Here is a 72,089-nt window from a genome sequence, read left to right as displayed (position 1 = left end):
ACAATTATTCCTGAACATTTTAATAGTGCTTAGGTCTGCTGAATGTGGCATGAGTTATGTATAATTTATCCTAGTAGCCCATTGGCATTACAAGCCAAAGCCATGTTTGATCCTTTACTGTGCTGATAGTGTCCTATTAATAATGACCACACAGTAAACCATGCTGAATATACAGCTTAATGGGTGATAACATCTCATAATCCATTTTTTGGTTCTTTGTCTTCATGGACACTCAAAATTAAAAGGCTCTGAGTTTAAGGCTGGTTAGATGACTTAGTAAGGGTGCTTGCCACCAAGCCTGACAACTTGAGTTTGATCCCTGGAATCCACATGGTATAAGGAGAGAACTGACCCGACTCCTGTAAGCTGCCTTCTGACCTTCTGACTCCACTAGCCCACCATGGCACATGTACACCCATACACACACACATACACACACACACACACACACACACACACACACACACACAAGCTAAATAAATAAAATGCCCAGTTTTTAGCACCACCTCCTTTCATTGCTGTTATCATTTTCTTAGTTTTTATTTGGTTTCCATTAGCCTCAAGTTCATAAAATGATGAGGGATATATTAATCAACTTCCTGTTACTGTAATAAATGCCTGAGGTAGTCAAAATGTAAAGAGGAAAGGCTTATTTGGGTTCAGTGTTGGAGGGTTCAGCCCATGATTTATTGATCCCATTGTAGTGGGGCCTGTATTGCATTACAGCAGATGGGAAGCTGCTCTCCTCACAGTAGGGAAGCAAAGAGAGGAAGAGGCAGCAGCTGAGGTCCTGTGTATCCTTCAGTGGCATGCCTCTGATGGCCTGAAGATTTCCCACAGGCCTCCATTTTTTAAAGGTTCCACCACCTTCCAAACCTGCCACAGGCCAGGGACCAAGTCTTTAAGTGAACACTTATTCAAACCAGAGTAAGGGAACAATCCTTGCTAGCTCCAATGACTGCTACAGAGATAAAAATGAGAAAATACTGCACAAACTACAGAGCTCTGTGTTATTGTTCTTACAACATTCAGGCACTGGAATGTTCTCTGCATCATTGTGATGACAGTTATCTTTCTTTTCAGCACTTGAGTCATCGCAAATGTTTCTTATGGAGACAGCCCAGAGCCAGGAATTCACATCTCATTAGTGTTTATATTTATTCTAGACATACTTTACCTTAGTTGGTTTCTGTACTTTCAGGCCTTCAAACCATATGGAATAGCAAAACATGTATCTATTGATTTCAAACCTAAAGTTAACAAATGTCATTGTCCTGGACTTGTTAATACTGTGTGAACTTAGGTATTTGCGTGGGCATGAAACCTAAGACCAAAAGTATGGAGAAAACATGAGGTATCTTGTTAAACCTTTCCTGTTCATAGTTATATCTGATATTTCCATAATATAACATGTGCTTATTCCTTTTAGGACATTTCTTTCATGGAAAAAGGATCTGAAAGCAGTCTTGGTATTTGCTGCCAGCTCCATTTCATTTTTCTGAAGGAGGAAATTAAAGCTCAGGGAGATTAAATAACCTACTCAAATCCATTGTCTAATACGTCACAGAGTTTGAAGTCTAAAAGCCAAATTCACTGACTCTAAATAAAGCTACTTTTCCAACATGTCAGATAAAAAAATTTCAAATGATCATTTCTTTGTATGTGCATATGTGTTTATACATGTATATGGGCACACAAACACATCTGTGTGTGTATGGATATGAGAGTAATGTTGGGTGTCTTTCTTAACTGCTCTCCACCTTATTTTTTAAGGCAGGGTCTCTTCACTGAACCTGCAGCTCACCAGCTCAGCTAGACTGCCTGACTAACAAGCCCCTAGGCTCAGGATTCACCTGTCTCTGCCACTGTCCACACCAGAGCTGGGGTTATATATGCACCCCTCTCACACCCAGCTTTTACATGGGGACTGGGTATTTGAGCTTAAGTGCTCATGCTTGTGTGACAAACATTTTATCCATTGAGCCATCCCCACAACCTGCAGCTTAAAAATTACGTTCTTTGTTTTTTATATATGCACTTTCTTCATGTATTGCTGTGTTTTGTCAGAGGCTTACTACTTATGAATAAAACATTTTGATAATTAGTCTTTCCCTGACAAAATACACTATGTCTTCCTAATTATCTTTACACTATACAAGACTTTACTAAAACACTGACCCAAGAATGACAATTCATTGCTGTCAAGAAACAGATCTTACAGCTTAAAGTGGTACAACTTTTATAAATAGATGTGCTAATTATAAGCTTACTTCTGTAGAAAATTGAAACAAAGTAATACTGTTTGACAAAATTGTAGTCCCAGATTTTCCTGAATGGCTAAGCAAACACTCATGATACATTACTCACTGAGAAGTATCTTTTGTTTTGCATTATTTTGTTTACTTAAAGTCATTCTTGACTAGTTATAAAGTCACAATCTTCCAAATAATAAAGTAGATCTGTCTTCTTATAAATCCATTTTAGACTAACAATTTGATTTTTTGAGATGATATTAAAGTGGGATGAAGTAAAATTTGCATTTAGTGATATTAAAATTGAAATACAACTTTTTCATAGTTTTAGGTTTTTAAAAATATTTTATTAATTAAATAATGTGTATGATTGTATTGCTTGCATGTATGTATGAGCACCCCTGTCATGCAGTGCCCACAGAGATATGAAGAGAGTGTTAGATCCCTTGGAATCTAGACAATTGTAGACTAACAATTCCTATTTGGAGAGCACCCATCTGTGTTGATCTGTGTTGCCTGGACTGTGAAGGCATCTTATCATTTGATTCTGACAAAAATCCTGCAAGATAAGCAGAACCATCTCCAGGTGTGACAGTCTGTTTTCTGAGGTCAGAACACTACAGACTAGGTGCCTTATAAAGAAAAGAAGTATATTTAGCTCACAGTTCTATAGGACACACATGTCCTGAGTGAGAGGGTCTTCATGTACTAGAACAAGATGGAACGTGAAATTGTGTACAAAAGATAAAATCCACAGAATCAAATTGCTTTTGTAACAACCTCTTCTCCCAATAACTAATCCACATCATTCATGACAGCTCCACCCTATGATCCAACTGCCTCTTATTAGCCCACCTCCCAACATCACTGTACTGGTGATCACATTTCCAACATATGAATTAAGTGGATATGCTTCAAACCTTAGCACCATGTTACAGATGAGGAAGCAAAGACTCACTAACTTGCCCAAAAAACACAAGGAATGAGGTAGCACTATGGCTATCATAGGGGCTCCATTCCAAATGCCTTTTCATAACAGCATTGCTGTTGGGCTGAGAACCCCAGTTGTTAACCTGGGGGAGCTAAGGAGTATTAAAAGAACATCTAATTCCCAAGGTAAGGCCCAGGCACAGCAAGTGACTACTGAGATGTAGAGGCTCCAATCTTATTTACACAAGAAGAACTAATCAGATGTCACTGGAACACTTCTGAGGATTAGCCAGCTCAGTGGACAAGCTACTAGCTATGGGGACTCAGCTTCATTGCTTTGCCTAGTCAAATTTTGTCAAGTAAGTTTGGTCACCAAATTGGGCAGACAATTTAACAATGGTATACTGGGAAAAAATGTGTAAGATGATAGTTGAAATAGTTAACTGGATAATTTAGCACAATTCAAAGCTTCCAGGAAGAAACAAAACATTTAAATTCTCCCAGTTCATAGTGTGGATGGATTAATCAGACAATTGATTAAATTGCCACTTCATTTGGTCTTTGTGCACAAAGCCTTAGAGCTATGATTAAATAATTGTGAAATATTGATTGACTACTTTAAAATTATTTCTCCTGATAGTCTGTTTCATCTTAAGTATTTATTATATTGGTCAACTTTCCAGTCCTGTAACAAAATACCTAAGAAATTAATTTAAGAGAAATGTTGTGCTTTGATTGAAATTTTAGAGTCGCAGTCCATGATCAAGTAGCTCCATTGTTTGGAGTTTCTGATGGGAGTTTAAGGTGACAAGATGGGACGATGCAACAGAGTAAAACCACTTACATCACAAATCATGGAGGAAAAAAAAGAAGAGAAAGGCCTTGATTCCAGAATCCCTTCCAAGAACACACCTACAACAACCTAAGATTGTCCTTTTAGGCTTTAATTTCTAGAAGTTCTGTCACTTCCAATAGCACCAACCTGGGTACAAAACTTCAAATACACAGGCATTTATGCAATATTTTACATCAAGCTTTAACACTATCTAGAATGTGTATTTACCATGGTGCCCAGGATAAAGTATGTCCAACTCAAGAACAAGAAAGGACCTATCTGAACACAGTGTAAGCTATACTGCCTTTCTTACTCCTCTGTAGATTATGGAAACCAGTGTCTACTGGAGTGGGATGAGAATACATTGACATGCTCTGGAAAGACGAGCTTCAATCATGTGCATGGGTTTTCACTTTCTCTTCTTTGTGAAGAGCCCATTGTTATTGAGAACAACAATACAGAATTAGAAAGTATCATGAAACAATTTGAGCATCTCTGACATCTACCATCTGTGCACCCATACTCAAGAGGGACTTGCTGACTCTTAAGAACCTCAATATTCCCGACACGTGGAGTAATCGTGTCTACAGCAAATCACTTAAACACTGCAAACCAATGTGAGGCATCTCAGCACTTGCCCAAGTCATCACTGGAAGTGCCATATATTTCACGATATATATAAAGATGGGATGTAACAGTCACATGCCCCAATAATGAAATTCAAAAAAACTCAAAGTTAATTTTTAATTGTTTGTTTATTTTTTCATATTTTTGAGACAAGGCCTCTTGTAGCTCAGGCGGGCCTTGTTCTTGCTATTATAGGTTAAGGATGGTCTTGAATTCCTGATCTTCCAGTCTCCACCTCTGAATCACTGGAAGTACAGGCATGCGCCATTGTGTCTGACTTACAGAGTTAATTTTTATGTTTAGTGTTTCAAGTTTTCATTGACCTTAGGTTTTCTAAACCAATGATTTCCTCCTCCACCCTCATTATGAGTTCTAATTCTATACCCTTGTCTAATGATGTTATTTTTGTGGCCTTTGTTTTTACTTTAAGCTGCTCTAATGACATTTTTTAATACAGGCAGAGTATAAATAATAGATGAAAAATTAGTTAATCTATCATGAACCAAGACTGCCTCACAACATGTCAGACTGATGGATAGATTCCAAGTTATAAAAAGTACTAAATTGATATACAACGTTGGAAGAAGCATATTAAATATCTGTCATTTCCCTCTTTCAATATTTCTTCTCAAATTATGGTCAAGCCACTCTTGTTATTTCCAAAAGCATTCATTTTAGCAACTGATGGGTACTAGGCCATGGAGACAGAAAATAAATTGAAAAAGAAAACAAGCTTAAATATTATTTCAGCTTCATTTGGCTGAAAAGCAGACAAGTTAACAGTGTAGGGTAACTGCAGGGGCAGGCCAATCAGCTTGGGCTAGAGGGTGAGCTAGGGGAAGCATGGGAGGAAATTTCTTAGATGGAGATAAGATTCTGAAAGAAAATAAGGTTGTACATTTAGATAATCCTGGGAAAGATAGTCTGGGTTTGCTAAACTTGAACTCAAAATTTCAACTTGACAAATATTTATTGAGTTTCTAGTGTATAGTTAGAATTTGGCAAGTGCCTTGAAGAGCCAAAATTCTGAGAAGCCATAAAGTTCAACTTAAAGGAACTTACAATTTTATAAATAGACAGACCCTAATAAAGCCATGAATAACATCAGATTATGATCAGATGTTAGGTTAATGGCACAGAAAATAAATGCTAACTCAATAGTTCCCAAATGAAACAGCATTTTAGGCTTTTGAAAATACTCAGTCTCAGAATCTGGGGTATGCAAGCTGGTTTGGGAAAGTGGATCCAAATAGTTGCAAAAAGTCAATTCATTGTAAGCATAAAGTTGGTCTTTAGAGTTGTTTGAACTACACAAGAGAAAAAGACCTTTAGAAAAGAATACTGATTTACTAGATATAACTAAAGTATCTCTGTGAAATAAGATGAAGATTCAGGTCATCTTCAGAAAAGGCTGAGCCTAATATTCTCCTAGACTTGGGGTTACAATGTATATTTCCCAGCTTTAGAATAACAAAGTAAACTCTGAAGCCCTCAGTCTCTGCATTATAAATGGGTACATGAGGAATATGTCATCACAGTAGTAAAACGTGCATGCCATTTATCTCTTTTTAATACTGTTACCCAGTCCACAATTTATCTGATTGCTATGGGTGCATAAGTCAAGATTCTAGCGTAATAAACCCTTGGTGTTCTTAGGATTATTCTAAATTATCTTGTAACTTGAATTTTGTTGACATGATAAAATGAAATTCTTGCAAACTATTTGCTAATCTTCATCACTCCTTACTGTAATTTGTATCTGTAATGTCAACCAAATGCCCATGTGCTAAAGGCTTGCTCCCCAGTTTGGTGCTATTGGGAGGTGGTGGGACCTTTAAGAGGTCAGGTCAAATGGGAGATTTTAAGTCACTGCGCATCTGCCCTTGAAGGGAATTATGGAACCCCAGCTTCTTCCCACAAATACACACTTCTATCTACATCTTTCACTTGTTTCCTAACAGGAGGTAAAGTTTTGCTCTGCCCCAAGCTGTTGCCATGAAATTCTGCCACAGGACCAACTGACCATCAAATGAACAGCCTAAAGTATGTGCTCTGTGACTTTTCGTGGGGAGACATAAACAAATATCTATTTACTTCAGAAAGAAAATCAATGACAGACCAAAGAAATGATTTCACTCAAGTCTAACTTAGTAAGCTAGTAAGTTTATTGGGTTACTTTCAGGAGTACGGGTGACTCAAAGCCAACTGCATCCCTGAAAAGCCACCCCTGCATCCCTGCAGCATGCTGAACAACTTACAGGTAGTTCAGCTATTCAGAGCAATCTCTTTCTAGCAATTCTTCCTGTGAACATAATTTGGGGGATGGGCCTTTTAAATCTTGTAAGCTTCAGGAACTTCCTGAGGCTTGTAAGTTTTGTTTACTTCCTGAAAGTAAACAAAAAAAAAATTCTGAAATTGGAATTTTCAAATTGGAGGAAATACCTATACAACAGCCAAAATAATCATTTTTATTTTTAATAAGGTGATTGTGTTAGGTTTTCGCTATAGCAATGGAAGCTAACAGAGCCCTAAATATGTCCTAAATTTTTTAAAGTATTAATGTCTATACCATGAGGGAGAATCAGTCAAAACCTTATTCTCTAAGGAAGTACCAGGACTTACACTTATCAGAAGCCACTGAGGTCACCTCTACCTGGTTGGCAGGAGAGACTGTAAGTCCCAGGAAAGGACCTACAGTGAAAACAGAGAAAGGGAATACAATGAAATAGGAACAGGTTAAATCCAGAAACCATAACTGAAGAGCCTGTCAGTCTATAGGAGTGGTAAGAGACTCACATCTCTCCAAACCATGACCTTGGGTGGAAAAGCAAGGGAGGACAGGAAACAAGTCCACAAAATCAGTTCCCAGTCTGGTCAGGTTTCAACAGATTTACAGGAATCTGCCAAGTAACTGCAGATGAAAAGCTAGTTTTTCTGATCAGTGGGTCTAGTAGACTGTTAGGAAACAATTTATAAAAGATATAATTTAAACAAACCAATTGAAGTTGCAAAGAATTATTACCTTTGTTTATAATTTTATTGTGGGAAATAAAATGGTAGGGGAATGCATAAATTATTTATCTGGCCTCCTCTCATGTTTATTTGTGTTTGAGAACAGACAAAAACCTTTGCCTGAGATATCACTTTTCTAACAGTTCTGCCTGTGAACATAACTTTGGGGATGAGCCTTTTGAATCTTGTAAACTTTAGGAACTTTTTTTTTCCTGTCCCAGGAGATCCTGGCATGGGCAGAAACCATAGACTCAACTCATAGTGGAAATAGGTATGATGGCCCTTGCCAGGCACTGTGCTAAAAGTTTCACTCACATTGTAATTTCCTCTCACAGCAATCTACTATCCTCTCCATTTCATATTTAAGGACTATGACACCAAGAGATTAGAGTCACATTACAAGTGACACAGATTGAAATTGAACCCAGGACTGATTTCAAACCCAGCTTCTGAAATCATATGCAGTTGTAATGAGATCGTTCAATAAGGAGCACAGCTGTGCCCCATACCCAGGTTAAGCAGAGCACTCTGTGGGCTTGTTCTTTCCCGCTCATGAAGGATGCACCTGTCTTATTCTCCAGTCTGTTCTGTTCATTCTTTAATTTTTAAAGATCTAGTCTAAGCAGAACATGCAATTGAAAGGTGCTCCCATGGGGGATCAAAATTCAGGTTTAGAAACTTGCATTGGGAGAGGGAAGCAATGCTATGTCTTCTGACCCTTGCTATCTGCTGCCTGTGGCTCTTGCACACCAGGAACACAATGAGGAATATTACAGCTTGAGTTCTCCAGAAGAGACTCTGGGATGGAAATAAAGCTAAAAGGCATGTTTTAGGGTTCCCACCTGGAAGGGATAAAAGAAAGGGAGAATCTGAGCAATCTTAACACAGTTTAGTTCAAATGACCTCATGGAGAGGTCCCCAAATGAAAGGGTTCTTCTGAGTTATCCTGAGTTGGAGCAAGGGACCAAGGATTCATGTGTGCTCCGCTTTGAACAGTTGGTAGGTGGGATGCTCCCTAGAAAGAGCCGTGACACTGGGGCAAGGCAAGGTTGTTTTTTTTTTTTTTTTTTTTTTTTCTTTTTCATTTTTGTTTTGCAGAGGAGACAATCCCCAAAGAAGACCACGTGTCATCTTCACGCAATATTCCTGAAACACAGGCCTAGCCTTTTCTTCTTGGAGGACTGGTCTTGGCTTCAAACCACAGCATCTATCACAGGAAGAAGCAGGAAGAAAAAAAATCTCCTTTGACCAGCTGGTTATCAGGGCCTGATGCTCGTTACATGTGGCTCACACCAAAGGCTGTTGATTTTCTTCTCATGGGATTCTTCGGAGCTTTTATCATCACTAAAGGATCTTTTGGTGCTGTCACTGAGACTAGCTGTTTTCCTTCTTCTCAGCTCACTTCCATGCTGTCTCCTTGGTCCATCTTTCTGCTGGATTGCTTCACCAGCCAAGCATGCTCCTTGGGTGGATAACTCAGAACTCCCTACCAGGAACATTTTTGGTCTACAGGACAGAATATCTTTGCTCCTCTCTACATATGTTCAGACCTTCAAAAGGAAGAGAGGCTTTTCCACCTCTAGGTTTCCCTATCAGTAAGTCCAGTGTCCTCTAAACTTCAGAGATCATTAGTTGAGTTCCCAAGTTTGTGTCTGAAAGTCCCTTCACTTGGCGTGAGAAGGGTGGAAAAAGTACCCTGTCCTCTGGCAAATCCACCCCAGCTGTCCCCTTTTACTTCTCAGGAATTAACTGCTCTTTTTTTGAACTAGTCTAGAAGTAAGTGACAGACTATAAATGAAAGAACTGATTTTGGAATGGGTGTTGCAAGGGTGGTCTGGTACTTCAGGAATCCTTGGCGTCTCATCCCGTTATCCTCCCACAAAGTTTTGGTTGGTGTTACAAAACCTTATAAAACCTTCATGTAGCATTTGACATTCAGTCTCATTAGAACACCTCTGTCAGTTATCTGTTCAAATTGGTTTAAGAGGAGTGTTCAAAGTTTACATAGCAAAGCAGGTTTCTCCTCACCTCAGATGCTCACCAAGGTGAGAGAAATAAAGAAGAGGAGGAGGAGGAGGAAGAGGAGGAGGAGGAGGAGGGAGGGAGGGAGGGAAGAAAACAGGAAGGAAAGTGGGAGGGAGGTATATAAGATAACTGGGAAAATTTTATTCACAACAGAGTTTTCTGCCAAGAACTGTCCCTGCTAAGACAGATGTACGCCTTAACCAACAAAATCTTCTGAAAATAGTGACTGAGGGATTAGGGTGATGGCTCAGTGGGTTAAGTGCTTGCCATGCAAACAGGAGACCCTGAGTTCAGATTCCCAGCACCTAAATAGGAGCCTGGAGTAGCTGTACAAGTCTATAACCCCAGTTCTGGGAAGGTGGAAACGGGGGGGATCCTGGGGTCGCGAGTCTTAACCAATTGGTTCAGTGAGAGGCTGTCTAAAAAAAATGAAAGTAACCGAGGAAGACACCTGACATCCACCTCTGGCCTCCACATGTGCACGCATGGGTAAGTTCACCTGCACACAATATATACACACTTACATAACACATACACACACACATGCACACACACACACACACACACACACACACCAGTGACTGATAGGATGTGACCCCAATGCCCCATGCTGAATAGTCCAGTCTGTACCATGCCATCACTAAATTGATTTAGAATGGACCCCAGCTGTCAAAGACTGTCTCAAATTGCCTGCGAACTTCCAGGACAGGTCTGACAGAAGTTCCTACAGACATCGCCTTTTAGATTACTACTGGCCTTGACCACTGGCTTTGAGAATCCTTATCCAACCTTAATTTTATTATATTTATCCCAACTGTCACATTTTTATGACTCATCAATAAGTGTCAGTATCTATTTTTTTTTGAAGCAACCGCAACCAACTTTCTAATTGCCCCAGTAGGGAATTCGGGATTCTGTGTGGCACAGAGGAGGAGCCTTCATGAGGTTCCTTAACCAGGTCTAGCCCTGTTTTCCTTCAATGTTTCCTCCTGGAATGTGTCTGCTTATAGTCTCATTTTTCATTCGAATACACTGAAGGATACTTCCACCTTTTGGCAGGAATTGTTTAATTCTAGGAATCTTGAGAGAAGACAGTAGAGAAGGCAACATCCACACTAGCATTTCCTGTGGGACGTCAAAGGCAGAGAGCTCATTTATTATGTTAGAAAGCAATCAGGATTTACACAGGATAGGTGCACACATTCCATTTGTTGAATACACCTGTCTTTTTATCACCTCAGAATTGTAGAAATGTTAATAATAATATTTATTAATAACTGTACATACACTTTTTTAAAACTTGCACACCTTGATTGAGATCCGGCACTAGCTGGTCTAGTTTCCTCTTTGTTGCTGTGATAAAACACTTCAGCTAAAAGCAACTTAGGGGAAAAAAGGGTTTACTTCACTTTATGTATCATTGAGGGAAGTCAGGGCAGGAGCTCAAACAGAAACTTGAAGCCAGGCCTGCTTGCTATTCTACATAGCATTAGCTCCGACCAAGGAACTCACAGCCAAGAAGAAGAACTGCTTGCTGGCACGCTCACTGGCTCCGAGGCTCATGTTTAGCTTCCTTTCTTATAAAACCCAGGACCACCTGCCTAGGGAATGGTGCTGCCCACACTGGGCTGGGCCCTCCTATGTCAATTATCAATCAAGACAATTTTCCACAGACATATCCACAGGCCAATCTGATCTGGGAAATCCCTCAATTGAGACTAGTGACCCTAGGCTACGTCAAATTGATGGTTAAAGCTAACTAGGGCACTCATGTTAAGGGTGGTATGACTGTAGATTGCTTGATACACTTTGAAGATGAAAGTCCAAGAGATCTGCCTGAATGAGGATATTTTTGTTCTCTTTTTAACTGATGATTTCCTCTCAGTCATTCAGGCCTTCACTTTCTTGTGCATTCTGGGAAGAGGTGAGATCAGTTCTGTACTTTCCCAGGCTGTGACAGCCAGTTTTCACAAGGTTATACAGTCTGTACAAGAGCATTATAATCATAAATCCTAAAACATACTAGTGGGGATGTCAGTCTAAGTGGTAAGGGCAAAAGCGGCTTGAATACCAAGTACCTATTTCTAGTCCCAAGGGGAACCTGTGTTCTGTGGTCTCTGCTGACTTATAATCATGCTTCTGGTACTTCGCAGAGAATCAGTTCAGTTCTCACTCTGTGACGCAGGCTGGGAAGAGCACCTATAGCATTGTGGTCTTCCTCTGCCACAGCAGGTGTAAGGTCAAGAAGGAAAACAGGTAACATTTTCTAGATACTAGAGAAAAGCTCTTGAATGGGGGAGCATGGCAGACTGTATTGTAGTCATCACTAGAAGTCATGTTGATAATAGCCTAGTGTTGATAATGACACATATTAGCACATCACTTTACATTTTTAATAGCTTTTGCCAGTGTTTCCACAATGCACAACTGAATGGCTCTATAAGATAGGCTAGGAACTCCCATTCCCCAACAATAATAAATAAATCATTGGTCAAAGTATATAAGCGTAACTGGCTCTAGTATATGCCACGGCCGCTGGATAAAATCTTCAGCTGGCCCTACCAGCTCAGAATTCCAAATAGTTCAAACTTGGGCCAGGAAACCCAGTCTAAGTCTTATGATGATTGTTCTCTCATCCAGTGGGGGAGGTACTCATTTAATCAAATTACTTGGTCTTGATTACAAAGGCACAGACATTTTTATTGATCCATTCATTTCCTTGGCCATTATGAAATAACAAATGACAAGGCAAAGGAGCAAATATGCATAGCCAGGCAGCAAGGGCTTACACTGGTAGGGTTGGGAAGCCATCAGGGTGTGGGGGTTTACACCAGTAATCCCAGCACTTGAGAGGCTGAGGCAGGATTTCTGTGGGTTCCAGGCTAGCCTGGATTATAGAGTGAGACTATGCTGCAAAAGAGAGGAAGGGAGGAAGGGAGGGAGGGAGAGAGGGGAGGAAGGAAGGAAGGAAGGAAGGAAGGAAGGAAGGAAGGAAGGAAGGAAGGAAGGAAGGAAGGAAGGAAGGGAGAGGGGAGGGAAGGAGGGAGGAAGTAGGAGAAAGAGGATGGATGATGTGATTCACAACTACCAAATATTTTAGTTCTTGAAAAATAAAACCAAAGAACAAATGTAATCTCAAGTACTAATGAGACTCAGGTGACCAGCATCACCTAGAGATCAGGGAAAGACGGACCCTCCCTTCTGTGTGCTTCTCCCGCATAAAAGAGAAAAATCTCCCCATGTGATGGTCCAAGGACTGGTTCCAGGTGCTGACACTGGAACCCTTTGTCACTTGGACATCCATTTATTCATTGACTCATGAAGTACATTTTTATCAAACAGCTACTCTGTGTCAGGACTTAAAGATATCATGGGATGTTATGGCACTATAAAGCGTTGCCAAAAAAAGCTTGAAAATACTCCCTGGATTAATCTTTTTTAAAAAATTATTTATTATTTTTACTATTTTATGCATATGAGTGTATTGCCTGCATGTATATAAGTGCACCCACTTTGTACAATGCCTGCCCATGGAGGTCAATAGAGGGCATTGGATTTCCCTAGAACTGGAATTATGGATGGTTGTTAGCTGCCATGTTGGTGCTGGGAACCAAACCTGGGTCTTCTGCAAGAGCAGTCAGAGCTCTTAATGCTGAACTATCTCTCCAGCCCCTCTCTGGGTTAACCTCATTGTTGTATGTCTAGGGGGTGGGCACATATATGTAGGGAAGCCAGAGGAAGATCCTCCTGTCTCTGCCCCCCACACTGTTGTAATTACAAATGTGCTCCTGGCCATGAACAGTTTTTGTTTTTCTGTTTTTGAATGTTAGTTCTGGGCTTCTGAACTAAAGTCCTTATGCTTGTGCAGAAAATGTTGCTACCTACAGAGCCATCTTCCAGCCCAAAGTATCCCACTTGTTATAGTTCTTCAAATTATGTACTGACCAGGGGAAGGAAGAACCGTGAGCATCACCTTGTGCTTTCTTCCGGAGGATGGAGCATCACGGTTTCCCTGGGTCTCAATAAAACAAGAGTACAGACTGTAGCCACAGGGAAAATGGCAATTGCATTTCAGTGTTCATACAAGTGAAAATGGGAAATGCTGGATTATGAATTTAGCGGCCCCAAATGTAATCAAGAAACAAAGAACATAAGGACATCACCATCTCACAAAGACACTGAGCTCCTTACAAAGGGCCATCACCCCCTTGCTGTCCTGGCCACACATCCTCTGCTTCTGCTCGTGCTACCTCTTTTCTCTCAGATGGAATGTGCGCTGGCAGAGTGCAGCACTCTTTGTCTCACACTGTCCCTCGTGGGCTGTAAGCCAAGAAACCAGAGGAAACTGTTGTCTCAGGAGCTAACAAGCTGAAAGAGCGAGGGAAGCAACACTCTCGGCTGGTGGGCATGATGGAGAGAGCAATACATTTGTTTTAAATAGCTGCAGACATTGTGTCTCCATGTACAGATGAATTACTGTTATACATTCGATTCCCAGGAAGCTAAGACTTGCAGGAGGAGGAAGAAGAGACAAGAGGGGGAAGAGAGTGCATGGAATTTCATGATGGATATCCTATGATATCTTACATTGCATGGACAGAACACAATGATGGATTATGCTTCCACTTCCTAGGAAGAGCTCAGGGGATAATGACCGCTGGTTACAGGTCAAGGGAGAAGACAAGATCATGTACCTGACAGTCACCTAAAGAGTTTCAGTCACTCTGTATATCCTCCTCAGAGATCAGTTTTCTGTCTTCACTTAGAAATCATTTCTTTTTAGAATTTAACTGATTTAGTGTGTATGTGTGTGTGTGTGTGTGTGTGTGTGTGTGTGTGTGTGGGTGTGTGTGTGTGTGTGGGTGTGTGTGTGTGTGTGTGTGTGTGTGTGTGTGTGTGTGATGCATCTGTGGGTATTCATGCCACACCTAGTGTATGGAGGACAACTTTGCAGACTTTGTTCTTTCCTTCAATCTCTATGTGGATTCTGGGGATCAAACTCAGGTCATCAGGCTTGCATCCTTGGGTGGCAGGCACCCTTACATGCTGAACCATTTCACTGACCCCTAGAAATAATTTCTTTCTATTTTCCCCTGTTTTGCCCTTTCAGCCCTATTTGTAGACCTTTCAGTGTAGCAATTTGAACTCCACAGGCAGGCTACCCAGAGGAAAGGAGATGAAATTACTTTAAGAATCTCAACCAAAACTGTCTGATGAAAATATGTCCAAAAGGATTCCCTGCTACAAGATGTAATTTCCACCCCGGAGTCCCCCTAGGGACACAAATGACACTAAGAAATCACAATCATTTACTAGAAGAGGCTACACAAACCATTTAATTCTGTGACTTTCCAGGGAAGCACAGAGCAATGTGTGGATACAGGCAACACAAGTCAACTTTTAAGTAGTAGCACTTATTTTCAGAGTCCTGGAGTTACAGTCTCCTTAGACAGGAAATGCACCTAAAAAATTCACTATTCACTATGATGATATCATAGTAACTCATTTATCTTGGTTAAATGCAGTACCTTTCCAAGCCAGTATTCAATCATGAGGAGTATTAGGGTTCTAGTTCTAGGGTAAAGTGTCCCTTGTAGACTGCGTATATGGCACCCAGAGTGCACCAGGAGCCAGATGTGCACAGTTCTCGACTCTGTTCAATGACTTCTGGTTGGTAACATGAAATCAGAAATGATGGGTGTGTTTATACCGTGGAGATGAGCCCGCACTGTGTCAGGACCTCTCTAGTCCCTCCCTTCCCCATCTCTAAGAGCTGGTTGTTAAATCATTTATCAGGCACTCTACAAGGGAGAAGAAATAAAGGGGGGAAGCTGATCAGTTTTCTACTTCATGACAATGCAGCAGTCCTATCTTAGTGAAATAGTAAGTTATAGTATAGGGGTAGAGCATTTACCCACCATGTCCAAAGCCCTGGGTTCCATCTCCAGCAATGGTGCCTAGGAGAGTAAACTGTATTCTGCACTGATATGGATGAAAATTAGCATGGTGCTGATTTAGTTGCCAAGTTAGTTGCTCCTGATGAAAAGGAACAGCAGAACAGACACTCTCAGGAATATTATCTTTTGGCTAAGGGTATTAAATAACTGCAGCATTTAACCTGCCTGTCACTATGAGAAGAAAAGGGAATTGCTGCAGCCACCTTTCTTCCTGAGAGCTGACACTGGGCACCACCTATTGGGTTACCATAATTATGTGCACATACGATGCCTTTTTCCATGACCCCATGTTACCCCATTGCCCTTGAGCTTAATGGCATTTACACCTTGGTTTTTAGCCCTTCCTTTTTCTTTTCAGACTCTGGGGTACCATTTCCCTCTGTCCCATGCATCACATCAGCAATCTTCAATGAACGCCATTTGCTTTCTTATGAAACAATTTGAAGACATTTGGAAATGCTAAAGACAAAAGGTCAGAAAATGGATAAAGCAGAATTTACCAGGGCTATAAGAGGTATGTAGGAATGTGCAACTGCACTGGCCTCTGAGAGTTAAGAAACTGTCTTTCAAGGAAGAGGTGAGGAAGGTCCCAGAGGTGAAGAGGGTTCCAGAGGTGATGGTTTGGGGCACAGGGACACCAGCAATCTTGTTCATTTTACAAAGACATAGTTATCAGTAAAGACAGCCTGACCACACACACATTCAGTCTGTCTGAAGCTCAACAAGCCACTGCTCTATAATTCCCACTGGCACCAAGTGCAAACAGTACATCTTCATAGGTATCACTCAAGGCACATGCCTTGCTGCTGACATTAATCATAGTAATAAGTAGTTTGTGACTTGTTTTATGTGCAAGAATAAAAGGTTTTCTTTTTATTATTTTTCTAATTTTGCAAAGGTGAGCTTTGAAATTTAAGGGCAGTGAAATGACTCTCAACTTTTCTTATATTAAAAACCTGTATCTCCTCCCTTTTCTCCTTTGTCTAAATATGTGTGATACTTTGTATATGTCATCTGGTGTAAATTCATGCATACACTTTGTATTCTGTGTATAGAGGAAAGTGCTGTGTCTCATGTATCTCTTAGCCCATCGGTCTAGCATAAGATCTTGTTGGAGGCCCATAAGCAGTGCTAATTTAACCATCTTTTTATCTTTTTTGGAGAGAACTTTATTTGTATCTTATTATTTAAATAAATATGTTAGAGCATAGATCTCAGCATCGACATCATAAAGTAAAAGTATCAGTCAACTCTGAAAAATGTTGAAGATGCTCTATGTCCTACAGGATCAAATACTCAAATATTCAGCTGAGATTTAAATTCTTTTTTGTTTTTTGTTCTGGGTTTTTTTTTGTTTGTTTGGTTGGTTGTTTTTGTTTTTGTTTTTTGGGTTTTTTGGGGGGGGGTCTTTTTGAGACAGGGTCTCCCTGTAGACCCAGCTGTCCTGGAACTCACTATGTAGACCAGGCCGGCCTTGAACTCACAGAGATCTGCCTGCCTCTGCCTCCCGAGTGCTGGGATTAAAGGAGTGCGCCACCATGCCTGGCTTTGTTTTGGTTTTTGATACAAGTTCTCCGTTTAGTACAAGCTGGCCTGCAACTGGCTATGTAGACCAGGCTGGACTTGATCGTACAGACTCACCAGTGTTGAGATTAAACACCTGTACTTGGCATGATTTTATTCTTTATATAAAAATAAACAAACACATTCATTTCATTAGTATGCTTTTATCTTTAATAAATGATAAAATTATATGTATATCAAAAAATTTGTGGGTTGCTTGTGTTTGTTTTGTGATTCCAGTTCCAGGGAATCCAACACCCTCTTCTGACTTCTGTGGGCACTGCACGACATGGGTGCACTTACATACATGCAGGCAATACATTCATGCACATAAAGTAAAAGTAATACAATAGTTTTTAAAAATTTTCTCAGTAGAAAAAACTGAAGTGCCCTGAATTAAGAGTGAGGTCTATGTATGCATGGAATTCAAGACAATCATTCTCTGTAGGTCTTCTGACTAAAACTGTTTCGCTTTCAAAGCACACGTTATACAATTGATAATATCTACTATATGGTGTATTATTATCTTAAGCTCCTAGTATAGGGAAGCCCCATGAAACCCCCCAATCATAAAGCAATTCTTACTCTGCAAGTCTATCTGAAATCCCCATAAACCCCAACCATAAAGTGGTTTCTGCATCTCAAATAGGTTCTTCTCTGCAAAGAAGTTCTTCTGAGACCAAAAAATGCAGGTCCTAAATCCTTTACAAATGGCACTACTTAACTCCCATGACTATTTTCATATGCAAACATACTTAAATTTGCCTGCTGTTTGACCAGGCTGGCTTCTGCAGACCCCTCTGGTCAGTTAGCCACCTCATTGACAGATAATAAAGTCAATTTGGATTATCAAAGGTTTGGTTTCTTTTCTTCTCTACATGTGACTTCTGTCCTTTTTAAAATTTTATTACTTGTATTTTATGTGTATGCTTGTATTGCCTGTATGTACATAAGTGCAGTTATGTCATGCAATACCTGCAAAAGACAAAGGAGGGTATTGGATCTCTTGGAACTGGGTTAACTGCCGTATTGGCGCTGGGATTTGAACCTGGGTCTTCTGCAAGAACAGTCAGTGTTCTTGACTGCTGAGCCATCTCTCCAATCCCAGAGGCTTCTATTCTTAATGCTCCTAACCCTAACACCTAGCACTCTTCTTGGCATACAGTTGATTCTCAGTAAATGTTCATCTCTATCCAATCCCCTAGAGATCTCAGATTATACTCATGTTTTACTCTCTGATTTTTAAAAATTATTTATTATTTTTACTTATTTTATGTATATGAGTGTTTTGCCTATATGTATGCAAGTACATCTATGTGGTGCAATGCCCACGGATGTCAGAAGAAAGCACTGGATTCCCCTGGAACTGGAATTACAGACAGCTGTTAGCTGCTGTAGAAGTGTTGGAAATCGAAACCGGGTCCTCTGCAAGAGCAGCCAATGCTCTTAACCTCTGAGCCATCTCTCCAGCCCCTATTCTCTGATTTGGAGGGTCTCTGAAACACCTTACCCTGACACTGATCTGTGCCATAGCTACCCAACTTCCATTTCCACAACTGTTACTGGTCTGAGGACTCGTAGCTTGTGTCCCAGCATGTCATGTTCAGCCACCCCCCCATAATAGGCCAATTAAAGGAGCCAAAATAATAATGAAAAACAGAAAATGGAGATTTATTCAATGTGGTCACATTGGGAAGAGAGACAAAGAGATCCAGGGACTCCCCTAAGTCTGTCTTCAGGGTCCTGACATGAGAGTGGTTAAATAGAAAGCAAGAGATATGCATAACTAAATGGTCTGGTAAAGTGTGGTCCTCTGACCACCACTGTCTCAGTGCCTTGTCTCTCCTGCAAGGTCATCTGACAAGTTTAGATCTTTCTCCATTAGATATGCTCCTTCTCTGGAAGCTCCCAAGGCTTCAGCCATTTCCTTTCCCAGCAGGAAATTGCTGGGCAAATTCTAATTTCTTGAGGTCCATTCCTTCAGTAGGTTGATAGCCAAAGGGGAGAGCAAAAATGTCTCTTATTCTAAAGTTATTCTTGCCAGATAGGCCAGTTACACAACCACTTGATCATGACCAGGGAGAGGGCCCACACAGGAGACATGAAAGGCAAAGGCAGAATTACATGGTCCAGCAGATTTTTATTTGCATGTTTGGTTCTCTTGTTGATTGGTGTTACTTTCAACAAGTCATTTACCTGCCTGAACCTCAGGTTTGAAGATACAAATAAAAGATCTGCATATTCCTATCAAGGCTAATGGACACAGGTTACAGGTTGCTGGTCAGCAATCAGACCCTCTGGAGTTCGAGTTTCTTGCAGTGCTGAACAACAGAGAAGAAACCCTGTCTCAAACAAAGTGGAAGGCAAGGACCAACACCCTAGGATGTCCTCTGACTTCACATGTACACCATGACACGTGTGTAGCCTCACTTACACACAGGAATACATATACACCTGTTATGTAGTTCGGAACCACCGGGAAAGACTATCCAGACTCAAAAAGTTCCAAATCAGCCAAATCGAGCTTTTACAAATTTATTAGAATTTTAAAGAAAAAGAAATCCTCAGGGCAGGTGAGCCGGCAATCTTGGCAGCTGCCTTGAGGCAGTGAATGGTGGGAAGAAAGAAAGAAAGCCGTGAAACCATGCAGGTTTAGAGCCTGCATGGGAGGTCAGTGGTGGCTGACTGGCAGCCACGTGGCTGGGAGAAGGAAGCTTTAGAGAAAAAGTAAAGAAATGCAAAATGCTAAGGGCAGCCCAAAGCCTTAAAGAAAGCATGTTTAGTAAGAAAGGCAGGAAGAAGAAAAAGGGAAATTACCCTTCCCTGAAGAATTCAGGGAAGCGGGCAACTCACAGACTACATGGCTATAGACAGGAAGTTCTGTGCCCATAGGCAGGATGACAGGCAGGAAAAACTCACTATCTCATTAACACACTAGGTATTCCACCCATCTATTTGGCATAACCACCTTCCTAGGAGTGGTCCTATGACCAGATGATTGACCAGTTAAACTTACACAAAATGGAGGAGCTTGGGGTATCGCGCACACACACAGCCACACACACAGACACACACATCATACACACACAACCAAACATTATACACACATAGATTTAAAAAACTGTAAAATAGATAAATGAGTAATTAATAAAACCTAAAACTTCTAGATAAAGATGAGAAGTCTGCCTCACACACACCCTTCTTTCACATTCTGCAGACCAAATAGGGTGCTGTCATGAAAAAAAACGCCAGTGCAATCAAGAGCTCCCAATTTTATTTTGGAAAAGAGCACACCAGAACAATCAGGGCACACTCAGAGATTAGTGGCACTTCTTCATTTAGTTAATCGTTTTTATCATGAGAAAGCAATTCTGCCATTTCGTTTGGGAAATGAGCTGGGACATTTGTTAATCAAAATCTCCTTTGCATGTTCCTGCTGCTTAAGTCCATTTCTGTAGGCCAACTTGATTTGAATGACAGGAATCTGCTGGTGTTATGAATGGACCCAATAGACTGGAACACTCTTATCTTGGAGAAAATAGAAACCTCAATGCTGAGTGCTTATTTGGAATCAAGCTGTTCTCCTGGGAACAGCGAAGATACTTTATTACTATATCTTCAATTTAAAACCCATTTTTCATTTGACACTTGAATCTTTATTCGCAGGGCTTCTAAGGTCCTCTACTATTTTCATGCAAAATATAATTCAGGAACATTCATCGAATACTTGCTAGGTACAAGTCACCCAGATAGGCCTTGGGGGAAAGAGAAAACTTGGAAATGGAAAGTTAAGTAGATAAGTCATGGTTCCTGCCTCAAGAAATTTAAATTTTATCAGAAGTAATACCTAACAATATCAGTTTGGTTACTAAATTAGTTTACTAATTTAATATACTTTAACTAAAAGGTGTATTTTAAAAATTGAAGAGAAAAATAATTAAGGAAAGAAACTGGCAGAAAAGCGATTCATTATTTTACTGTTTCCATACTTCGGTAAGATTTTAATTTTCTGATAATGAATGAAAATATCTATCAATTTATAATTTTTTCTGGAATAGTTTTTGACCTGTAAAAAAAATAGGTATCATGGGCTAGAGGCAGCTCAGCTGTTCACAGCACTGTCTGCTTTTGCTGAGGACCCACCCAAGTTCAGTTTCCAGCACCCACATAGCAGCTAAGAACTGTCCTTAACTCTAGTTGCAGTGGATCCCACACCCTTTTCTGGCCTTCACGGGTACTTTATGACATGAGTGCACTCATACACATACAGGCAAAATGCTCATACCCATAAAATAAAAAGAAAAATTTTAAAAATAGGTATCATGTCCTGTATAAGAATTTGCCTTTAGGAACAAGGAAACAAACAGTTGAGATCAATAGTGATAAGAATGTGTGAATCAAAATTCCTGGAAAGAAGCTGCACCTCACACTGAACATTCTACAAAGGCTAATTCGCTAATTAGAACTTCAATGACTGTGGAGAAGCTGGACTGTTGCAGGTCCAGAGCCTAATTACAAATTATCTTGAGCTATCTTGGCCCCCTTTAAATAGCCATTTATTGTCCATCTCTGTGTATGACCTAACATCGTTGTGATTATTAGGTAATCCCTTTAGAATGTACAAACAGACCCCCTAGCTTCTACCAACCCCATAGCTAAAATTGTCATCAGACAGCATCTGAGCCCTACAGGAGTGATTTCCCCCTCTTTGTTGTGATCTGCCTACTTGATGTTCCCACTAATGCATTTAGAAAGTGTATTGATTTATGACTATCTTTGTTGTATTACTATAAAATCTTCATAAAATTGTTAAAACATTGGAATATAGAGTTTGGAATTACTGAATCTGTGTTACTAGGCCATGGTCACTCATATTTGGCTCCAAAACAAATTATCTATTTTGCTCCTTAAGTGAAAGATGTGTTTTTTACAACATCAAATGGAATTTACAAAAGCAGTAGCATCTATATAATTCTGTACATGTATAGATACACACGTGCATGTACGAATAAAAAATGGACACATATGTTATAGTAGCCTTGGAGGTCACTGAAGCTTTGGAATTCACCTCTTGTTTCCTTGCTAACACTAGAAAGGTGAACATCGGCTTTGCCCCCCGCCCCCTTAAGTCTGGTCAGAAGAATGGAACACGGTGGCCTTCAGTGCAGTGGAGAGATGACATCTTGATGTGCTCCCAAGATTAGAACATTTCAGACTATTGTCTCCTCCCTTAAGAGATAATCCAGTAGGGCCTATCAATCACCTGGCCAAGAGATCACCCCTCAGGAAAGCTAATTCACCTAAAGCAATGCTAAAGACATGGGAGGAATAATTGTCCCCTTAAGGAACCCCACTCTCTGTACAGTTACTGATGGAGTGTCCTTCAAGTGGCTCTGCTAAGCCTGCCTACTTTTCTGAATTGCTCAGAAAAAAATAAACTTTTCTGCCATCTTTTTATTTTCTTTCCTTTCTTTTGGATACGGACCTGAGCCTGTCATGCTTCCCTGATGCTCTGGTATTTCATGCTCTTTCTCTCAGCCCACCCCTCAACTTGCCCTGCAACTGCTAGTCCACCTGTGCCTGTTTGCTGACCTCCATGCTTAACTCATGGTCATAGCTTGCTCTGTTCTTCCCCACGTGCTTCCTCCTGGTACCTGCCAAGCAGACAACTTGCCTGCCCTGTTGTCTTCTCTCAAACTAGTAAAACTGTCCTCAAGCTTCCTACTAAGTCCATTTTAAAAGTTCTTTTATTAACAAGACGAAACCCAAAGAGTAGACCCCCAAATTCCCTAGTAATATACAGATGCATACAGAACACACAGGCTCATTTCACAAATGTATGTATATGCACATTAATACATGTATTCATCATATATGTATTCATCACCAGCTCTAGAATATTCAGGGAAAGATGACGGGGCTTTGGTTTTCTGTTCCTGGGTCTTTTATCATTCTAATGAATAGAAAGAGAGACTGTGACCAGCTACCCAGCTATCGCTTTCCACTTTTATGAATGCTAGGCACTTAGACCCATAAATCCTCCTCCTCAGTTTCACTGGTTGTTCTTCCAGAAGACCTGGGTTTGAATCCCAGTACTCACATGGCAGCTAACAACTATCAGTAACTCCAGTTCCAGGGGATCCGACAGCCTCTTCTGTCTTCCACAGGCATTGCACCACAGGGGTGCACTTACCTACATGCAGGAAATACACGCATACACATAAAATAAAAATAATAAATAAATACTGATTCAGGAAAATGGGGTCTTAAAAAGTCCCTCATTTAAAAATAGTTAATTAGGAGCTGGAGAGATGGCTTAGCAGTTAAAAGCACTGATTGTTCTTGCAGAGGACCCTGGTTCGATTCCCAGCACCCACCTGGCCGCTAACAACTGTCTATGATTCCAATTCCGAGGCAATCCGACTCTCTCTTCTGACCTCCACAGGCACTGAACAACGTGGGCACACTTACATATATGCAGGCAATATACTCATATGCATAAAAATAAAAATAACAAATAAAATTACAACAATACTTTATTTATTTATTTGTATATGGAGGGGGTACACGTATGCCATGGTGTGTGTAAAGATCAGAGGACAAGTTTCAGTAATCAGTTCTCCCTTTCCATCTTGTTTCTGAGGCAAGGTCTCTCTTGGTTCTGTACTGTGTACTCTAGACTGGCTCCAGCAGATTCTCCTTTCTGACCACCCATTCCTCAGTAGGGATATAAGTATTAAAGATGCATGCAGTGCATTTGGCTTTTTACATGTGTTCCAGAGATGAAACTCAGACAATTGGGCTTGGGTAACAACTGGTTACCCAACTCCCTGAGGCGTCTCTTTAACCACCAAACCCTCTGTTTGTTAAAGAGAAAGAAATCTCCGGGTTTGCAGAATCTGTGATCCCCATTCATTTTATAGCCTGACAGAGTTCTTGTCCCTTGCTCCATTCCTTTGATAGGTGGAGAATGGAAAATTTTGGAATTTTTCTTTGGAGGTCAGCTTCAAGTTCTAGATCACTGCATTCCCGGTAAACACACTAATTTGCAAGTGAAATGAGGCACTAGTCTAAGAGCTGAAGGGAAGTGTAGAAGTGTTTCTCTTTAAATTATTTCCTCTATCATCCAGGCCTTATCATGATATCACCATTATGGTAGTAGAAGGAGACATGGTCCCAAACTGTCACCAGCAGCCAGAGGACTTCACTTATCCTTTAGGGATGTCCACCCAGGTAAATGTGCACCCTTGACTTTGTCACAGAAAAGAATTCAGAATGAGCCAGTATGAAGGAGACCTGGAGTTTGTTGGGGAGAAAGTTTAACATAGATTTAAGCCTGGGGGTTAATAAAAAGAGAGGCGTTGGGAGAAGAATAAGACACAACTGAGTGTGAGTGTGGATTTCTCAAGAGAGTCGGGCTTCAGAGTTTCAGCAGCAGCCATTTGTGTTATCTGTGACTCTCAAGTTAGATCACAAAGGGTTGCTAAGAAGCATTCCTTCTTTTTCTTCTCTCTTTTTCAATAAATAAGATTATAGGGGCTTGGAAAGTGCCATGACATATAATACTTTGTATTTAATTTTTAAAAAAAAGACTAAATTATAAAAAGATTATAGGGTTTCTCTGGGGGTATTTTGGATAGAACTATAATCTTATAAGATAAAAATCATGGTACAGTCATCCAGGAGAGGGGAAGAAGGAGCTAAAGAGAGGAGGGTTAGCAGGACACAGGTGTTGCCAAGGAGGAAATTGGGATACTCTAGAGAAGAAGAAAGGAGGGTTATAGAGGGGGAAAGAGGAAAGGGAGATAAATAATACTTAGGTAGTGTGAAAGGTCAAAGGGAAATGTATTATTTCATAAGCCCACTGAAAAATACAGATAAAATATACACATGAGTACATGTATATAGGTGATGTCTATATAACAAAAATCACACTACCAAGCAAGGAAGCCTCCCTTTGAGTTATTGATCAGACTAGTCCAAGAGACTCCTAAAATAATATAGGGTATTGCCACAGCCCTCGACTGCCTCTCAGTACTTGAAGGTCAGACTCTATTGTTGAAGATAGAATATATTTGGACATAGAACTTGGAGCAATTGAGCTGGAACTGACCTAGAAGTCCCTTCCTTGAAGACTAGCTCTCATGGTATCAGAGGATACTAGGCAAGTTGCTAAGGGAGAAAATCAGTCAATGATCCAACCCAGCTGTAAAACCTAGGAACCACAACAATGACTAACCCAGTAAATTATCTCTATTGGTGTCAGAGTGGCACCTTCATTTCGGGGATAACCAAAAGTTATCTAATTGAATTTAAGGCCCGTTCAATAGGAGAGAATCCATGCATAGTACTGTGAACATAACCAAATACACATGACTGGAGAGGTCGTAGACCCTAGAGAAGAACTCCCTGCTGCCACTTTCCCAAACCAACGTAATTTCTTAGTATGTTCTAAATTTCTATCATATTCATAGGTGCAGTGCTTACCACTCCTTGAAGAAGCTTCTTCTTGCAACAGATGGAGACCTTTACAAAGTTCCACAACTGGTCAAATGCAGAGAATAAGTGACTGTCAGGTGCCCAGCCCTAAGTGACACACCTACAATGCAACCTCTACACCTAAGACTTGGGGAATGTCACAGGAGAGGGGGTGGAAAGAATGTAAGAGCCCGAGGGACAAAACACCCACTGTTAATATGTTCTAGACATGATAGAGAAGCTACATCCATGAAACTGCTACAGTAGCCTATCAAGATCTGCATGAAGACAAAACCAGCTGACCTGTCAAGGTGGATGGAGAGAATTTCACAGGGTCTCACTTCAAGATGATGAACTACCAGCAACCAATGGCTGCTGAGGGAGGGAGAATCAATTTTCTCTAAGGACTAGCTCCCTGAGAGGTTATCTAATCCCAGTGGGCAGCCATAAACACATGTATTTATGAGCTACTAAGTGGACTCAGTGCATTATATATATAATAATCTAATTATATAACAATAATAAAGAAGAGGACCAGAAATTGTGAGGGAATGGGGACAGGGAAGGAGAGCTAGATTCTAGAATGAGGGGCTTCTCTTCCATGTCCCCTTAAATTTCCAGTCTTTCTATCTGGCCTCAGTTAAAGCTGTGTTGGGGAGTAAAGAGCACGTACTGGGAGCTACTGCTCTGGGTTCAGATCCTAATTTTGGTGCTCATTGCTTTTACTTCCCTGGGAGTGAGTGGAGGCCCCAGTCCTCTGAGTATTCTCTGCAGTAAAGGAAAACCCCATAACAGCCTTACTGATACCAACAAAGGCCTGTCAGTTGACTAAGTTAAAAATGGAAAGAAAAGGACTGGGTATGTAGCACTCAGTTGGCAGATTCTAGCATTTACAGAGCCATGGGTTTGATCCCTAGCACCAAATAAACCAGGCCTGGTGATGCATGCCTGCAACCCAGCAGTCAGAAGGTAGAGGCAAGAGGATCAGGAGCTAAATGTCATCCTTGGCTGTATCATAAGTTCACAGTCAGCCTGGGACACAAGAGACAAACGGAAAGAAAAAGAAAAGGTTGAGAAGACTTTGACTTCTCTTTGTTGCCAGAAATTTTGGGGGTCACTTCCTGTCACCATCTAATTTTGGATAAATTGGAGTCTCCTCTTGAGGATTTTAGTCTCATTAATGAAATAAGAGTGGACTCAAACACAAGCTCAAGGACAATTTTATTAGAGTTTAAAAGAAAACTCCCTGGGCAGGCAAGCTGTAAATCTCAACAGCTTCCCAGAGGAAGAGAAAGGAGGAGAGAAAGAAAAAGAAAAGCTGTGCTGCTCAAATCAGGGCAGAGAAAGAGTAAGGAAGCCCAAAGTATTAGGAACGTGTGCTTAGAACAGGTACAGAAAGAAGAAAAGGAGAATTTACATTTTTCTGAGTAATTCTGAAAAGTGAGGAGACTTACACAACAGCATGATTATTCTCTGTAAGAGACTGTGCCAGGGGCAGGAAATCTGGGAAGGAAAGTACAGCTCATTGAAAGGATAATTATTCTGCCTATCACTTTAGCATGGCTTGAGGTATTACTGATTTCCTAGGGGTAGTCCTTCCTTCCTGAGGAGGTGGCTCCTTGGTCAGATGATTGACCTGCTGAACTGGAATACTAGGTCTCTACTTGGACCAGAGATTCTATTCTCTTGATCAGAAGGAATTTTCCATTAATGGGCCTCTATTGCCACTCTTGACTTTAGTTTTCAGAAAGTCTTTGGAAGTCTAGCCCAATCCCCTTTCAGCCTCTGTTAGATGAAGACCCTGAAACCCATGTATTCCAACTCTAAATATTATGCTTGTTTGCAACTCCTGTTACCCATGAATCTTCCCAACCTCCTACATGAGTATGTTTCCATGGCATAATTACACCAAGATTAGGTGAAGGTACATTGTAGCTACAAAACCAACTATTTGTCAAAGGTCCATTGAGGACAAAGTCTTTACAGTTACTGTTTTAGCATTCATGAGCATCCTCTCAATTAGCATTATTTTCTTTATTTTGAAGATCTAGAGAATGAGGTTCAGAGATCCGAAGTAACGTGCCCATGGATAGCTAATTAATATGTGCAAGAATTTGTGCATCAGTCTAAGGCTGTTCTGCACTCCAGAATAACCAAGGGCAGACTGACGCCTTGCATAAAAGTTGTCAGAGTTGGATGGTATTATGGCCCAGGGAAGACTTGCAGAGTTCCTACTCAAAAAGCCCTTTGTAAGGAAAAAATATAATTCTACATAGCCCAGGCCATGCTGTCAGTACTATGTGAGGAGGGAGGGAGCAGGGGGACATTGAAAGGTAGCCACGGCTTTGCAAAATTTTATTCTTTGCATGACTAGAACCAAAACTTCAGTCCTCAAATAAAGATCTTGACAAAAGTCCATCTGTAACCTTGTGTTTAAACTTTCACTTCTTGGCTCTAGGAACTCCTCAAACCAAATCTGGCTTCACAACACCCCAATCCTTTCCTTCCCATATAATGAGAACCTACCAAAACCCAGTCTTCTCTGAATACTGTGAATGTCAAAATAGAACACTAGCCAACATAAAATTAGCTTGAAATTTTTAAAGTAAAGGAGGGCACATGAATACAAAATTTGAGGATTTCTTTTTAAAGCAGTCAGTACCTTTCCTTGCTTATGAAGTGCTGAGACCCAATCTGTGTTGTCCTGGGGTTTAGGGCAGCCACAACAAATATAGAAGCCAAAAACACATAGAAGCTCAGTGGGAGGAAAGAAGTAGGGCAGAGTGGAGATCAAATCTCCAGGTACAGACTGGTGATCCAGAGATGAATGATGGGCTGGAACTCAGTGCCTAGTCTCATTCATCTTCCATGAAATACAAGTACAAGGCTCATGGACTCCAACCCATTACCATTTAAATCATACTATGCTGTGCTCAGGATCCCTCTCCCTGCTGGTGGAACCAGCAGAACCCACACTGATTCAAGGCCTGCAGAGAATAGAACTTCTGGAACATGATGTACTAGAGATGGAAGGAACCAAGAATCAAAACCATGTCCCAGTGCCCTAAAGAAAACATGCTGTTCACCTTGCTTGGGATATTTGTGTTTATTTCTGTGAAAATGAATTTGCTAGTCTATAAAGTGAAATGATCAATGGAAGAGACTTCTTATTTTTCCCCCTTATCTCGCCATCCCTTCTTGGGTACACTGGGGGAAATAAAGAAATTAAGCAAGTCCTAAATGTCATGGTGAAAGATTTGCAACCTTACCCACCATTATTACTCCCTTCATAAATTGTAAAGAAATTTTTCATTTCCATTCTTGTCAATTTAATGTTGGAAAATGGAAACTTCACCCTGAATCGGGGAATTAACAGTCAGCAAATACATTATAATTTGTAGAGGTGTTCATGCTAGAAGAAAAAAAAAAAAAAAAACCCTACTAAAGTGCTTATCCTTGAAGTTTAATTTTTAGTAAGAAGTGAAATCTAATTTTTTGAGTCACGAAGTTATATTTGGGGGAACTGAGGATGTAGCTCAGCTGGCAGACTATTTGCCTAGCATGGACCAAGCATGGGGTTCAATTCCCAGCACTGTATAAACCATAAAGCAGGCGGTGGCTCACACCTGTAATCCCAGCACTCAAGAGGCAGAGGCAGGAGGATCAGAACTTCAGAGTTATCCTCAAAACTGTAAGTTAAAAGTCAGCCTGGGATATAAAGGACCTGTCTCAAAAAAAGTTATATTTGAGGTACAATTGTTATTAACTTGCAAAGTGTGTCATACATATAGAGGATTATATGTTTAAAATGTCAGAGACACGGAGACAAAGAATAAAGCAGTAAGGGTAGGAAGATGATGGGGCAGGAAGTAAGGAGCGGCAGCCTGTAATTGCCAAAATACCACCAAATGAACTAGTCTAGGGTTCTAATGTGCAACAGGACTGTGGGTAAGAAAAATGTACTATGCTAGCTGTTTTAGCTAAATGGAGATTTTAGCTGCCCATGACCTCTCTCTCCCCCAAGGGTAACTATATGAGACAATGGAGAATTAGCTTGCTTCACTATAACAATTATTTTACTATCTATGTGTGGCCCAAAGCACCACTTGTATACTTTAAATATATATAGTAAAAATCTATTTTGAAATACAGCTATGCAGTCTTAAAGAATACAGTGCAGGGCTGGGGAATGGCTCAGTGTATAAAGTGCTTGCTGTGTAAGCACGAGGACCTGAGTACAAATCTCCTGGATGCCAGCGTGACAGTGCACATCTCTAATCACAGCACTGGGGTGGGGGTAGCGCAGAGACAGGTGGACCCCAAGCGCTTGCTGGCCAATCAGTCTAGCTGAAACAGTGAGCTCGGGAACCTTCAGTGAGAGACCTTACCTCAAAAAAGGTGGAATAGGATTAAGGAGGACTTCCTGGCATCAACCTCTGGCTTCCACAAGCACCTGCAAGGGTGAATGCACTAGCACACACACATGCACTCTCTCACACATATACACATACATGCATTCATACACACACACACACACACACACACACACAAAGATTATAGTGCACTCATGCATGTAATCACATTCATGTTGCAAAACAGAACATTACCCACTTGTAGCCCACCTTCTCCCACCTCACAACAAGCGACCATCACAGCTCCTGTGTTCATCATTGCCCTGAGCTCCTGGCCAGTTTTTTGTTTTTTTTTTTAACCTTCACTGAAGCCTATGTCACTTAGTCCTGCTGATTTATGAACTTTGTAGAACCCAAGTCCCTGGGCCCCCATATCTGCCTGCGTCTTCCTTCTCCCTTCATTGTTCTGTTGGTGAGACTTGCATCTTGCTATCCCTCATTCTCTAGGCCTGTAGTCTCACCGTGTGGGCACACCACCATCTCTTTACTCAGTCTGCTGTATTCCACGTTTGTTTCTTCTTAGTTTGTGCCTACACAGTATGTGGAAAGGAAATCAGAAAGTTAAACAAGAAGGCACTGGAGATTGAGGGGTGGTAGGGACGGTGATGAGAAATAACTTCAGCTGAAAGGAAGAAGACTTCTTTGAGTATACATTTTAAGGTACTGTGCTTTGCAATCATGTGAATATGTTACTTGTTCAAAAATATGCAAAAATTTAGTAAATAAATACTTTAAATATGTTTTCATGTCAATAAACACAAAATGAACCTGACTGTCAATTTGTAATAATTAGAAGAAAACTTAATACAAATAACCTTGTAATACAAATAACCTTTTAGTACTCTGTGTGTGTGTGTGTGTGTGTGTGTGTGTGTGTGTGTGTGTGTGTTCAACTGGTAGACAAAGCATGAAAGACAGGTACAAAAATAAATCCCTTTTTTTTTGTAACCCAGAACTCATTGTTCAATATGAGTCTTGTGTGTGTGTGTGTGCACGCGCGCACACGTGTACACACACACACACACACACACACACACATATATATATATATATATATGACAAAATACATACAAATAACCTTTAAATCAGTACTCAGACTATGTATCCACTGACAGATTACCTGAAGTTCACAAAGAACCACAGGGGAATGCATGTATGTTCTGGCTGAGTGGAATTGCACTGGACATGTATTTAAGGGGGCTTGATTTTAAAATCCCATCTTCCTATATAAAACCACAGCATATTCAGTAATGATATATAATAAAGTGTTACAGTTTTGTCCTCAATGAAAGGCCCGTCTCTTTGCGATTTATCCATGGCTACTTCATACTTTTGATGCCACTACAAAAAGTTATCTTTTCTGTTTCATTTTATACTGATTTTAAGCGTATGTAAATGAAATGTACATTTGTGTATTGGTTTGTATCAACACATTTGCTAAACTTTCTTATTAACTAATGATTTGATGTTATATGGGATGATCTCCATACCTTAGTTTTGTTCACATCTCAACCACACTGACTGGAAGTCCCAGGTCAGTGTCCCATACTAGGCTGCTACAGTAGGTATTTTCATCCAGGTCCTGGGGAATGCAATCAGTGTTTCACTATTAAGTACACTGCTTTCTGCAGGTTTATGTCACTTTATCACCTTGAAGATCTCTTCATTATTTTTAGGAGCACTTGAAATTGTGAATAGATGTTCAATATTATTGCACACTCTTTCTGTATTTACTGATGTTCACTTAGAATTTTTCTTTTGTTGGACAGTATACTGACTTGGAATATTTATTATTATTTTTATTATGTCTTATTGGCTTTTCTGTGTTGAGAACCCAAGGTTCTTCATCATAGGCAAGCGCTCTACCACCAACTTAGATCTTTAACCTACTTTTTAATTTATGGTTTTACATTTTATCTCTATCTTTTTATCTATCTATCTTTCTATCTATCATCTATCTATCTATCTATCTATCTATCTATGTATCTACCTACCTATCATCTACAATCTATCTATTTATCACCATCTATCTATTTATCTACCTATCATTTATTTATGTGTGTGCATGTGTGTGGGAGGTGAGCATACCAGTGTCGGGGGGAAGTCAGAGGACAACTTGCTAGAGTCAGTTCTCCCTTCTACTCTGTGGATCCCACAGATCAAATTCAGATTATCAAGCTTGGCAGCAAGTATGTTTAACTTGCTGAGCCACCATGCTAGCCCTGTTTTATTTTATTTTGAGACATAGTTTGCTAAATTATCCATGCTAGCCTTGAACTCACTATATGCAGCTTAGGCAGACCTTAAACGTTGATCTTTCTTCCTCAACCTCAAGAGTGCCCAGGCCCAGCTTAGGTTACTTATTATTAATAAGTCTTACATTCCTAATGACAAGTCAAATATAATACTGTTTTTATACTTCATTGGACTTGATGTATTAATTTATTATGCTTTTTTTTCATTTTTCTCTACAGGCCTTTAATTTCTTAACTTTATATTTGTTTAAGGTGAGTATGAGTACTGAGACTAGACTAGTCTCATGAAATGAACTGGGAAATGCTTTCCTCTTTATATATTTTTTGGCAAGTTTGTGCAACATTGGTGTTATTTCAGCAGGCATGGTGGTGCATACCTATAATCCTATCATTGAGGAGACTGAGACAGGAGGATCATGAGTTTCAGGTCAGCCTGGGGTACATAGCAAGACCTTGTCTCAAAAAAATTGGGAGATGGGGGTGGATGATTTCCTTTTAAAGCATGAACTTCACTGGTAAAGTCACAGGATGGACATTTACTTGTGGGGAAAGTATTTCATTCTGCTACTAGTTTTATATCTTTAAAAAGCAGCATATTTCACACTCATATTTCACAACTGCTGCATTACCTTCGTCCTCAGGTCTGACAATAATTGCCTTTGCCTTTGCAGCCATCATTCTGCTGAGCGACTCCCAAGTATCTTCCATGCACCCTTAAATGAGTATTGATCAGTCTTCTAGTTTATGAACTTTGTGTAAATGAAATCACATCTTTTCTGTGATTGACTTCTCTATTATTCTGTTGCTCAGACTTGCCCATGCTCAGGTCTCTTACTGTGTCCCTTCATTCTCACTTCCATTATTTTGACAGGGTTTCACGTAGCCCAGGCTGCCCTTGAAATTTTTATATTAGCCAAGGTGACCTTGAACTCCTGATCCTCCCCTCTCTACCTCTAGAGTACTGGGACTATAGGCATGTGCCACCAAGCGTGGCTTGTGCAGTACCGACTGAACCCCAGAGCCTCCTGCCATGCTAGGCAAGCACTCTACCAACCCAGCCACATCTCCAGCTGGCCGTTTTCACTTCCACTGTGTTACTCTAACCCAATTTCATTCCTCAGCCTGCTATGCCACACACTTGGCTTCTGAAAATGTTTAGCACATAGATTATAGAAAGTGTGATCTTGACACATGGGAGAATCTAGATCATTTGTTGTAAGCAATAGACCCAGTCACAATCATTCAAGGTCTTTCATTTGGAACTGAAAGAAGGAAGCCGGGTTTAATATAAACACGATGTAAACTGTAGAGTAATCCAGGGGGTCTGATGAATGCAGTTACAAAGACAGAGCTTTCTGTTTTTCTTTTCGTCAGCTTTGGTCAGATGTATTTTTTTCTAAGATTTCTTCATTTCATTTAAATATGTTGGTGTATAATTGACTGTAATATCTTTTTCGATGTTTTCTATGATTAGAACATCAGCAAATATGCACCTCCTCTCTCTCGGTCTCTCTCTCTCCTCCTCCTCCTCCTCCTCCTCCTCTCTCTTTTTGTCTTCTTTTAATTAGTTGAGATAGGGTCTTCCCATGGCTGCCCTGAAAGTCCCATCCTCATTCCTCAGCCTCCGTGGAGCAAAGCATGCTTGTAAGGAAAGCACTGTACCTCTGAGCCCCAGCCCACAGGAATTTCTTTCTTTAATGTATTTCTTATTAGTCTCTCTCTCTCTCTCTCTCTCTCTCTCTCTCTCTCTCTCTCTCTCTCTCTGCAGGCACGCGTGTATCGATGCTTGTGTGGAGGGTGGAGGTCAGAGGACAGCCTCGGGTGCTGGTCCTTACCTTCCACTTTATTTGAAACTGTCTTCCTTGTTCATCTTTCCACATGCAGCCAGCTGGGAGCTTCTGGGGATGCTCCCGTGTCAGATTCCCATCTCGCGATAGCAGCACTGAGATTACAGATGCACAACACACCCCTGGCTTTAGGTGGGTTCTGGGGATTCAAACTCTGGTCCTCACAGTTGCACTGCAGGTGGTCTACCTGAACCATCTCGCCTTTCCCTTTTATGAAAGCTTACTTGTGGATTCTCTTTTATTTTTACCTAAACTTACTACACGTTGTTTCAAAGAACCACTTTTTAGCATCACTGTATTTACTAATTTCAAGTTTATTTTCTATTTTATTTTCTGAAATGACAGTTATTTATTGGATTTTATTTTAGTACTTATAACCTCTTGAGTTAGATGCGGATCTCACACCTCTTTGGTCTTTTGACTGGCATTGTAAGTATTTAGTGACAGGATACAGTTTTAATATTGCTTTATCTGCATCTTATACAAATTGGTAACAGTGCTTTCATTAATGTTTGCTTTTAAATATAATCTGGTTTCACTAGTTTATTCTTTGGCAATATATTGTAATTGTCCAAAATGAGGATTTTATTCTTCCAAGTGAATTCTGATTTGGTTTCATTGTAATGAGATAATCAGAGGGGCTTAATTGATTTCAGTTCTTAGAACTTTGATAAAACATTAAATGTGAGGTCCCAGTATATAAAATAAATTTTTATAATTGTTCTGTGTGTTTTAGACAGAATATATAGTCCACAACTTGGAGGTGCAATATGTGCATATGTATACTGGTTCTAATTTCTTAATGTTTCATTCCAATGTTCTATATCTGTACTGACTTTTGGTCTGTTTGGTGTATAAATTAATGAAAGTAAGACTGGTAAGACTGTTAATGATGACTTAAAGGGAAAGTGGCAGTTTAAGTGTAGGGACTTGCCCTAAGAGCTAACCAGAGGCATGGATCTGGTGCCAGACAATGAGTTGAGGCCCAAAGTTACAGGTGTCCCTTCTTGACAGAGCAGTTCATAGCCACCTCAGTATTTGCAAGAGTGACTGTTCTTGGTCTGACTCCCAGCATAGGAAATCAGGCCACAAAGGAGATCTCAGCAGATTCAAGAGGAATGTGTAATATGAACAGGAAGTAAACTCCCATAGCTACAAGTCACCTTGATTTGAAGTAGTTTGAATCATAGTCTTGCTTAATTTATTCTGATAGACATCTAAACAAATTAGCTTTACATCAAAAAGCCAACTAGTGCCTGACATAAAAACATCAATTTGCAACCATTTGCAGCCCTATTTGAAGGCACAAGACTGATGTATAAATCAGGACAAGGTCATGTGTTTCTGCTTATGGTTTTGCAAAATTCACATTTGCCATAACTTTGGCTCCATATAATATATGCATAAAGACATCATTTTAAAGAAAGGAATGACTCCAAGTGAGATTTTTTAAACATTTTAATTTAGTTTTAGTTTGCCATAAGCAACGAGACAGTGAAGTCTGAAGGAGTAGATTCTATTGGATAGCTTAGTCAGGAAATGCCTTGTCAGGGAAAAATAAGCTGTGGTTTTGATAAGATGATATAATAAAAAAATACTCAGGCTTTGTTTCTGGTTCCTGGCACAAGTTCCTACAGCCCTTGCAATCTCTGAGTGATAAGCTTTTCCTATGCTAATGGGATAACTGGCAGCTGGGGTTCCAAATAGCTTCAGGCAGATGGACAAAAGCATGGTTAGAGTACTGGAAATTTCTGCCCTACTCTTTGATCTGTGGACAAGGGAGAGGAGCTACAAGTTGAGTTCATCACCAGTGACGTAACCAGTCATTTCCATGTATTGAGACTGGTATAAGAGCTCAGAAGTATGCCCTTTGGGAGCTTCTGGGATGGCAGGGTAGGGTGCTTGGGAACTGCATGGAGGCTTCATGCCCTATTTTTGCTCTATGTGTCTGTCTCTTCCGTTTGCTCTTGGGTTGTGTCTTTTATAATAAGTCACTAATGGTTTTTAAAGTACTTTCTTGAGTTCTGGGAACCATTCTAGAAAATTACCAAACTTGGAAGAAGGCAGTTGTGAGATCTCCCAACTTTAGCTACAGCAGACAGAAGTATATGCACTCAAAGGATTCAATCAATCCTTGGAACAGTATTCCTAGCAAATGGAGGCAATCTTGTGATGGAGTCTTTGAAACTATGAAATAAATTCTGACAATAAATACCCAGAGACTCGAGTTTAAGTGAATTGAATTATAGTACATGTAGTTGAGTTTTAGAAAGGTGGAGAACTAATTATGTGGGGGGTGAAGGTGGGAGAACCCACACATCTGTTATCACAAGTATAAGTGTTGGTCAGAACAGGTCAGAACTAGCCAACAGACTGTACCAATTTCCACATTCTGGCAGAATAGTCTCAATTCCCAGCTGCAATCGGAGTGGACATCCCAGCTTAATGTCTTAGAATAAATCTCCAGATGTCTGTTTTTGCCTTTGGTAGGAGTGAATGAGAGGCAGAAACATTCACTCTATGTGGAAGAAGGGAGACATAAGAGGAACTAACAAAACTTGCAAGACTCAGAAAGTCAAAGAAACTTAGGAGGCTCAGGGTACTCAAGACATTATAAGATTTATAAGACCCTTCCCCAAGGTTATAAAGGCAATAAATCATTGCTAGGGATAGAAGAATCTTTACAGTGGAGCTGACCTCAGTTGCGAAGGGAGCTTCAGGGATTCAGCTTTCTTGAGCCATCACCCATACCGGGTAGGCTTTTTGTAATAAAGATGCCCTTGAGTCACCATGTTCCTGTAAGTAACCCTACACCCATATTGCTGTAAGAAACTCCAATGAACTTATTAGTTCATCATGCTGGACTTGGATGGAATAGTTCCCTTTGTCTGATGTTGATGCCTGATCTAGAGTGACATAAGTTCACATTTCCTCATGAAAAGTCATGTAACAATTCTCTAATGTGAAGATGTATCAAAGTCTCTGCAACTTCAGATTTATATAATCTTAGGTGGGGATCAAGATTGAGGTTATCTTGGGAATTATTAGAAAAATAAAAAAATAAAAAGAAACTCAGAGGAGCTGAGATGATGGCTTGAAGCAGGGCAACAGCAGTGAATTCGGTGCTTGAATGAATTCTGCATCTAAGCTGAAGAAAGAGCCACAAGATTGCTAAGGGATAGCATATAAGTTATTAAAAGAGGAGGAAACTTGAAATTCATTCAAAGCTTTGGGCCTAAGTAAACAGGAGAGTGGAGAAAACATATCTCAGGTCACTCAGCTAATCAGGGACATAATCACAGACAGGTCAGGACCCACCTGAGTGCCAGATGAGTGATTACGCTGCTTTAGACTGCAGAGAAAATGAAGGGAACCAATATTGGGTTTAATTATAATAAATTTTATTGTCCATATTTTCTTTCTATTTTAATTTTTGATATATATTTCCAAGTAAAATTATTCATAGACTCATTTTTTTGGTAATAAAACTTGCACAGATAGCTGAATAGCCTATGTCTATTAATCTGTGGGTGATATGGGTTTGCTGAGAAGGTTTTGGCCCATTCCTGGGACCTGTCTGGCTTGAGGCAGAGCAGTGAAAAATTGAGAAGTGATGGGGAAGCAGACTTCTAATGTCAAAGACTTGATTAGAGAGAGATCAAGGTGGGGCAAGGGATAGTGAAACAAGGTCTTCACAGCTGGGTGTTGTATGATTTATGTCACTGCCTCAGATCCTCACTACTGGCTTCTAGGAAACGAGCATCCTTGAGAATATTGGAAAGTTTCCCCCAAATGATGCTGCTATGGCTCAAAGTTTTATAACACTCAATGAGAATAAGTATAGAACTGAGCCAGGGATATGATCGCAGTAGGTGAAGGGTCCAAAGAGGTCTCCTGATCATTCATTCATTCAGTGGATATTTTCTGAGCATTGTTATAGATCCTGGTGACACAATAATGAACAGAACAAAAAACTTCTTCCTATAATTGAGAATAGAAAGGGAAAGACAGACAACAAACAAATAATTAAGTATGTGAAATCACAAAAAGATTAGAGCTTTAAGAACAAAGTGGGAGAAAAGCCAGGGTGAGTAGGTCTTACAGGGGCACTACTGTGTACAGAGACTAGTCAGGAAAGGCTAGACTGACAAAATGATATCTGAACGGACTCAAAGGAAGTTAGGGACAAATATGAAGCTTTTTGACAGAAGGTGTTCTAGCAGAGGAGGGTAACACAAGCAAGACGAGGAGAAATTGTGTTCTATGTGTGGAGGACAGTATGATGGGACAGGCAAAGGAGAGCATATATCAGGTGCCGTCAAGGACTTAGCAGGTGATGTTCAAAGATGCAGCGGGAACCAGATCTACTAAAAGATTTTAAGCATTTTCTTTGAGTGAGAGAAGCAGCCATTCGAGAATTCTTGGCAGAACAACTAGATGATTTGATTGAGGGCTTACCAGAATTTCTCACAGAGGTATTGAGAATACATGAAGCAGAGTTGTGGGGTGAGGTGACTGGAAGAAGGATGGAAACAGAGAGCCTGCTGAGGAAGCCATTGGAACACTACAGGGGTAGTGGTTCAGAACAGACTGATGCCAGAGAACTGGGTGTTGGAATTCCAGCTGTGATTCAAAGACAGAGCCACAGGGTTGGCTATCAGATTGTCTGTAAGTTATTAGAGAAAGAGGAATCAAAAGGAATTCATGGATTTCTACCTGAACAACTGAAAGAATGGTGTTGTGGTGTACTTTGGGGGAGAGAATGCAGAAAAAGAAGACTTAAGATAAAGAATTCCAGGTATGCCTAGTTTGAGAGGTGTATTACATATGAAAGTATAATATTATATAGGTGGTTAAATGCGGAAGTCTAGAGTTAAGTAAGAAATATCATCTCAAAATATAAACCAAAGAATCATAAAAATGTATTTTGAGACCATAAGACTGGATAGGCCCACCCGGGAAGTGTACATTGTGAATGAAAGTTCCCAGAAAAACTACATCTTGGAGCTGAACCTTATTGGAAGGCTGATCAACTGATTAGAGCTTTGGTGATTGTGGAGAGTTTGGAATGTTGCAGGCCCAGAATCAAATTACCATTTATCTTTAGCCCCTAAATAGTTACTCCTGTTTCTGAGTTAACATTCTTTGCCTAATAGATTAAAAAAAAAAAAAAAAAAAAATTTGAAATGTATTAGCTTAACAAAAGCCCTAGCTCCCACTATCCAAAAGGCTGAGTGTCATCAGATAGCATCTGAGGCCTATAGTTGAAGGTTCTCTTTTGTTGTAACCACCTACTTAATTTTTCCATGAATGTATTTGAAAAGTGTATTCATTTATGAATTTTATTTGTTCTAGACTATAAAAACTTCATGAAACTGCTTCCATATTGGAACATGGAATTTGTGGTAACCTGAATCTATGTTCCCAGGTCATGGTCACTCGTATTTAGCTCCAGAATAAACTATCTCTTATCCCCTTTGATATGAGAATTATGCTTTTGCATCAACAACACAGATAAGGAAGAGGTGTAACATAGGGTCATTCCAATAATTAGAAGTGCGGAAGAAAGAGAGAAGAAGGAGGGGGGAGGAAGAGAAAGAGAGAGTCAGCCTTGATGTATGAAGTGATCAATAGTGACTTATGCTCCAGGAGCCATGGGAACCACAGTGACAGTGTTTAAAGGAGGATAGTTCACTATGGCATATGGTCAGATAAAATAAGAGGTCTAAGAATTAACCATAGAGTTTAGCAAGTTGGAGACCATCGTTGACTTTGACAAAGGATGCTTCAGCTGAGCACTCAGAATGAAAGGTCTAATCGGAGGATACTCAAAACCAGAATGAAACCATGAAAGATGTTCCACTTTGAGGGCAGAAGTATATGAAAGTCTTTATTCCCATGGCAACAAGAAAAACATGGAATGGTGATAATCGTATTTTTCTATGTGCCTAGAAAAGAACTTTTGAGACAAAGATGCTGTGATGAATTGAATTTGAAAGAGAAATTGTCGTTCAAAGGAAGTCAGAGAACTTGGGGGCTTCAGTACCTGGTCTAGGTGAGCACAGAAGCAGCCAATATGAAGCTGGTTGATATGAAGGAGAAACTTGGCAGAAGCAAGAGAAAGATAAACTTTAGACTACAGGGTGGGCTGCTGGGACAGACTGCGGTTTCTAAGAAGCTCAAAAAGCAAAACAGGAAGGGAGGGGGGAGGGAGGGATAAGGAAGTCAAGAAGTCAGGCAAGCAGGAAGTCAAGCAGGCAGGAGGACAGGAGAGAAGGAGGAAAGGGGGAAGGGGGGAAGGAAGGAGAAAGAGTGACAAAAAGACTGAAAGAAAAATAGCTGATTTGCTTGGTCCTCCCTAGCTCTGGTCTCCCGTCGTCACTCCATAATTTTGCCAAGAAAGCTGCAGGGCAAGGCACGAGGTGGTGAGCGGGGCACTAACATGCTGCACAGCTTCAGAAACTCTCTAGTACGAATCCAAAGGTGACTGAAAAAAATACATCTGTAGCCGCTGCCAACCACTTTCCAACTCAATTGATTACAAAATTCAAAAGGCACTAGTAGCATGTAAGAGGCTAGAGACAGAGCTAATCCAGATGATTTGAATTAATTTAAATCGAAGTCACATCTACAGCTTAATTTAAGGAGGAATTTGAATAGTTACTATTTCAGGTAAATCCCAGAAAGAGCAAAGAGCTTTTATTTAGGAATAAACAAATACAAAGTGTCAGGTGATAGAGAAAAATTTTTTCATATTAGTAAATATTAAATGTTAATGAACTAAGTTATACAATTAAAAGGTAGTATGTATTTGAATGGACTAAAAAAAAAAAAGTAAGACCAAACTACATGTTGTTTATAAAGATGTCGTTTATATTTGAAAGCACAGGCAGGTTAAAACAAAGGATGTGAAGAAGTTCTGGTAATCTCTAATTATAAGAAACCTGATGTGATCATATTAACACCAGATGTAAGAAAAATATATCACAACAATAAAAACACAAAATTATCCAGATTACATAGCAATCCTAAGAAAAAGAGCTTCAAAGTGCAGGCAACAAACAACAAAACTGAAACTTACTGGGGGAAGTTTCTCCTCAGTTGGGTCTTTTCAAAGGAAGACATAAACTGAGAGACCCAGACAGTTCAAGCAGAAGTTTATTTAGCAAAGCAAAGGATAATACACTCCAGAGAGAGACTGGAATGGGCTGACCTGAAAAAAGGGAGAGGGAGGGTAGCAGTCTGCTAAGTTCTGAATTATAGACTTTTAAGGCTTTTCATGAATATTTATGAATTGCAGGGCATGTCCATAGGAGTAAGGTAACCTTGTTTCCTTCCAAATCATGACTTCCCTCTTAGGGCAGTTCTTCCCTTCAGACAAGGGGGATCCAAACCACATGCAAATGTTATTAAAATGAAGCTGGGATCTTCCAAGGATGCAGACCCTTTGTTAGCACCAATGTGTGGAAGCTGGAAGGTCTTGGCTCCTGGGTTTCTGATACAGGGGGAAGACTAATGATGATGCTCAATCACAAAGCAGAATTCTAACAAGCAGGAGGCACAGCTACCAAGATATGGCTGCAGTTTTCTTTGGTACCTCATAACAAACTCCTTGCCAGTCCAGTCTCAAAACTAGACAAAGCCAGATGGTAATGTTGGGGAAAAAAAGAAAAAGAAAAAGAAAAAAAAATTGAAATACCTTGATGAATGCTGTAAGAACTCTGCATTTTGATAGAAAACTCTGTTTAAAATGTTGATTTAGATTTACTTGCTAAGCTTGCCTGTTCTGCCTGATTGTATCTACCACACATGGATGATTAACCTAGTTGAAATGCTAAGAATTGAAGTGCTGTAAACCTCCTTCCTGGACCCTGGACCCCAGACTCAGTTGATTTACAATGTGTCCTGCAGGCCTGTTTGCACCGATAAGGAACAAAAGAGGGAAGTTGCACCAGGCTTACACCAGATCTACCCTTCCTGGAAAAGATGTTTAACCGAAACTATAGCTTTTAGAAGATGTTTGATCAAAGTGTCTGCTGAGGAATGCTTTTTGTGTAATGACTATGTGGGCCTATATAATCTGTACCTGAAACTGAATGGGGGTCGATCGTTCTGACCAGACTTGCATGTCTCAGGAAGCCGGTCGACCCCAGCTAGCTGGAAAGTAAAGACTCTGCTTGATTTTTACATCTCCAATCCCGTGTATTTGTTACCTGGAGGGGACCCATCGAGTCACGGACCCTAACAGTAAGAGTTCTTTTCTTGCTCTGACAAAATACCTGACAGAAGCAACTTAAGGAAGGAAGAAAAGTCTATTTTGAATCATGGTTTGAGGGGATATTAGTCCATCATGACAGTGGGACAGGGAGCCTTAGCTGTTGTGGCAAGAGTGTGACACAGTTGGTCATACTGTGTCCACAATCAGGAAGGGGAGGGTGTGTGTGTGGGGAGAGAGAGAGAGAGAGAGAGAGAGAGAGAGAGAGAGAGATGGAGATGCTGGTATGTAGCTCATTTCCTCCATTTTGTCTTTTACTTCAATGAGGGACCCAGGCCCATGGGATGGTGCTGTCCACATTAAGAGTGAATCTTCCCTTCTTGGTTAAATCTTTCTAGAAACATCCTCAAAGACACTTCCAGAGGAGTGTCTCCTAGGTCACTCCAAATCAAGTTGACAATGAATATGAACCATCACAGCCTTGACAGTCATGTCCCCAAATAAGTAGGTGTGGTGGTTCAAATAAGAATGTCCCCCAAAGGCTCCAAATGTTTAGACATTTTATCCCCAGATGCTGATGCTGTTTGGGGAGGTTTTAGGAGGTGTGGCCATGCTGGAGGAAGCACATCATTGGGGGCCAGCTTTGACAGTTCTTAAGCCTTGCCAGATTCCCAGTCTCTCTCTGCTTTCTATGCCTGCTTGAACATTTGATCATTCGACTTCCTGCTCCAGCCACCTTCTGCCTCCAACACTATGATGGACTCTAACCCCTTTGGAACCATAAGCCAAATAAACTCTCCCTTTTATAAGTTTGCTTGGTCATGGTGTTTTACTACAGCAACAGAAAAGTAACTGATACAGTAAGCAAAAGAAGGAACAGAGAGAAACTATGATGGTGATAGAAAAAGGCAGCGAAGATACTGCAGATTTTAACACTACCGTCCATGTGTCACAACCGGCATTTGTGACGTATAACTAATGACTATAGAACGAACTGCATTTCCAAGGGCGCAGGGGACATTTGCCAATAGAAACTATATTCTGGATCATAAGAACAAATCTCAAAAAACTTCATGTTGAAGTCTGAAAGCTTTGAAAGAATATCTCAGACCAAAAGAGATCTATCTCAACTACAAATCAGTAATAAAATGATACACAAGAAAAATTTGGATATCTGGAAATTAGGACAGAATCAAAAACTATTTGAAAATGAATGATAGTAGAAGCAAGGCACTGAATTTTGTGAGAGGAAGCTAAGGAAGTTCTTTGAAACTTATAACTACAAATGTTTACATCAGGAAAGAGCAAAGATTCTAAATCAATTATCTAAGCTTTCGTGTAAAGAAGCTACAAGGGAAAAATTAATCCAAAAATCAGTAAGAGAAACAAATAATAGACAAAAATGAGAATCAAGGAAACACAAAGTAGATCACAACAGAAGAAATTCAACAATGCTGAAATTTGTTTCTTTGGAAAGCTTAATACAATTGAGAAGTCCTCCACAAAGCTGACCAAAAATAAGTAAGAAAACATACACATTAAGATGCCACGTCAGGGCTCTGGGGAGATGACTCAGTGAGTAAAGCTTGATGTTCAAGCTTGAAGACCTGAGTTAGAATCCCCAACCTCCATGTAAAAGCCAAGTTCAGCAGAGAGAGGGTTGGAACCATAGCACTGGGGCATGGAGACAGGCACATCCTGAGGTGCTGGCTGGTCAGTCAGTCTAGTCAAAAATGGCAAGCTTCCAGTTCAATGAAAGGCCTTGTCTCAAGGGAGTAAGATGGAGAGACACAGAGGAAGACACCTGCTATCCTCCTCTGGCCTTTGCATACATGCAAATGAGCATTTGCACCCAAATCTTCACATGCTTGTATAACACACACACACACACACACACACACACACACACACACACACATCTCAAAATTTGAATATGTTTCCTACTGAATGTCTTACTTTGCAATCCAGGTTAGCATTAACTAAACTGGTCATGTAGCCCAGGCTGACCTTAAATTTGTGATAGTCCTGCCTCAGTTGTCCAAGTTCTAGGATTATAGGCATGCACCCATGCCCGGTTGTTGTATCACCTTTGTACCATTGTAAAGTTGAAAAATATCTTAAAACATTGTAATGGAACTCTCTCTATCAGGAGGCTCAAAGGACATCAATACAGATCCTATGACAATTCCCATTTTAACAAACTAACAAAATGATTGAGTAAACTACACGATGACAGTATCTTTTGGATCCATCAGAAACCTATGGACTTAGGGAAGAAACTAGCCTGAAATGTCAGAAAAGAGAGTCCCCTGTTTTCTTGGAGACAAGAAGAGAGGCAGCTCATCTGAATGAGAGAAGGAGCCAGCAACACATGAGGAACAAATGCTTACAAGGCAAGTATGAGTTAGCATAACAGGACAGCACCCAGTGAGACATAGATACGAAGAGTTTCCACTCATCCCAGGCTCCTCCAGAGACCTTTCCTGGTACCCACAAGAAAGCATCAACAGGACCCGATGCTGTCACAGCACCTCTTAAAGGGTGATCACAGCTGCAGTGCTAAGTCCAGTGCTGCAGAAGTTCAGGGAACAGCTTGAAGGAAAGACGACGCTCAGAATCACAAGAGTTGGGAGTCACGGGGCACACTGGGGAGGGAATGCAGGCCCTCCAGCTCCTGCTTCTCTGTGTATTTATTGCTTTAACTTGCATAAGTAGAGAGAACAATGTGACTCTTACTCAGTGCAGTCAGTCTTGAAAAAACTTCCTCAAGACTTCTAGGTATGTCACTTTGAAGCAAAGAATCTGTGCACTATAATAAAGACTAGATAAATGTAACAGAGCATTGGGACCAGGGGTCAAAGTGTTATTTCCTTATAACTTGGTGTGGGGTGCTATGTTCCTTTATCTGCCTCAGCACACACATATGCCTATGCAGCTTCTGCCACACAGACATTCTTGACCAGAGGTGCCAATGGGCGTGGTCAAGCAAGCTTTCAGAGTTTAGGTAGGGTAGAATCTATAACATCAGTTGAGGTAAATCAGTGGTCTCTAACACTGGTGTACTTTATCTGGTTTCAAGACCTACAATAAAATTCTACTAACCAAGAGACTGTGGCACTGACCTAAGGGTTATCAGGTAGATTAGTGGAACAGAGGACTGTCGAAACACTGATTATTGGCAAAGGCATTAAAGTAATGCAGTAAAGAATGAAAATATTTTTACTAAATTGTGCCAGAAAGAAAAATGAGCCTTGACTCCTGTTTCACAATATCTGCACTCATATACATAGCATGTTTGTTAAGTCGATCCTAGGCCTGAATATAAAAGCTGGCACTCTAAAGTTTCTAGAAAAAGAAAACATGATCTATATTTATAACATATGGAATGGTCAATATATCATGGACAAGAGTTAATTACTAACCATACAGGAAAAATTATGTGGATTATTCTTTAATAAAATTAAAAACTTTTACTCATCAAAACAACAACAACAGCAAACCCTTAGCCATGCATGCATGGTGATCCAAGCTCTTAGTCTCAAAATTTGGAGCCTGGAGGCAGAAGAATCAAGAGTTCAACATCATCTTTGGCTACATGGCAAGTTTGAGACCAGCTTAGTTTACATGAGACCTGCCTTAAAACAAACAACACAACACAAAACAACCAAAACCAAACAGACAAATATACCATCAAGCAAATAAGTACTGAACCTGGGTCTGGAAGAAAAAATTTTAATACATATATTTGGCATGGTATGTCTGATTTCTTATGTGCTATAATTTTACTATGGTCTCAGGGTCTCTATCTCCTAGTATATAAGCCTAGCCTTGGTGTGGGCAGGTTCTGGGAATCTCATAGTTGTTCCTATGAGTATGTGGTAAATGGCAAAGATGAAAGGATTTTTCAAATTTAATTAAAGCCAATAATTAAGTCAATTTCTAATAATACTCAGAAATAAAAAGTTTGCATAATACTGACGCAGGTAATGTTGTAGATGAGACTCTAACACATTGTGCTGGAAAAAAGAATCAAAATCCAAAGGAGTTAATATTGCATCATTTCTTGTGCATAAAATTCAACAATAAATGAAAGGAACCTGTATCAATGGAAGTCAGACATGGTTACTTCCAGGGAAAGAAAAACTGATTGCAAAGGAACACAAGAGCATTTTGGAGGTCGGTAGACATGGTATCTTGACTGCAGTATAAGGCAAACAAACAATAAACATTTGCCTTTATGTTAAATTGTTCTTTCATTTAAAAACAATGCTTCGGCATTAGGCAATAAAGAATTAGAGTCAATGGGTATCAATAATTGTCAAACTTTGTTGAGAAAGAAAGCAAGAAAGTAGCTGGGCCACAACATGGGGCCTAATGAGGAAGTTTTGAATTGTACACATAGAGAAGCCTATTTGTATGCCAGCACAGTGCTCTGGCACAGAAAGGGAAATCAATAGTGGAAGGGAGACAAAAGACATTAGTTTAAATAATGTCCTTGAATAGGTGAGGCAAAGAGGAGCGGGTGCCTGAATGAGCAGGTGTCTTTGCAAGAGCACATTTCATCCAAAGTCACAGAAGAGAGGCAGGGATTACAGCATAGATGCTGGCTTGGGACAGCAGAGAAGATGAGCGCAAGCAAGGATATTGATTATGGAAACAGCCCCAGGTTCCAGCAATCAGCATGAACTAGGGGGGGGGTCAAATCATTCTTGACCTCTTCCCTCACAAGATTGCAATAAGCTTATTTATTAGGCCAGGCTGGTGAGATAACAGAGCATGTAAAAATAATGAAGTTTGCTGCAAACATTGTAATTCATGATAAGGTTTATCCTGGAGTAGATTGGGATGTGAACTCATGGGTCTACATCTTGGACTGTTTACGGAGAAAAGATCCTTATGCTGGGTGGTTGATTGGATCAAGTGATCTCTAAGATGCCTTATGACTCAAAATGAACAAAAGCAAAGGCTAAATAGTGAACTGATGTGAGATGATGATGGCAGGCTGTAACTTCGGGGGGGGTGGTATTTTTAGCACAGTTCAAGGATGCAGTCCATCATGACATGGAAGTCATGGTGGCAGGAGCTTCAGGCAGCTGGTCACATTGCACCCACAGTCAAGAAGAAAACAGTAATGAATGTCTGTGCTCAGCTCGCTTTCTCCTTTTTATAGAGCCCAAGCTCCCAGTCCATGGATGATACCACCTATATTTAGAATGGGTCTTCCCACCTCAGTTAACCTAATCTAGAAAATCTCTCATAGACATGCCCAGAAGCTTGACTCTTCAGTGATTCTAGATCCTGTCATGTGAAAATATTAGCCATTCTTTCAGGGAGATGTTATTGCAGGCATCCCTGCATGGGGCTAGAAGATTTCAGGTAATGTATTATCATGGAATGAAGGCATGCTTTGGAGCTGCTCCTTCTTGGTTATAGTCACAGTTCACTTACAATATGAGTGATCTTGGAGGAAGTCTTGTTTCTTCAGCCACAGCAAAAATAAATGATTACTATAAATCTGAATAAATACATGTCATATATAACCCTCCTACTTCTGATGAAAGGAATAAGTGCTGTCATGCTTACAACATATCCAGATGAGAGTATGACTCTAACAGACTTACCAGTTCCCCTTACTGTGGGCTGTGATGGTGCATTAGCCAGCTTTACATTACTATAACAAATACCTTACAGGAAGTTTATTTAGGCTCCTGGTTTCAAAGGTTTCAATTCATTGTTGATGGGTCCTGTCCCTTTTGGCCTGTGGCAAGATAGCAAATAATGGTGGAAAAGACACAGTAGAGCAAAGCCCAAACTAACGATGGGCCCATAAGAAGATGCTTATGTTGTGCCCTTTGATGGGACCATTGCCTGAGTTACAGGGTAACCCTACTTATTAAGTGAATTTTGTGCCACATCTTTGTTATAGGAGATTCTTTTCTCCATTTTGTTGATTAATAGCCTTGATTAATTTTTATAAAACTGAGCTTATGGATTCTTGACTACAGAGCAGTGGACTCGACAGAGGCTTCGGGAATCAATTTGAGTTTAAAAGCTGCTGCCAATCATATAAAGTGCTTTGGACATGAGGTTTGACTGATTTTCTCGTTGAGAGAAATTAGAGATTAATTGAATTTTTATCACTTCATGGACAGAAATGTGTGTGTGTGAGAGAGAGAGACAGAGACAGAGACAGAGACAGAGACAGAGATAGAAGAAATGGAGAGGACTAGGGTACCACAGTCCTCTTCAAAGCTATGCCTCTAATGTCCCTAAGCCTCCCCTAGGCCTTGTCTATTAAAGTTTCCACCATTCCACAATAGCATCGCCCTGCTGAACAAACCTTTAACATATTGGTATCTGGGGGATAATTTTCTGAGATGTAAACTGTAGCATGTAATTTATGAAAAGAAGGGAATGTGGTTAAACCTGAGGAAGAACTGATACTGCAACAAGTGAACAGCTCCAACGCCCACTTTGCATACATCTTCAGTTCTCTATGATCAATAACAGAAAAAGAGCTCATTCCTTAGCAAAATTTCACTCTGATGGATAAACAGTTTATAATGCCAATCCTTAGACAGTCTTCCCCATTTACAGCCACTGTCTCCCAGGTGACTGGTTCCTCAAGGGGGTGGGGCCTGCTGCAGAAAATGGACTAGAGAGGTGTTTTTCTGTGCCATCTTGGGTCAGAAGCAGGGAGCCAGGAGGAATGCGCTGGGCTGCCAGGCATGGAGAGAGAGATGGCCCTGGTGCCTCACCCACGTGGATGCGAGAGGGGGCATTTAGCGACCTGTGGACCCAAGATGCTAAGGGTGAAAGTTAACAGAGACTATGGGCAGGCTGCAAGAGCATCTGAAGTGGCGGGCTCTGAGCCATGGCACAAGAGTGCTTGTCTCTGTGTAAGTTCCCCCATTTACCCCCTCCCTACCCAAGGGCATAAACCATAATAAATTAATATATCATTTGGTTTGTCTGATCGTGCAAGAGACCTGGAGAGAACTCTGGCAACAGCCACACACACATAAATTAAACTCGACCAAAACTGTAGAAAGTCCGTTCTTAAAACTAACTTGTCAAAACACACCTCTCTGAGGAGGAAATCAACTCTGAACACGATCGTAGTTATAGACAGCTTTCACCAATTTTTATTTATAAAAAGTAGCTATCTAAATATCTATCTGACAATTTTAACCTTTCTGGGTAAGGAAGAAGGAAGAAAGTCAAACAACATTAATCAACATCTGAATGTAAGTAGATAGATGAGAAGGGGAAATTATCAGGAGATAGGAGAAATAGGTTAATAACTCAGTCATGAAAATTTGGTTCCTAGATAGTCTAGCAGTGCTCTAAGCCTGGGATCTGCAAATGTTTCCTGAGAAAGGCCAGATGACAAACATTTGGGGCTGTGGGAGCCATTTATAACCTGAGGTCAACTAGTCAGCTCTGCAGCAGGAAGCAGCCAGAGACAATATGAAATAAAAGTATGGGTTTCCATAAAGCCTGGCTTTCAGGAAAGGGAGGCAAGCCACAGTTGTCTTGATCTAGGTTTTGTGGATAGAGACCCAGGCCAAAGATGGCTTCTTCCCCCGGGTGAAACTTAGATGTAGAAAGTGTGGGAAATGAGTGTTGAGGAAGAGCTGATTAGGTACCGGGCACTTTCAAATCCACCATCTCCCAGAATTGGCACTGTCATTCTGAAAAGAGGATGCAGAGTCTCTAATGTCGCTCATATGAGGAAATCAGTCAACCCACATCTCCAAAGCACTTTATATGACTGGCAGCAGCTTTTAAACTCAAATCGATTCCCGAAGCTTCCGTTGAGTCTGCTGCTCTGCAGTGGAGAATCCATGAGCCCAGTTTTTAAAATTAAGCATGGTTATTAATCAACAAAAGGGAGAAAAGAAGCTCCCATAACAAAGATGTGTTAGTGAAGTTCACTTAATAAACAGGATTACCCTGTAACCCAGGCAATGTTCCCACCAAAGAGCACAACATAACCATCTCTTTATGGGGTTGTCATTGGTTTGTGGCAAGGAAAGGTGTCAAGGGTTTTCACAGTTGCTATGTCCCAAAAAGACATCTCTGTCCTCTCAGGAGCAGTGTATATCAAGGCCCTGGAACCTGCTTCCCATTTTCCCCCCTCCTCTGCAGAAAGTAGCCAATGCCTGGTCACCAGCCATTTTTCCTCTGCCTCTTTCCCTGAGCATCTTCCGCCTCTGAGGCAAGCCTATGGAATGCAGGTGCCGGCTCCCTCTCATTGCCTCCTGCAGCATAATTACCAGGTAGCAGTGGGGCATGAATGTTTATTCATGCCAGGATCTGCTTGGAGATAGATCTATGTGATGCTTCAGTGGGCACCCTCACTGCAAGTTCCAGTTGACAAGCTGAAGATCTCACGGCTACCTAACAAAAATGTTTATTTCTAGAAATATCAAGAAATATCAGACAGTGATGAGTGAACAGAGTTTGTTGGCTTAAATGTACAAAGCCAGCTGCCTTTAGGCCTTGAGCGGTATGAGGAGCAGGGGCAGGGCAATATTGCAAAGGGTGATGGCAGGTTAAAAACGAACACTTGTCTCACTGTTTCTGCCACTCTGAATCCATCCAATCTCTCCTGTTACAGGAAAAATGAATACTCCTTCAAGCATCATGTTGTATGTTATAAATACACACAATCGTATCTGTCAAATAAGGAAAGAGAAGAACAAAAACAAATAGCCTTTGTGTTCCAGTTTCATTTCAGTTGTTGTGATAAAATATCCGACAAAAAGCAGCTTGGGGAGAAAGGGTTTATTTCGGCTTATAGTTCTAAGTGACAGTCCATCACTGTGGGGAAATCAAGGCAGGAGCTTGAAACAGCTGGTCGCATCGTAGCCACAGTCAAGAGCAGAGAGAAATGAATGTGTGCATGCTGACTTGCTTGTGCTTGGCTTGATTTCTCCACTCTTATACAGTTCAGGACCAACAACCCACCCACCCACCCTCTGCCACAAACCCTGCCTAGGGAATGGTGCTTCCCCAACTGGGCTGGGTCTTCCCACATCAATTAACTTAAGGCAATTCCCTACAGACATATTCACAGACCAACCCAATGTAGGCAATCCCTCATCTAGCCTCTCTTCCCTGGATGATTCTGGGTTGTGTCAAGCTGACAATTAAGGCTAACAATCACACCTGGATAGCCCAGGGCACAGTTGTTCCAAAAGGGTGTGTACTGGGGAGTGAGACCCAAGCTGCTGTTATTTTGAAGCTATAGGTAACAAGGATAGCTCCTGACACCTTCCACTGCTGGAAATCAACATCAGACTTAACCCACATCTAACCAAAGGTTCCCCCCTCTGAGATCTCCCATGCACTAGGAAGAACCAATTTCACTCCATTGGTCCCTTCTAGATTTGACATCTTCTAATACCACATGAAGGATGGATGGGCCACCATTCTCAGAAGCTCTTCTGTCCCAGGACTCTCCATGGCCTAAAGGAGATACTCAGAGGTTGGCAGGTAGATGCAGATAAGGACACATCTTCATTTATTGTTTGTCCCTTAACTTTTCCTCACACCCTGATACAAGGCTGCACTGGCTAGAACTTTCTTCAGGTTTGGAAGTTTCAGCTAGGACACAGGAGTAGCAAAGATAAACAGGCAACAGGATAGATGACATCTTAAAATACTGACACTGTATTATACTTGTGGAAATGTCCTCAGCTACCTCTTTCCCCACAGGAATTCTCTCCAGGCAACTCTTCCCCTCAGTCTCTGGTCTGCAGCCATCCTGTTGGCCCCTCCCCTTCTGTGACCCTTTTAGTATACCTGTCTGTGGAAGGGCAATTAGATGTTTCAGTGCTAAGCTCAGTGGTCCTGAATCTGTAAGCATTTAGAGACAGAGTGCATAACTGAGTCCACATAGATGTGCTTACCTCTAGCCACTGAGCAGACCAAAGTTTGAATTAAATATCATAGGTGAATACCATAGGGTAATACAAAATACAGTCATTTTTAAGTGAAAGTTGGTCTGATCTAAAGTCACCACCTCCTTTATGAAAGTGAAAGCTCCAAAGTTCAGATTTCAATTGGTGATGCCATCTAACATAAGTGGGATATGTTATAAGTCAAAAGATCTGTAATGGAGAGCAGACACTAGACATAGTCCCTAAAATAACTGGATGGATCACACAGTGATCTGGAGTATGCCCCTAGACTTCACGGTGAGAAGAAATCTGTCTAGGATTGAAGGTCACCACAAAAAAATGATTAATGTGTGACCCATTTATAGGAAAGGATCCTCCTAAGGTTCTTGGCTTCATTTGTGCTTCTAATCAAGTGTCTAGCACGTGGGAGCATTAACAAAGTCCCATAATATTCAGAAAACCTGACCTCACATTTTACATCTAAGATAAACACACTTCTTTATAAAGAAAAAATATTTTTGTATGTGTTGTTTATTTTTCATTTGTGTGTTGCGTATAAATGAGTGTTCAGATACATACATATGTCTGCAGAGGTCAGGGCAACACATCAGCTATCCTCCTCTGTGGCTCTCCTCGGTATTTAGAGACAGAGTCTCTCACTAAACTGGGCATTTACTGTTTGAGCTAGCATGGCTCACCAGTGAGCTCTCAAGATCTACCTGACTCTGTCCCCCAATGCTGGAGTCACAGGCACATGCAACCATGGCTAGCTTTTTAGTTGGGTGTTGGGGATTCGAATTCAGGTCCTCATGTGTTGCTAGAATTCCTCCTGGAGGGATGTAAACAGCATCTGCCCCCTCCTCCCTTGGTCCCAATGACAAACCTAGGTACAGTTTCACCCAACTGCAGGCTGAGAAACCAGTGAGTTTATTGGGTTTACTTACAGAGCAATCGGTGAGGGTTTACTTGCAGGAGTGTGAGTGCTCCCCATGGAAAGTCTTCATCCTAGCATGGTTGGTGGCTTCCCCACAGCTGCACAAAATGGCAAGAGACCCTCCTCTAGTCTTCCTCAGTGCATACACCCTTAGCCCCTTCCCCTCATGCAGCTAGGACTGACTGGTTGTTTGGGAGGTTCCCATGACTCTCCTGCCTCTCCTTCCTTGCAGAGTGTGACAGTTAAGCTAGGCTCTGATGATCCTAGGCAAGTGGGCATAACAAACTTGAGAAGATTGCGCCTGTCCGTGGTCTGTATGTCAGAGGACAGTCCTGTGCAGCGCTATGCTTGCAGAGCAAGTGCTCTTACCTACTGAGCCATCTCCCCAGACCCATAAACACATCTCTTTTGATATCAGATGGAATCTAGATTTTTATGACTTTTATTACCAGAATTGAAATAACCTGTGAACCACAATCTCCAGTAACATGATGAGGTTGGGAATGTTATTAGAAGTTGGGGATATTAATTGCTCCCGAGGAGAGATATGTGTAAGTTTTTCTCAAGATTTACAGTACTCACTGCCTTCTGCGTGACTAGAAATCACTTGCATACAAATCTGGTGGGGACTTTCCATCTGTGTTGAGAAATCCATCCCTTGAGGGATGAGCCATAGGAAAGCAGTACTCCATTCATTCCAGGGTCCAGGGACACCCATTGATCGTGCTGCCAGTCTTGGTGGTGGGACCCCCTAGAAATAATTAATTTCACCATGAGAGTACACAGAATAAATGAAGGCTAAAATTAATCAAAATATGACCAGAGTTTCAATCAGGCAGCACAGGACTTGACAGGAAAGATGTAAATGTTATTATCAAAGTTCACATCAAACTTGGCAGAAAATTAAAACAATCCAGAGAAACATTATTATCTGAGAGATTTGAAGTTTAGGGAGGGCCTCTGAGGGCCTCAAAGCTCAGAATAGTCAGTGGACCCACACTTTTGCCAAGAGTGTTAATGAAAATCAAACCTCTGAATGTGTTATTACAGGGGCATGTTCTGTCTTTTGGTTTTCAGAGACAGGGTCTTGTTCTGTAACTCAGACGGGTCATGAATTCATTATCCTCCTGCCTCAGCTTTCTGAGTGCAGGTATTTCAGTTCTATTGGGCCTAGCTGGTTTTGTGTGTGTGTGTGTGTGTGTGTGTGTGTGTGTGTGTGTGTGTGTATGTGTGTGTGTGTGAGTGTGTGTGTGTGTGTGTGTGTGCCAGCTGTCAGGTGTTTTCCTCTATCACTCTCCATCTCTTTTTTGAGACAGGGTCTCTCACTGAAACTTCAGCTCACAGGCTGGCTAGACAGGCTGGCCAGAAGCCTCAGGTATCCATCTGTCTCTACTTCCTAGTGCTTGCCAGAAGAGCAATTTACAGAATTAACAATTTCCCCAGCCCCTAGTGTTTCCTTTTAATTTCCTTTTTAAATATTTTATTTATTATTTATATTTTATGTGTATGAGTATATTGCCTGCATGTGTGTAAGTTCCTTCGTGTTGTGCAGCACCTGTGGAGGTCAGAAGAGGGTGTCAGATTCCCTGGAAGTAGAGTTATGGACAGTTGTTAGCTGCCACATGAGTGCTGTGAATCGAACCCAGGTCCTCTGCAAGAGGTTAATCCCAGTACTTTTAACCTCGGAGCCATCCCCCCGCCCCTTTTATTCCTTACAAATATATGTTACAGTCTTTCAAACGTCACTCTGGAAAGATTTGTCTTTAAGTCTCAGGCCAACATATTCCAGAAGAAACATCACAGAGGTGACCAAAAGCACATCTGAGTACCTATTTTGAGGGCAGGAATTCAGGCACTTGGTTTGTCCTTGAAGCTTCAGCATCACTCCCAGAGGTGTTTAACTCATGATGGTCAAGTAATGAAACTCGGGAGAGGACTTCATAAATCAGAAAAAGGCTCCTTGGGCAAGGGACATTTTGTTAGATTCAGTAGAAAAGCTCCTGGGCTCATAAGAACAGCACAGAGCTGCAAAGGATGAAGCGTGTTGAGTGTGAGAATTGGAGAGCCTAAAATAGAATGTGAGGACCTAACTCATGGGGCACATGGGCACACCACAGTATTAACAATCAAAGCACTTCAAGACTCCCCATGAACTGTTTCACTTGCCTCCCTGGCTCAGCAGTGGCAAAGGACAAAGCAGACCAGCTCTGCATTGGCCAGGTGGCATGTGGAAACCATGCCCTTTCTGGCTACTCCCCAACCAATGAGTGGTTCTAGAACATCTGTTCTAAGGAAGAAAAATGGCAGACTGAGAATAAGAGATGCTTCCACTGGCTGCCTTTGACTTGACCAACTCCCCAAAGCAGTGAAGTGACCCTTCATTAGTGCCAAAGGCCAGGGCACTTCCTTCCTCGTCGTCTTCTCCCTTCTCTGTCTCTCGGGATGTAGCTTCTACCATTGCCCTAAAAACTCTCTGCACTGACTCCCACACTCCCTGCCTGCTAACCCCCACCTTTTATCTAAATTGACACACCAGGACAAAGAGGAACCTAGGTAGCACAGAGGGCATAGCTCGTGAACCATTCCTTTGACTGGGATAAAATTAAACCCACCAGGCACTCCCACCTCCTGTACCTCTGTAGTCCTGAAGGAGACGTCAGTTGTTCTCAAAGAAGCTCCATTGTTTTAGACAAAGCAAGCAACAATATAGTGATTATAATATGATATGCAATACATGCATTACAATTACTATAATTTTAATTTTAATTTAAAACTAAATTTAATTAGTTAAAATTTTACTCAAAGGAATATCACTATTTAAAATAAGAAAGAAAACATTTGACATTTAAAAAGGTAATAGGTGATTCGAAATTAACTGGAGAGATGTTTGAGTGATTCAAAGCATGTACTGCTCTTGCAGAGGACCCAAGCTCAGTTCCCAGGATCTACATGATGGCTCACAATCATCTGCAACTCCAGTTCCAGGGGATCTGACACCCTCTTCTGGCTTCTCCCTGTAACTACATACATGGTACACATAAAAATAAATAAATCTTTTTAAAAAGAAATGAACAATTGTCATATACACTATGTGCCACTGTGTTATGTCCTAAAACTACTCAAAACAATTGTGGTGATTTGAATGCAAATGTCCTCCCTTTTGGAATGGAAATGTGCATTTTTTGCCATTATATGTTGGAAGTATGCATTTTGTCTTTTGATTTTAATAGGGGCTTATAGTTAAGAGACTGCCTTGAGTCTCAGAAGAGGCTTTAGACTCTGGACTTTTGAACAGTATAGAGATTGCTAAAGACCATGGGGGGACTTTTGAAGTTGGACTAAATGCATTTTGCAAAATGATATGGCTATAAGCCTACGAAGGGTGGGGATGCAGGGGGTGGAATGGGATGGTTTGAATGAAAATGCCCATAGGTTCCAAGTATTTGAACCCTTGGTCCTCAGGTGGTGGCTCTGTTTGGAACATTTAGGAGGTATGGCCATGCTAGAGGACACCTGTCACTGGGGATAGACTTTGAGAGTATAGCCTTGCCCATTTCTAGTTTCTCTCTCTGCTTCCTGCAGGTGCTTGAAGATGTGAGCTCTCAGCTTTCTGGTTTGACCACTTCCTGCCCCCTTGCCTCCCCACCATGGTAGACGTTATCCCTCTGGAACCATAAGCCCAATAAACTCTTCCTCTATAAGTTCCTTGGTAATGGTGTTTAATCACAGCAACAGAAAAGCAACAAATACAATGTCACTTGCTCTTCCCTAAGATTGGCCATCACCAGCTTAACTTTCTAGCTAAGGCATTTGGAAGAGGCACAGGTACAGTGACTTTCCAGGACCACGCACAGCCTGTGACTTTGGATTCACTTAGATCAACTCCAGAAGCTCCCCAACTCTGCAGTGACCTATGTGAATGTGTAACTAAGTCTCCAATTCTAAATCTTGGCTTGCCTGTCTAATTCCAATTTCTAGTTCTGACTGACCCTACCCATTTAGGCCTGAAGTTCTGCCTCTTGTGACTTATTCCAACTGTTAAATTTGCAAAAAACACATCCATGGGAACTGCTTCCAGGATTCCAAATGATTCTGAGATAACCCGCCTGCCACAAAACATCTCAAATGTATGTGCATGGGGGGAGAGAACACTTGCTATTTTTAAGCCATGCATTAAATAATTTTATTGATATTGCTATTTCATTTTAATGAGCGAAAATTTGCCAGTGGGGTTAAACTCCAGAAGGGATGAGGTGATGTTGCCCAGACTCCCTTTTCAGGCCCAAGATGCATATTCCACTAGCTACTTTATAAAAGTTGGAGGTTCACTTTCTAATCTATATCTGGTCTTGTGGGATGTGAGAAAACTCTCCAATCCACTTTCAAAATTTAAAACACAGAAATTAGAGCTCAGACCATAAAGTGCTTGCCATACAATGAGGACCTCAGCATCCACATACAAAGCTGGGCATGGTGGCATAAGCTTGAAATTTCAGCTCTGGGAGGCAGAACATAAGCACATTCCTCTCCCGTCTGCCAGCCTATCCTAACTGGCGAGTCTCAAAAAACCATGGTGGGCTGCTTATTAAAAAGAAAGCTTGTGGTTTGGGACCAGGCCTCCCATTCGGGTGGACCAGAGGACACCATGGGACCAGGCCTTCAGCTCCAGCAGCTCCAGAGAAAGCCAACAAACACCGAGGTGGCAGAGACCAAGGACTCCCCTTCCCCCCTCCGCCACACAGCCCCATGTGGGACCTACTAGTCTAAAATAATCTGAGAATGTCACCTTTCAACTCAGCACAGCTGTGCCAGCAATCCACTCCATAAGTATTCCTTTAATCCTTTCCTTATATTATTTAGTTTCTACTCTTGTATCTTAAGTCTCTTGTTGGTTTTGCCTTTGTTTTTGTTTTGCTCAGCTAGGTTTTAGGATTGCTTCTATTTTCCCACCCAGCTTACTATAAGGCATTCTTTACTAGACTCCAGCCACATTTGCTATCACGTTCCCCCTTATTCCTACCTCTCTCTCTCTCTGTACTCCATCCTCTTATGTATTCATTATGACCTTCCATAACTTTAACAGTCTGTAGAATCTGTGGGCTCCAGCAGTGTCCGAGTTTTCCCCTCAGAGCTACTTTACCCACCTCATCTTTTTTTCTTTTCTTTTCAGAGTCAATCACTTATCCTTAACCACCATACGTCCTGCTCACTCCTAATCTTTCTAACTAATATCTGAGTACACTTCATGTGATCCCTGGTTGTTTATCCTCCAACAGATACTAAAGCCTAAAGGGCCACTGCTCTTAGCTGACTAGCATGACACCTGCATAGCGGCGATACCAAGCAGCTGTGACTGCTCTCTAAGCTGATCAACTCGGAATAACACAGAGCTTACACCAGGGACCCGAAGCCCCCGGTCTGAGGAAATATTTTCTGAACTATGTATTTAACACTATCACATCCAAATCTCACCTGAACACTGCAAATACTTCAACTGAAAGAATGGAGCTGATAAAATAAATAAATAAACCAAGCAATGAAATAACACCAATTGTGCAAATCCCAACGCAGTAATGTAAGAAACATGAAAACCAAGACAATATAACTCCTCTGAAAATTATTAACCCTAGAGTAATTCCATCTATTGCCTCCATGCCCAGCTTTGTGTGTGGATGCTGAGGATCAGACTCAGTCCTCATTGTGTGGTAAGCACTTTTCGGTCTGAGCTCTAATTTATGTTTTTTTAAATTTTGAAGGTGGATTGGAGTATTTCTTCACATCCAACAAGCCCAGATATAGATTAGAAAGTGTCCCTCCAACTTTTAAAAAAAAAGGTCGCGAGAATGAGTTACATAAAACCCCAAAGAACTCAATATTTAAAAAGTAAGAGGGTCTGAGTAGACTTTCATCTGAAAACTGAATAACCTTAGATTTACATCCTGACAACGAGATCAAGATGCTGGTGTCTGGAGGAATCACGTTCACGGTCAGCAGAGGAAATGGACCTGAAGCAGGAGCTTGCCTTTGCGGATTGCCTGCCATTCTCAACACAGCAGCTAAAGGGACCCTGTAGTCAACTCCACAGACTCCTCTATATCTCATTTACAATGAAGTCCCAGCACTACCGTACACGTTCCCTGCACTGCAGCTCCTCATCTCACTGGCTGTAGCTGTCCAGGACAGGGTGTTCTCATGGTCTTTGAATGCTGCTGTAGATCCCAAAGGCACTACAGAGCCTGGGGTATAAGCAAAACTGACACAGAAAAGCCGATCTCTGTAACAGATCTCTCTTCAGGGGTTGGAGTCACCCCCATGGTTGCCAAAAGACGTCGGGGCAAATCACTCTAAACTCAGACATCGAGAGCAGAAATTCTCTCATCTAATTATTTTTCTTTTACACATTCTCATAGTCTATTAGTGAACTCTCTTGTAAGTTGAGCTTAATTAGGATGAAAGAAGTTTTTAAATGATCAAAAGTATAAATTATTGACTATTTTTGAAGTTCGTTTGCATTTTTCCCTCTTATTAACTAACCTCAGGGTGACCTTATGTTGACTAACAAAGTCATTAAGAAAATCAGTTAGAGAAAATAAATCTTTACCTTTGCCCACGTTTATGAACTCCAGAATCCATTGCTTCCAAAGGATTTGAGTTTCTGTTTGGTGACACTTTCTATTAAACATGAAGAGCTTTAACATTTTTAAAAACCCTAAAATGCTTAAGCTGGATTACAGTGGCGGCACAGTCCTGTAACCTCAGTACTTTGGGAGGTTGAAACAGAAGCAACATGTGGTCAAGGTCAGGCCTGGCTTCAAGTAAGACCCTATCTCAAAACAAAACAAAACAAAACAAAAATAGTTTTATTTCACTTTAATCTTCAAAGAAGTAGTAGATTTGACTTTCTACAGCAGTTTTTGGTTTATAGAAAAATGGAGCCAGGCCTGTTGGTACCTATAATTCCAGCACTGGGGAAACTGAGGCAGGAAGATGTCAAGTTCAAGACCTGTCTGTGCTATGTAGTGAGTGAGTGTAAGGTCAGCCTGGGTAAATCAGTGAGATCAAAGTAAAACAGAAACAGGACAGAGGATATAACTCGGTGCTAGAGTGATTGCTTGTGCATGTATAAAGACAAAAACAACATAAAAAAATCAAGCACACAAGCTGGCATATCCTATAACCCTCTTCTCTCTCCCCATTTCCCTATTATCAACTGCTTACATTAGTTCAATACATATGTTACAGCTGATGAAGCAATGCTGATATAATATTAGTAACTATATTTTACAATTCACATTAGTGTTCACTCTTAGGGGTTGTGTATACTGTGGATTCTGACAAATGTGTAAAGCCACAAAACCACTATTGTAGCTCCATGCAGTTTTGCCATGCTTAAAAATTACATGATGTATCTCTTCCTCCTTATTTCCATCTCTAAGAACTGCTGACGAGCCCTGGTCTTCTTAATGTTCCAATGGTTCACTTCTCCAGAATGTCTTGCAGTTGGAATCATATACTGTGACTGTTAATTTCCTGTGTCAACTTGACTGGCCAGACCATGCTCAGATACTGGGTTGCACATTGCTCTGGGTATGTCTGAGAGGGTGTTTCTGGATAAGATAGGGAGCCTCATTCAGTGGGTTGAGGGCTTGAATAAAGAAGACCGAGTCAGTCTTTCTCAGACTGACTGACCATCTTCAAGTTGGGACATCATTCCTCTCCCTTCAGTCTTGAACTTGGGGTGGAACTACATTTTGACTGAGAACCGAACTCAGGTCCTCTGCAAGAGCAACCAGTGCTCTTAATATCTCTCCAGCTCCATGTTTTTGGTTTCTTGAGACAGGGTCTCCCTGTAACCCCAGGTAGCCTGCAATTTGTTATGTAGACAAGGCTGGCCTCAATCTCACAGAGATCTGCCTGTCTCTGTCTCCTTAGTGCTGGGATTAAAGGCATGCACCACCACACAGGGCTTGATTTTTTTCTTTTTAATTTATCTAACTTAGATACATCTCTTCTGAATTCTATGGCTAGGTAAGAATGTTTTAAAACCATATGTGAATTCATAGGTGAGTTCATGTAAATCACTGAAAATAATGCTTGCCACATAGTACCACCAAAAAAAAGTACAAATGAAATTACCTCATGTGTCCCTGGGTAATATTAATTAAATAGTTATCATTCAAGGAAAACACTAGATAGATGATAGATAGATAGATAGATAGATAGATAGATAGATAGATAGATAGAGCAAAGTTAAATGATAGCTAAGAATTGGCCATGATTAATCCAAATTCTAAATTAAATGAATCCAAATTAATATGGATTTTTCTCTGTACTAGTTCCCCAAAGAGAGAGGTGCAAATATTATGGTTCACTAAAGACTTCAGAGAAATAACCTGGACTGAGCAGGCAAGTGGAAGAGGATTCAAGGTACACTTGTTTCTGCCCCAGGAGAAAGCTGTTAATACTCTTTGAAGTAGAAAGTACAAATGAGTTCTCTATGTGTTGTAAAACACTTTCAAATAGGTCATGGAAAGCACTGTGAAGAAAAAAATGTGTTTATTTTGCTTCTTAGAGACATGGCCTTTCTGGTGACTCTTCCCAGAATGGTTTTCTTTTCTCCAAAAGAACAATGTATTTCAAAAGATCAATAACTAATTTATGTGTGGTGTTTCCTAGTTTACAAAGAATTTTTCACATACATTATCTCATTTAATCTTTACAGGAGTCAATAACATCAGCATCTGTTTTACCTGTAGACTGGGGAAGTCTAAGCAATTTTCTAAGTTCAAAACATCTAGTTAATGGCAGTCACAGGCATCAGAACCTTATATTTCAATGCCAAGCTCCCTAAAGCTTGGTGCTCCTCCACATTGCCATTGCAGTAACAACTAAGAATACCACCACTTCCTGAATACTATTGTTATCATAACTAAAACACAAACAACAGAATTCAGCGGGTGAAGCTTTACCAGAAGTGCAGAGCACAAAAGGAGTTCTAGAATCATGGAGAATTGTAGGGTTAGAGATGACAACAGTGGCACATAACAGAAGAGGCAATCACAGTTCTATACAACTGTGCTGGGATCCACAGAAGAACGTAAATAGGAGAGAGGGGAAGTGATGCTGACCACTGAATGAGAAACAAGAAGAGTATAAAGTTAAAAAGGAAAACACAAAATAAAAGAATCGTCATGCAAAAGAGCTGCCAGGACCACAACATCTGCAAACAAGTGCTTCAGATACATCACTTAATCCAGTATGAAGTGAGCATGATGTTGACCCAGTGTGCAAAGGAGAAAACCAGACACAGGGTGGAGGGGGGCAGATCAGGTAACAAACCAGATCATAAAGCTTATAAGAGATGATTTTTTAAATTAGATTAGATTGACTGACTTCAGAATCTACCTTCTTAACGACTGGAGAATTTGGAACAGTGCATATGTAATACACATGATCATTGTAAAGTACGTTGTTTGAGCTCATTGAGAAGTTGGCTCTGGAAGTGGGGTTGCTCTGCTCCCCTATTTGAGACCTAAGCATGCTTCTCTCAAAGTATCCTCCAAGACCCCTTATCTGGGGAATGGACTGGTCCCTCCTAACTCTCTGACAGGGAAAGAGGAGAACAGTCAACTAGTTCAAGAGTGAAAACATTGCAGCCTTGAGAACAACTAGAAGGTAAACTATTTCCAACAGAGGTTGCTGTTGTTTATCCTGTGATATAAAAGTGCTGGGAAAGAGGAACACAACCGGGGGAGCAGACACAGCAAATTTCTGGAGCTTACCGGCCAGCCATCTAGCCTACTTGGCAATTATAGACCAGTGAGAGACAAAAAATTTTAAAAATAAAATAATATAATAAACAATGCCTGAGGAACAACACCTTATGTCCTCTGCTCTACACACACACACACACACACACACACACGCACACACACACACACACACACACATGCAGATGAACCTGCCCACACAGTTGAACATGCACACATATACATACACACAGAAAAGTATGTGACAATTGATTTTGTGATCCAGGATCTTGTTTCTGTAGCTGTGCCAGACAGTTCTTAGGTCTTATTCATCAACCTACTGAACTGTTCCTTTTCTAGAGACGGAGATACTATCCAAAAATTTTCTGCTATCCTTTTTAACAATTACGGCCTGCTGAAAGCAGCTGAATTTGAGTAAGTTCAGTGTCATTTACTTCAAGGATTAACTCATCTTTCTGGGCTGGAAATACTGAATAAGTAATACCTGGCCTCATCTAAACCCTGCAGATATATTTTTCACCTAAGACATTTCAATTTTCAAGGAGACTGAGTCTCCGGAATAATGATATTGATGGGGACGTGAGCATACAGATAGTTAATGTGACGCCCCTGGCTGGGTTCTGTACATGACCACAGATAGTGGGAATGGCAGTCCATTCCTTTCTATTCCCACACCTTGTCAGGTTGGAGCCTCTTTAAGTTTTCTTTCCAAGGAAATGAAGCTCTGCATTGATGACTGAGTGCCCTCGGCAGGGCATTTTACATAGTTATATCCCATCAGAGTCATGCCTACATTCTCTAAAATGTGGGGCTGGAGAGATGGCTGAATGGTTTGAGCACTGGCTGCTCTTGCAGAGGACCCAGGTTTAGTTCCCAGCACCCACATGGCAGCTAACAACCACCTGTAACTCTAGTTCCAGGGGATCTGAAACCCTCTTCTGACCACCACAGGCATTGCATAACATGGGTGCACTTGCACACATGCAGGCAATACACTCATACACATAAAATAAAAATAATAAATAATTTTTTTTTAATGTTGACAGCATGGTTGCATAGAGGACTCATCATCGTCTTCCCACAGTAGATCTAGACAAACTCAGAAAGCAGAAGATCTTATTTTGGTTAGGATTCTTGGTTTCAAATGACCAACTCCTCACCCAAACTATTTCTTTATTGTCTTGGAGGATACCAACAGATGTTGAATGACCAAACTGTAGGAACAGCAGGGCTATATCTGAGCCCTGAGAACTGCAATCTGCAGCATGCAGGGAGCTGGGAAATCTCTTTATCTTTCCTTCCAATTTTTCTCTGAATGCCATTTTCATCCATTTTGTGTGTGTGTGTGTGTGTGTGTGTGTGTGTGTGTGTGTGTGTGTATGTGTGTGTGACAGACTATGTTTCTTCACATATTGGCAGATACGGTCTGTGATGGCTACCAAGTTCTATATTCTTTGCCACTGAACTTGGTTCTAATCTTGGACCTTCACCCCTCATCACCCAAGGGCCCGCACCATGTAACAGCTTGGCAGTCCCATGTTGCCATGTGAATGGAGAGGTAGTATGGGGGTGAATGGAGTGTCCAGAAAAAGGGCTGAAGGGAATATGGCCCTACTGATATGCTCTAAATAATTGGAGTTCCCAAAAAGCTAGAGACTTAGTGTTAGAGGTGAAATTTAAACTCAAACCTGACTTCAGGTCAACTTCTTTCTATTGTTGCAGTCCTAATGAACTGAGACAAGATACCAGCCACCTGACATTAAAATGTCAGGGACAGCCTCTCTCTATGTGGGTCCCACTTCTTGACTGAGAGGAGAAGTAAGCTTGTCTGACTGGTGCAGGCAGAGGTTACAGCTTGCATTAAAACAATGACACCTGCATGCCCAGTGTCATTGCTAAAATAATCTCCTGGAATCTGCTCTACAGAAGTCACCTGGTGACTCTGGAGGCCACCTGCAGATGGAGACTGAATGCAGGGGACAAGGGTGGCTACAGAACAAATTTCAAGTGTTCATCCCACCAGGGGAGGCTGCCAAATCTTAGGATCTGATTTATGTTCTCTGTCTTGTGTTCTAGTTACTTTTCTGCTGCTGTGATAAAATACCCTGAAAAAAATCAAAATACCCTGACAAAAACGTCTTATAGTTCCAGAGGGACAGAGCATGTCATGGCAGGGAAGGCAGCAGGAAGAGGAAGCTGGTTGATCACATTTCATCCACACACAGGAAGCAGAGACAAAGGGAACAGGAAGCGAGGCAAGGCTACAGACCCTCAAAATCCACCCCCTGTGATGTACTTCCTCCAGCATGATGCCACCCACTTAAGGTTCCATAACTTCTCCAAACAGTGCCACCAACTAGGCACCAAATAGCCTATGAGAGACATTTCTCATTCAAACCACAACAGGTGATATCTTTAACATCTCCTTTCTCTTTTGGCAATGAATCCTTGGTGTATTTAGGAAATCTGGAATGGTTGCTTTTACAATTCTTGCTGCCTATTGAGTTCTTGATCACACACACACACACACACACACACACACACACACACACGAGCAATTTGGTTTGCCATTATTTTGGAAATTTTATTTGGGGCCAACCAAAGAAACATGACTTGGAATAAGCAAAAAATGTACCCCAACCTTGAGCTTATACTGATAGGCCAAGGAACCTCTTCCTAAACCTGCTTTTAGTCTGATTTGAAGCTCTACTCAATACACAATCGTATATAGGTGCCATGTACCTCACAGAGGATGAAGAAGAAAAGTAGTAAGAGGGATGACCTCTGGTTGAGTCTATCAGTCTTTGTTTTAGGAAATGTTAGGATAGTGGGTTGCTTTAAAGAATACCATAGATACACATTCACTTCTAATTGTTTTGGGGGCTGAGAAGTCCAAGATCAGAGAGTCCAAAGATCTGCTGTCAGGGGAGAACGCACTTTCTAGTTTGTTTCCTCTCATGGTAGAGAGCAGAGAGCAAGCTCTTCTGTCTCTCCTTATCAGACTACTAACATCAGCCTTAGGTTGCTACCCTCAGGACCTAATCACATCCCAAGGTCTCCATCCACTAATACCATCACACCAGAGCAGTTGAAATTTTAGTATCTGAATTTTGGTGGGACACAAACACTCAGTTCGTTACAATGGGCTTCTGATATCTTTGCCGAAGGACTCTTAGCACAGTCACCTGACTCTGGGTTTCTCCCCTATGTTCAGCAACACAAAATGCAAATAATTCTTTATATAAACTGAGAAGGCAGAGAAAGAAGCATGTTAAACAGTCACATGCAGGCTGTTTCTATGTGATCATGGATAATAACCTAAAACCCAGAGAGTGCTAACACTGCTGACTCCTGTAGCATCTGTAACTCCAAGCCTCAGTCTTAAGGAGAAGCCCAGAATGATGTCCTGGTCCAATATCAGAGAGTGAACTAATTTTATCTAGTATGATGACTAATCTTTACTGTCAATTTGACTGGATTTGGAATTACCTAGGAGACACTGTTGGACATGCTTTCCAGAGAACTTTCACCGAGGAGAGAATACCTACTCTAAACATGGGCACCACCAGCCCATGTTCTGGAGACCCAGGCTGAATAACAGAAGAAAACCTAAGGAGTTTCAACATCCATTTCTGTTACCCGATCTACCCAGATGTGAGTAAGCAGCCTCTCACTGCCATGCTTTTCCTGCATGATGGACTCCTCCTTTTAAATATGGCTTTTGGTCAGGTATTTTGCCACAGTCACAAGAAAGGAAACTAGAGGAAAATGTTGGATTAAGAGCTCACCGTGCATTAGCTGGGAGACACTGAAAACAATCTTTGAATAAAAGCACAAGTTTTTAACAGTATTTGGATTTGTTAAGTGCCACAATAGACTTGAATGATCTTCACGAAGTTTTTATTTTGCCTATTGTTTAATAAATATGACTGCTGTACTGCATGACGATTGATCTTAGAATGGTAGATGTGGAATCAGTATGTCAATTCTTTGACACATGTGTAGATTGATACTATCTTTTCTCCAGTTTAGGGTAAGTGGGTATACATCAGGAGCTGCTAAAGTACAGCTCCATGGAAAGTCTCAATTTGACTGTAGCTATTTGATATAATTCATTAAAATATTAAAATTATTTCTACATTGTATTTTCAAAATTTGGAGTTAGTAAGATTTGTTTGCAGATATGGAAGAGAACTAGGGCTCTAACACTGTTATTGACATGACTGATGAGCCTTGAATTTTAAGACTTAGTTTCTGTCAGCACTATGCCTTTTGCTTTTAGAATTTGCTGACAGTTCTCATTAAATCTCATGCACTGAGTGCAGTCCCACCAGAATGCCTAACTCTGTGCTCACTGTTCCCTCCTCAGGGGCCCACATGCCACAAAACAGTCCTGAGGAAGCAACACAGATCTTCTGCCTCAATATCCACATCCTGCAATGTGAATTCTAAAAGAAACATGAGTTGGGACATTGGTCTTGTTCTGTCAGAACCCACATTCTACACTAAATGGTTATCTATTGTGTCTGGCTGTTCCAGGGTCTTTGTGAAACGTCTAGAAATTGTGAGAGGACTTGAGCATGGGCTGCAGCGGCACCTCTGGCCACAGTCATTCTAAGTGCATTGTTCACATAGCTCAGCATCATGGTTTCCCAAAGGAAGTCAACCCTGGCCTATCTTCCAAGCTCTAATCTCTTGGTTATATAGCTTAGCAAAAATCACTTTCCTATGCACTAGGAACAAAGGAATGGAGTTCACTAGCTATGAGAGTTAAACGTGCACAGTGTACTTGAAGGGCTGACACAGACTGAGACAGTAAGTGCTCGCTTGGTGTAGCCATCCTGTCCTTGAAAAGAAGCCAGGCACTGGTTGCTTGTGGCTTTGACCACAGGTAACAATGAACTTGTGGGACACTCTTTGAGAGCTATGAATAAGCTCCTGCTCTACTTTTCTATCCTGAATCTTGCTCATGTGTGGGACAGGGAATGGAGTTCATTGAAAGGTATGCCCACATCTAAGGGAGCAGAATAGAAAACAACAGCAACTACACCCTTCTTAACCAGTGAGATATGTTTTTCCCTGTTTAGAAAGCATGCAGTGAATTCTACCTGGCTGGTTTCTTATTGTGCTCAGGGGGATTGCAGGTTTTTGAGGAAATGTGTTGGCAAATCAGCATTTGCAAATTCACTTTATTCTTAGCTCTTGGGGCTTCAAGGAACAGATTTCTTCCAAGAAAGTTTTTAATGTGAGGCCCAGAATCCCTTGAACAAATAATGGCTGGGACTATTTGTGTCCTGCTTATCTTTTTAATCTATCTTATTCTTGAAAATATGCCTTAAAACATAACCTCTCACATCTCACTTACTATTTAATTCAACTCACCCTTGGGGCCCGGTGTTTCTTAGAAGTATGTGACGCAAGTATTTTTGCCACTAACGTGTATCTCTTTTCACTTTCATCAAGAAAGTGTATTCTGCAAACAAGAAAGTGGTGTTGTATACTAATATGTTAGTCAGAAGCTATGTTTTCATTTTGCTTTTGGTGGTGCAGCTGTAGACTCCGGAATATGCAGAATAGAATTTCCTAAAGAAGCTAATTAGAAAAGTAGCTACTGTCTTAGTGCCAATTATAATGAAAAAGTTTACATTTCTCTACTCCAATGAACTTCATGGAAACTCACGCCTCCATCAGCACCATCTCACTCTTCAGTGCAGAAAAGCAGATGTCACCCAAAACAGAATAAATCATCAGAAATGTTGAAAGGGCCGACTGCATCTGGTGAGAGCCTTCAGGCTGGGTCATAGATGGTGGAAATCATCACACAGTCAGAAAGTACATGTGTAAGAAAAGGAAATAGAGCTCTAGCTCATCTTTTTATCAAGAACCCATTCCTACAATGACTAACTCAACTCTTAGGATGATAAACAATTAACCCATGAGGGCAGAGCTGTCATGACCTCATCACCTCTTAAATGTCTATCTCTCAATATTGCATTGGGGATTGAGTTTCAGATCCATGAACTCTGAAGAGCACATTCAAACCTCAGCACCTTCTACAGCAGGGAAACTGACTTTCTTGATCTTACATACTAGAATGGACAACAATCTTAAATGGTGGCCCTATCTTGAGTTTGCTTTTTATTTTGTGGATTCACTAACTAAGAAAATGATTTACACTCAAAACTCTTGTTGCAAGGGAGTATTTGTGTATTTATTTATCATTAATGCAAACTCAACTCAATGGTTTTTCTTTTGTTTTATTTCAATATGGGACATTGAACCTAGGGCCTCATGTGTGCCAGGATTAAATGCTTTTCTACTGTGCTACAGTCCCAGTCCTTGCAAGCAAATCTTGAAGGTTTAAATCTTAATTGTTCAATGTCTCCAGCTAGTGCTAAGAATAAGCTAGCTCAGAATATTCAGCACTTTGTTTATGTAGAGGTGGCTTACAAGTAGGAAATTTCCACGTTGGACTATGCATTCATCTCTGATATAGCGTTAATATCTGAATGTGCATATTTATGATCTTTGCCGAGATTGCATGTATATTCCTTGAAACGGTTTCTCTGTCTCTAGAGATCAAACAAATGTTTGTGAAGTATAAAGGAACAGAAGATCTTTGCTACGACCATTCACTTTCCAGTGTTCTAGGGACTGGGTTTGATCCCCATTAGAGAATAAAAGAAGGTGGTTTAAAGGTATAGAAAACTCAGGCTTCATTAGCCTCATATCAAATTGGAATGCTATGTTGACTAGTTTTTTAAAACCAAGATTACCATTTAGTTACATAGTTGTGCTTTAAATTTTTATTTTATACTATGACTACAACTGTTTGTTCATTTGTAGTATCAGTGCTTACCACGTTCTAAGCGTGTGTCAAAAAACCTTTTATAAAAGTATTTATGCATTCTCTTCCTAGAGGTAGGACTGTTATTGACTGTAGCCCCTTATATGCCAACTAATCTTAATGAAATATAAATATCTATGTAGCAATAACTAAGATGATAAAGCAGCTTATTGTCATCACCACTGACGCCCCACTCGCTGCCAATCACAGGTCTTTGTTGCTTTTCCAAATGAAACTGTTCCCCTTGTAGCTTTGCTAATAACTTTCTTGTTTTTTCTCCTAAACTTTAACCTCTTTAGTTTGCATTCCTAAAAATTATTGCTCAGCATTAATTCTGAGCTTTATATAAATGGAATAATACCAGAGAGGTCCTTTTATGTTTATCTATTTTTATCATTGATGTTGTTCAATCTTATGCTTGGGAGAAATTTTCCATATTGCCAGCTGTAGCCCCACTTTTTTCTCATTTAATTATACATAGCATTCCATTGTACTAACATTTACAATTGATTGACTTAAAATATTTTATTTACTATTTTTATTTTAGGTGTATGAATGTATTGCCTGCATGTATGTAAGTGTACCCATGTCGTGCAATGTCCGCAGAGGTCAGAAGAGAGCATCAGGTTCCCCAGGAACTGTAGTTGCAGACAGTTAACCACTTTGTGGGTGCTGGGACTTGAACCTGGATCCTCTGCAAGAGTAGCTAGTGCTCTTAACCACTGAGCCATATCGCCAGCTCCAACTTAATTGACTTCTGAAGGGCACTCACATGGTCTGTTTTGACACAATACAAAAAATTGCTTCTGAGAGCATTCTTGTATATTTTTTTCTGGACCCAGAGTCTGCTGATACACACTTACCAACCAAATCTCCAGGATGAAAATCTACAGCAACTACCCATTTCCATGCTGTAAATTCTCTTCCATGCCTGATTTTCAAGTGAGGTTGGGAAGAGATGCACTCAGACAGCTCTGCCCAGGGTCCAAGCTGATCTCAGCACAACACTGCCTGGAGCACATCTGTGCTCAGTTCTGTTTGGTCTATGTCCAAGAATGGATTGCCTCATGTGTATATTCATCTAGGAGATAGTGTGGTTCTACCCATTTAGTTACCTTCCATAGTGTATTTCAATAAGCCCATAGCCAACAGTCAGTGCACGTGTTTTCATTCTGCTTTCTAAATTTCTGGTATTTCATAGTGATTTTAATTGGCATTTTTCTGACATTAATAGCATTGACATCTTACCACATGGCTCTTTGTCATTTGAATACCCTCTCTTGTGAAGTTCCTCTTCAGATCTCTTCTCTAATTTCCTTATGGGATGCCTGACTCTTTTTTATTGATTTGTAGTTCTTCGTACGTTCAGAAACTAGCACCTTAGCTGGCTTATAATGCTTGACTATGGTTTCCGCCCTCTGAAAGTCATGCTGAAATTTGTTTGCTGTGGCTGTGCTGGGAGGTGGGACCTAATGGGACATTTAGGTTGTAGGGGTGGGATCTCATGGATAGATGCTTTCCTCTTGGGACTGGGTTGCTTACTTTGTGAATTTAACTCCCCTTTTGCTCTTCCACATACATTGGCTTTTTCTTCTTCTTCTTCCTCTTCCTCTTCCTCCTCCTCCTTCTCCTTCTCCTCCTCTTCCTTCTCCTCATTTTGTTTTCTTAGGAGGAGTTGGAGCAGCACATGGTCCTCATCACATGTGGCCACTTGAATCTAAAACTTTCTAGCATACAGAAGTACGAGCAAAAATAAACCAATTTTCATTATAAATTACCCAGTTTACAATATTCTGTTATGGCAACAGAAACTGTACCAAGATAAAATAGTTTTTCTTATTCAATGGGCTTGCCTTCCATCACTCTGTAAATTTTTTTTCCATTCTTTTATTCATGTCATTTATTTTGTGTGTATATACGTGTGTTTGCATGTACACATGCCATGACATGCATGTGGAAGTCAAAGGACAACTTTCAGGAGTCAGTTCTCCCCTTCCAGCATATGGATCCTGGGGCTCAAACACAGGTCATCAGCTTGGCAGCAAGCACCTTCACCTCCTGGGCCATCTAACTGGACATTTTCATCACTCTTCTTTTAATTCTTTTTCTTTCTTTTTTTTGAGAATTTTATGAGTGTATGCAATGAAATATTATTGTATCTACCTTCAATTTTCCCCTAAACTCCCCCCAAGTTACCCCAGCATGCCCCATCCTAACTTCTT

Source organism: Nannospalax galili, unplaced genomic scaffold, assembly GCF_000622305.1.
Source record: "Nannospalax galili isolate Female #2095 unplaced genomic scaffold, S.galili_v1.0 scaffold543, whole genome shotgun sequence".
NCBI lineage: Eukaryota > Metazoa > Chordata > Mammalia > Rodentia > Spalacidae > Nannospalax > Nannospalax galili.
Note: the sequence above shows the minus strand (reverse complement) of the source record.